Genomic DNA, 56,621 nt, shown 5'->3' with positions numbered 1-56,621 from the left:
TGGGTTCTTTGTTGTTGATTATTTCAACAGAAGATGGATAACCAAGCGAACAGAAGGTAGAAGACAGGCTCTTACTGCTGGTGGAAAGGGGGCGGAAAGCTGCTACCATCTCCAGCTGCAGGATTCAGTGAGTTCAACCAAGAGCAAAAAGTGTTATTTTTAAGATTCTGCTTTAATCCATGATTTCTCTGTGGCCAGGGAATGTAAGACATTATCCCAAGAAATAAAAATCTGCACTTGACAGTTTCATTACTTCCTCCAAATTGCAGGAGGAAACAGATGATCAAAGAACAGAGTCCCATTGAGTGGATCCCTAGAATATAGCACATTGGATCAACTGTCCTTTGTACTGTGAAAATAAGTGGAAAGAAATCAGTAGACCATGAGAGAAGAAAAGATGCCTATAATCAGTGGGAAAATTGAAAAGCAGTGATACATCAGACACTTCGACAAATAGAGTCATAACATCTCAAAATGCAAAAGAAATTGTTGCCTGAATGTGCCTGCATCTTCTTTTCTGTTGCATTTCTTTGTTAATTGTTTAATTTGGTTTTTAATAGGTGAGCGGTGATCTATCGTTACTTATGGGTAACTATAGAGGAATTCCATATTGTGCATCACAAAGGTCAGGGGAAAGTTTCAAACAGCTGTGTGCTTTGCCCTCTCTGTGCTTTTCACTTGAGAGAAATTGCTTCTTCTTTAACTACTGCCATGAAGGAGCATGTGCAGCACGTCTCAGCTTTATGCTCAATTGACGGCAGTTTATCACCACTTAGAGGAGGAGTTAAAGTTGAACTCCTTAAGCCAAGCTATGTTGTAAAGTGATTATATAATACAAAGTATTTATATCTTTCTTCTTCTTATAAAATAATATGGACTGCAAAAAAAAAGGATTTTCATAACAAGATTTTTATAAGCTAAGTTATATGACCTAAGTTATATGACCTCTCAGGCACTTGGAAGACCCTAACGAAAGGCATCAGGGATTCATTTTACGAGTTTCCTGCACTTTTCCCTTGAGATGATGACATTTTAAACATACAGACACTGGAAGTCCTTTAAAATAGAAAGAAACTGGTAAAGTAAGAGCCAAAAAGAATGGAGTCTTGTTCTAATTCTATCACTTACTGGTACTTTGAGCCTTATCTCTTCATATGTAAAATAAGGGCAATAATATTTGCTAGAATTTCTTTATAGAGTATTAAGAAGACCATACAAGATAGCACAGATTGAGAGTTAACTTGTACCTTACTGGTCAGGTTTTTCCTGGACCACACTAGGTAGGATGTAGAGTTCAGTTATTTCTCACTTGCTAAGTTATTGAGGATTTCTCTGCTCACCTGTCAAGACTTTTCTATTCTTCAATTGTTAATATATGGCTTATTGTAACACTGTTTTGATTACCCTAAATTGCATAAAGTTCTATAAAATCTTGCTTGAATAGTATAAACTGTTAAGATTAAATTTTAAAAACAGTTAATCTATTTAAGACTGATTCCCTCTAGTTGCTCATCTCCACAGAAACGAGAACTAAGGCAGTCACTTTACCCATCACCTGGCTGAAGCGAAGAACCCTACTATTAGCTTGTCATTTCCTAGAGCTTGAATCATGGCCCCAAGTGGCAGCTGAATAGCTGGTACCTTCTCTCCCAAGCCACTAATACTACACCAAACAGTAGAACCAAAGTCAGGTTTTCTTTATTCTGATACTGTATGTGGCCCTAATCACAACTGGAGCGAATTTGGTGCTCCCTCACTCAAGCAGATAAAACAACCCTCAGTCCAAAAGTTGGGTATGTGTCTTGGAACATCAAGTCCCACACTTCTGTGTGCTGCCTCAGTTACCATGGGTGGAAGGACAGCACACCTGTCACTGATGCTAGACCTATGAGATTCCTCTAGTAAGTGATGTTCCAACAAATCTGATGGGTGTGCCACATGCTCATCACCACACAGGAAAAAAAAAACCTACAAAAAAATTTTATGGGTGTTACTGTGAATCCATTTATTGGACTCTTTATAGAAAACTAATATAATTAAGGTGAACACAGCACTTGGCCTCTAGCTTTTCAAGATGAGAAAACAGAAAACAGATGAAACCAGAATAGTAAATACATTTTTCAGGCTTCTTCTGGGATAAATTTTGATTTCAACCGAGGCCTAAAATTTAGATAAACTTCTCTCTATTCTTCAATATTCAAAAAACAACCAGTTTTCTCCTGAGCAAATAAGCCTCTAAGTTAAAGAGTAACAGAGAGAAAAAGATGGCATCAAAATCTGAGTTCCACAAAAATCATCTGTTTCAAAGTGATTTCTATTCTCATTTAAATATAGTCTGACTTTACTTCTACAGGAAGCCACAGGACATAAGTTGAGAAGGGTCAGTGCGAATAAGGATGACTCAGAAAGTTTTGCAGGTTGAAACTGGAAGGACTTGAACACAAGACACAGTTTAGACATCAGGAAACAGTCCAGTGATGTAAGGCTGCAGTAGCATCTCTGCTGGGAAGGAGACCCAATAAGGAGGAAATTTGATATTCTGCTGTGTTTGATGGGCAAAAAATAGTCGTGAGTTTTGCATTTTTTATTTTTTCTAAGAGATCTGGGAACAATTTTCTGTTGGTACCCACATACTCACCTAGCAAGAAAGCGCGTTCACACACACACACACACACACACACACACACTTTTGCATTTTCTAATCCATTTAATTTTTAAGGCTAACAACGGAGATATCTACCACAAAAATTCCTGAATAATCTATATTTCTGTAGTTTTTATAATCCATAAATAAATTTCACATATCTTGTTTTATGCCATTCTATCAGTCTAGCTATGTGTGTACTATTACTCATCTTTTATAGAGACAGCGATATCGTCTCAGAAGTGAAGTCTTTTCCTAAGGAATCACTGCTTGAAAATTCAAACCTAGATCTCTGAATTCAAATCCCATACTCTGTCACACCAGTGGATCCCAAACCATGCTGCAGCCCAGCAAACCATTTCTCCTAAAGGAGTTTCCCATGGGATTCTGGTAACACCGATGTCCAAAGCCCATGTACTACACACACCAGCCTGCACGTAGAGAATAAATCCCGATAGTGGTCTAGAATGGTCATCTGACACTTTGGTTATAACAGTCTTAAAGTTGCTCCACCCCTATGTAGTTATTTTCATATCTGGATTGATAAACATCATGTTCTCTCCTTACATGTTGCTTAGCTAATATTATTTTTGACATAGCAGATCTATCAATCCTTTTATTTTCTGTAAATGAACTACCTATGCCAAAGTTGACATCTTAGCTGTTGCCAGCCACCTATCTATGTTGTTTACATTAGGTTTCCCAGGTGACCTACCGAAGAATGACTAAAGAAAATATTTAAGCTTCTATTTTTATTGCAAGAAAAATTGTTATAATAATAGTGAACTATTAACTTATATGTAGTTCATAATAGTCCGTTATACAAAGTATACTCAAAAACATCATTGCTGGGGTATGCAATAAAAAAAATTAGAAACTAAAAAAAAAAGGAACTGTTGGTCTAAATCCTCACCCCTATCACCAGAAAAGCATGCGTGCTACCTCTCTTCTAGGACGCATAATTTCCTCTGGAAATGTAATTTTTGCTGCAATCCTTACAGGATGGAAGGAAATGATCCCAGAGGCCAGAAATACCTCCCACATTGTGACTTTCTTCATCCTCTCGGGCTTCTCTGGCCAGTGGGAAATACAAATCCTACTGTTCTCCATATTCTTCACGACATACATCCTGACTCTGCTTGGAAACATGGCAATTGTGTGTGCAGTGCGCTGGGATCGCCGGCTCCACACCCCCATGTACATCCTGCTCGCCAACTTCTCCTTCCTGGAGATCTGCTATGTCAACTCGGACGTACCAAACATGCTAGCCAACTTCCTCTCCAGGACCAAAACTATCTCCTCTACACATTGTTTCCTCCAGCTATACTTCTTCTTCTCGCTGGGCACAACTGAATGCTTATTTCTCTCCATCATGGCCTATGATCGCTTCCTGGCTATCTGTCACCCTTTGCATTACCCCACTATCATGACTACGAAGTTCTGTAGCAGTCTCATCATCTTTTGCTGGGTCTATGGTTTCCTCTGGTTCCTGATTCCAGTGATAGTCGTTACCCAGCTTCCATTTTGTGGCCCAAATATTATTGATGACTTTCTGTGTGACCTTGGGCCCCTGCTAGCTTTGGCTTCAGCCTGTGACCCAATCCCAGGAACTGTCCTCATATGTGGAACCATGAGCTCCCTCCTCATCTTTGCCACCTTTTTCTATATTATTGGCTCCTATTCCCTGGTGCTGAGAGCTGTGATGCAGGTGCCCTCTGCAGCTGGCCGAAGCAAGGCCTTCTCCACCTGCTCCTCACACCTGGCTGTCGTGTTTCTGTTCTATGGCTCAGTCATGATGACGTATGTGAGCCCAGGATCAGGACAAGCAGAGGGGATGCAGAAGTTCACAACTTTGTTCTACTCAGTTTTGACCCCTTTTTTCAATCCCATGATCTACAGCCTGCGAAATAAAGAAATGAAGGATGCTTTGAAGAAAGTTCTAGGAGGCTCATAAAACTGATCTGTGAGATTAATGGGTTATTTCCAAATGAATTTAGACTAAGAACCCCTTCCAGTGAAAAGCTGAGAAACTTTAAAGCAGGTATGAATTTTCCAAAGGACACATTTAAAAATCCTAAATGCTATGCCATCCCAGGTAGAATTGAGCACCCCTCCTAAAGCTTGTTACTTATGCTTTACTTTAAAAAGTTCTTATATCAACATTATCTGTTCACAAGCCTGTCACTAGCTGCCTTCCCTTCCTTATTAAGTTGTAAATTTTCTGGGTAAAACTGTACTATTGCTGAAGGACTAACTATTGTAATATATGGGGACAAACGGGGGGGGGAGGGAAATGGGGAGGGTAGAAGGGGAGATCCCTGAGCCTATGGCACTGTATCATGAAAAATAAAAATTAAAACAAAAACTTCTCGCTTCCCTAAAAAAGAAATTGTAGTTAACTAATATCTATAATTCCAGAATCCAACATAATGCCTAGCACGTAGATACAAATGGTGTTCAACTAAATAAAATAATTCATTCATATTTCCCCACTAGATTCTGTGGTTCTTGATGACTTGAGCAATATTTAATGATCCTCCACAAGCTCTGATGATCTGTACTTTATGTGTCTTATAGCTGAAAGGGAAAGAAACCTCCTTGATGAATGTGAGGTCAACCCGACTCTTCCCCTTCCTTCTTTAATCCCTTTCTCTTAGAGTAAGTTGTCTTGTTTCACTTTCTTGTTACTGACATTTGTGCTCTTGTGTATTTTAAAATACACTCTACATTTCTTACTGTTAAAACTATCTCACCTGTGAAACATCAGCTAGGCACCACCAAGAAACTCTTTAAAAGGCAGAATCTCGGGACTCCATCCTGGGATTATAAAGTCACAGTTTGCACAATTTGCATAAATCCCTCAGGGGATTTATGTTCACAGTGAAGTTTGGAAAGGATTGATCTGTGATAGATCCTATGAAAAGACCGCAGTAATCATAGTCACATCTAGCACTCTAACGAAACCAGCCTTCATGTGAGCAGTGATTCTCCTCCAACTGGCTCAGGGTTAGGTAGAGTCTAGGCACAGATATCTTGAAAACTTCTACCAGCGGAATGGAATTGGGGGCCAATGAATTTGAATTTAAGAATTTCCATAATAACATATAATGAAACTATGCTCACATTCATTTTCTTTTCCATCTTGGTATAAATCAATAAAACCAGATAAATATTAGGCTGCAGAAAGACGTAATTCAACTGTACTTAAATTACTATGTCCAAAACAGGTGTTTTGAGAATGTCTTTTTTTTTTTCACTCCCTAATTTTTTTTAAAAGATTTTTTTTTCTTGAAAAGTCCGAATTGGCTCCAAACTTGCTATCTTCAGTTTCTCATTTAGCTTTTTTTTATACATATATATCATTTTATGACACAGTTTCATAGGCTCTGGGATTCCCCTAGTCCCTCCCCAAACCCTTCCCCTATATTGAATTCCTACACATTCTTACAGTAGTACAGTTCATAACCAGTCATGATTCCTTCATTGCGGGCATGGACCATGCTGAGAGTCCAGCATCTTATTGTCCAGATAAATTCAACAGTTTCATTGGGAGACCATCCTTGGTCTGAACGTAGAGCTGACAGAATATCATCCCCTCCAATGAGATGTCACTACACAACTTCAACAGCAGGAGAAACATAGAAATTAACAACATCATGAAGTTAATTAACATGGTATTGAGTGACCAATATGTTAGAAAATGCAAGTTCTTAACCACATCCTCAACCGGCTGCTATAAATCTTTTTTTTTTTCCTCCCAAGCTAACATGTTTTTAAGTTTAACCTAAATCGTAGTGGCACAGGAACAGTGAAAGGATCAACATTATCATCATATTTATAACAGCTGAGTACAAACTTAACATCAAAGTTTTTATGCAGTTACATCTTGTTTAGCATAAACATAAACTGATAAAGATTTTTGGGGAGAATCTTAAGGCATAATTTAAACTTTGCAGTATATTAGCCAAAAGGCCAAGAAGCAATGGAATACTTTTGTTTATGCTTATATTTGGGAGATGACATAAGACATGATAATATGAAGAAAAGAACGTATTGGAAATAATGCAATTATTCATATAAGATGTCTTCCATAGAAAACTAGTCTGGCAATATGCTAACCTTTTGAATTACCTAATATAAAGAAGCATTGCTCCGATTCAGCTCACTTTCTTCCACTTTTATTGTCTTATGGGTGCTCCATTTATACATTATAAACCTGTTAGCACAATTTTGTAATTATTGCCTTTTACAGTTGCATTTTGAAAATCAGATAGAATTACATGTAAAATTAGATTTGGGGAAAATGCTGGCACAGCAAGTCAAGCTGCTACTTAGCATCCCAGGTCTGAGTTCCTGGTTTAACTTCTACCTACTCTGCTTCTGATCAGAAATATTATTTGAAGAAATAATGGCAGAGTACATTCCAGATTTGATGAAACAGGCACAATCATTTCTGCCTGAAGGGTGAAATATAGAAAATAGCAATAGCATTTGAAATAGGCCTTGATAGATAATTAGATCTACCCAAATAGAGACTAGCAAAAGGATCCATACACAATCATAAAAAAATAAGCCCATTGTAAGAATAGCAGAAAATAAATTTAAAGCTGTTTGAATGCTATGTAATCATAATCACAAAAGCATATCTATAAAGTGAAAGATCTTCGAGAATTATGAATTAACATATATTCTTGTATAATCTCTTCAATCTGGAAAATTATTATAATAGTCACCCACCCATATTCACCAACAGCTTACATCATGCCACTAAACTTATGTTGGGATTATATCCATGTAAGCCCCTCACATATTGAAAACATCGTATGGTCAAAAATTCATTAATGACATGTAACCTATCAAATATTATAGCTTAGCAACACAGCGCATGGTAGAGTAACAATGGGTTACCGTCATGATCACGTGGCTGACTGGAGCTTCAACTCACTGCCACTGACCAGTGCCACAAGAAAATATTGTGCCACATGTAGCTATTCTAGGATAAGACCAAAATTGAAAGTTCAAAATGCAACTTCTGCTGAATGAATATCATGTTAGCACCATCATAAAGTCAACAATACATCAAACTACAAGTTGGAAAACATATGCAAAGAGAAGTTGCAGGATTTGTCTTTATTATTGTCTCAGATATAAAATTCTGAATGCTTTCATTATTTCATATATCTTATTTTATAGTGTTTTTTTGTCAGAAAATGATTTAGGTATTGGTAATACTGATATGAACAAGACAACAAATGTTTGTCCTCACATAGCTTACTCTTAGGAGATGAAGATCTTTCTCTCTTTCCCTCTCCCTCTTTCCTTGTCATTGTGTCACTAAAATAAAAAATATGTGCGAAAAGCAATTTTATCACAAGAAAGTTGAGTAAAATTGCAGGATAAATGAAATATGCATGTTAAAGAGTCATTGTGCCACCATATTTATTGCAGTTCAAGTCACAGTAGCTAAGATATGTCCTAGATTTCTATCAACTGATAACTAGATAAAGAAAATGTGGTATGTATACATTAAAAAATACTATTCGGTCATCAAAAAAGAATGAAATCCTGCCTCTTGGGGCAAAACAGATTCAACTGGAAACCATTATGTTTAGTGAAATAAGCCAGTCCCAAAGGACAAATATGTTTCTCTGGTGTGTGATGGTTAATGTCAAATGGAAGAAAATGTTTAGGGATAAAGCAGACATCTTGATATTTCATTGTGTTCTGGCCCTGTTTATACTCCTGTGTAACTATGGTCTTTGTACTTTTTACTTTGTAAATATTACAGTTATTGACACATTAAGCATATGATTAGAAAGTGGATTGAAATCATTTTTTACAAGGATTGAAGAGAAAATGAAGTAAGATGTTTGAAGGAAGGCAAGAAGGAGCAAAGTATGGTTATCTTCTTAGTTCATAGATACAATTTGCAGAGGTTAAGAAAAATGTGTTGTTCCAGATATGTTTGTGCTATTATGGTGTTTGTACCACCATAGCAGGCCAATAGAAAAAAGCTAAACATCTGCTTCAGAAATAGTATAGATGATGTTATCACCTGTGGAACAATAAGATCTCCAGAACCAATTAGTGGGCTCCTCTGGGAAGGGGACATTTGGGATACAATGGACAATCTTCCCTCATGAATTCCCAACTTTTGGTATCCACAGGAGACTTTATCCCTTAAGACACAAAAGCTACATGTTTCAGAGCTTCTGTGTTGTAACAAATATACCAGTTTCTCTCCAACCATACGGTACAGGCCTTCTCTGTGCCATGCCTTCCATCCTATGTGCCTTTTGTTGCAATAAAAGCTGAAGATTACCACTCTTAGTTGCAAGTTCAATGAGGTTATGAATTCTGAGGAGATGCAAGTCTGGGACAACTCTTAGGGGTTTCTTTTAGCTCTGCTTTCCTTTATGTGGCTGTAAAAACAGAACTCCTCCAGGTTCATGAATGGATAGGAGATAGGTCTTTGTAAGAGAATTAGGAAAACCAGGAAACTCAAGCACATGATAATAAAGGAAAAGCCTCAGTAATATCTAAATTATATCTTTATTGATTGGAAGTTGCACTCAGAAACAGGATAAAAACAGGTGTTAGCCAACTGACATCTGGAAAACTTGACAAGAGGGCTCTGAAGAGAAGTGCTGAAAAGCTCAGTTCCATCTGATTCTTGGGCTGCTTTGTTCATCAATGGAGTAACTGACCAACCACAAGGAAACAGAGACCTGTAAGATGATTGGACACATCAGATTGGTGAGTTCAGTCCCATTTGACTTATAAAGCTAATGGTATCTTCATACACATTAAAACTAAATTTTTTTTTTTTTGCTGATGTTCACTTTTTCTTCACCATCACTTTGGAACATGGTGTACTCCAAATTACTACTACTACAGAGGAATTACTCATAGCTTTTCTGCACCAAACACGGTCTAAGCAGGTATTCAAAAACTTCATGGGAGAAAATGCATGTTATGAAAAATTACGTGCAGTTCAAAATATATAAGCTCGATTTAATGGTTTAATTCCATTTTTCAAAATATATATATATTTGATTTATTTACTTATTTGAAAGTTTTCTCTCACTCCCTGGTTCAATACCTGCAACAGCTAGAGCTGGAGAAGGCCTAAGCCAGAAGTTAGAAATTCAGTCATGAGGGCCAGGAACTCAGGAATCGCCTGTTAACTCACAGAATGTATATGTATGGGAAGCTGGATTAAACAGTGGAGTCAGAACTCAAACCCAGGCAACACAGTATAGATGCTGGCATCCCAAAAAGATGACTAGCAACAAAATCGGGTTATGTAGGCTGTGTTTTTGTTTTCATTTTTGTTTTCTTTCTCACCATAGAAATTATACAATGCCCCAGACTAAGTCTAACTCAAATAATAAATCTTTCACATATATTTTCCCTTCACTTTCCAAACAACCTCAGTCCTCCAGAACTATGATGGGATTTGAATAAGTAAAGAGGGTGTCCTCTCTTGTTTGCAGCTCCCACTTCTCTTTGCTATGCAAACTTCTCTATCAGAAGTATTTGACATTTCTGAACTTCGAATCCACCCATAAAACATGATAAGTACATTCCTGGAAATTCTGACCACCCAAACAAAGATCTAGACTTCTTAAAATGGAGGACATTGTTGTGACTACCGACTGGGACAGTGGCAACTTATTTGAATGCAGGTTCAAACACGATTGCATCACATTAGCTCTTTGCTAATATGTCTGGGAAAGTGGCAGAAGATAGTCTAAGTACTTGGATCCCTGCCACCCATGTGGAAAATCTGCTGGATATCCTGGCTCCTGGTTTCAGCATGGTCCAGCCCTGCTGTTGCAATCATTTGGAAACAAGCTCACTTTCTTTCTCTCTCTTCCTCACTCATTCACACTAATCACACTCTTGCTCTCACTCTCGCTCTGTTTTTCTGTCTTCAAATAAATTAAATACATATTTGTGAAAAGTCTTAAAATAATGAAGAAGGTAAATTATTCACTTTTTATATCAGTACACAAAGTTTTGCCTAGAATAAAGTTTTATAGATGTTTTATAGCCCAGTTGAAAAGATGAAACCAAAGTGAAATCCATCCTGTAGATATCTGGACAATCAAAGCTTGCCTGAATTAAGAAACTTCAATAAACATGGAAGAAAGTTATCAAAATGCCAAAATCCTTAGAAAATGTTAAGATTATCCCATGACTTATCCATGATAAAAATGAAATACACGATATCATTGTGTTACTTACTACCTTTCCTATTTCTGTGTTGATCAACAGTGTCTCTGATTGAGAATTTATAATTGAAATTCCTTGGCCAATAATAATGATATTTTGCATCTGATTCTGTCATGAACTTCATATCCCCTTACTCGTATGTAAATGTCACCATTAAACTTCTCCAGACTGCTTCCTGAACAATAGCTCACTTTTACGGGAGAAAATTCTGAAAAGGAAATGATAGTCTAAGAACTCAGTGTGTGCATATCAAGTATTCTCAAACACTGAGTCTTCAGATATATATATTTATCTTATACTTATCTAATGGAATGATGAAATCTGAAGAATTTAAGGATCATTTAGAAATGAATATGTTTAAGTCATAGGTAATGAGATCATCTGTGTTATTGTCATTTTATTTTGTTTTATTTTATTCCTGTCTACCCTGTAGGAAGCCATGAATGTGTCCGGAGTCAACACGGTGACTGAGTTCATCCTCCTGAGTTTCGCCTGTTCCAGACAAGTGGAAGTCCTCCTTTTTGTTCTGTTCTTCGTGTCCTACATCCTAACACTGATGGGAAATGGGGCCATTGTCTGTGCAGTGATGCTGGACAACAGGCTTCACACTCCCATGTACATCCTGCTGGCCAACTTCTCCTTCCTGGAGATCTGTTACATCAACACCACTGTTCCCAATATGTTAAGGAATTTCCTTTCAGAGACCAAAATCATCTCTTTCACAGGTTGTTTCCTCCAGTTCTATTTCTTCTTCTCGTTCGGTATCAATGAGACCTTCCTACTGCCTCTTATGGCTTTTGACAGGTACCTGGCCATCTGCTGGCCTCTCCATTACCCAACCATTATGAGTGTCCATCTCTGTGTGAACTTAGTGATCCTCTGCTGTATAACAGCCTTCCTCTGCTATCCAATCCCTATCTACTATATCACACAACTCCCCTTTTGTGGCCCCAATACTATTGACCACTTTGTCTGTGATCCCGGTCCTCTGCTGGCCTTGTCCTGCATTCCCGCCCCTGGCATTGAGCTTTCCTGCTCTATTTTAAGCTCGACTATTATCTTCATCACATTCCTCTTCATCCTTGCATCCTATACCCTCGTTCTCAGGGCAGTGTTACGTGTCCCTTCAGCAGCTGGCAGACGTAAGGCCTTCTCCACCTGTGGTTCCCATCTAGTTGTGGTGTCCCTGTTCTATGGGACTATCATGGTAATGTACATCAGCCCAACCTTGGGGAACCAGGCTGGAATACAGAAGATTGTGACTCTGTTCTATTCCTCAGTCACTCCTCTTGTAAACCCACTCATCTACAGCCTCCGGAACAAGGACATGAAGGCTGCCTTGGGAAAAATTCAAATGTGCATAAAAAGTGACCAGAAATAACGAGAACTTAAGAGTAGATTATGATGAGAATTTGATTTCCACCACTTCCTTTCCCAGGTAAGAAGTAGTGCTTCATTTGTCTGCACTTAGACACAGATAGGAATACATGAATCTCTGCCTAAACTAGTAATAAGCAAAACTAACCTGATTAAATCACAAGTCATTCATTGCCCCTTCAAGTCTTGAGGGGCTGGAATTTAAATTAAATTACTTGGATTTCTTAGTTTAGATTTTTCTCTGAATCCAGTGTCTAATAACTACATAGTCATTTATTATATATGATCACTTTCCTGGTCCCTAACATTCTACATGTTTGTCTGACCACAAACTCATATTCAGTTTACACTTGTGCATTAATAAGTGGTAAGTAGAATATCCACACATTTTTAGCTCAGGTAAAACAAATTGGTGACAATCAATAAATATAGCTGAGCAAAAAAATTTGTTTGAAATCAAAATGGCTGAAAGAATCTAAAACATTGTCTACCAAATTTTTCTATTACTATTTGAGAAGGGCTTTTTAAAATTTACTTTATTTTTATTTTAAGTCATATATAAGGAGAAGAGGAGAAATAGAGAGGAAGATCTTCCAGCCAATGATTCACTCCCCAAGTAACCACAGTCGCTGGAGCTGAGCCAATCCAAAGCCAGAAGCCCAGAGATCTCTGGGTCTCCCACGTGAGTGCAGGGTCCCAAAGCCTTGGGCCATCCTCGACTGCCTTCCCAGGCCACAAGCAGGGAGCTGGATGGGAAGTGGGGCTGCTGGAATTAGAATCGGTGCCCACATGGGATCCCAGAGCTTATAAGGTGAGGACTTTAGCTGCTAGGCCACCATGCTGGGCCCATGAGAAGGGCTTTAAGATGAGATTTCTAAGTCTTTCTCCAAAAAATCTAATCATGATCTTTGAAGTAAACCCTGGAAATCTTTATTAAGGTTTCCTGAGATCGGAAGTTGATCTTATAGTCACAATTTGTAATAAATTTATGCCATAGGCAAAGAAATAGAAATCTTATATTAATTAGAAGTGACGAATTCAAACTTTCAAAATTGTACCAGTAGACATTTGTTTTTCTAACTTGACTTTTGTAACATTTACTTATAAAATGAGAAATAAATTTCATTGTTCATACCATTTTCTGCTTATGCAAGATTATTAAGATACATAGAAATAGAAGATACACTGGACTTCCTAGTTGAGATGAATACACAATTAAGAAGAGGTAAAATTAGATGAACAGCAAAAGTTGATGTGTGTCTCATACCAATCAAAGAAAGATGCAGGGGCAACACTGTGGCACACACATAGCATTGCTACCAGCAATACTGTCACCCCATATGGCACCAGTTAGAGTCCCAGTGCTCTAATCTTTGCTAATCTCCAGCTTTGCTAATATACCTGGAAAAGCAGTGGAGGATGGCTCAAGTGCTTAGACCCCTGGACTCTTGGAGGAGACCCAGAAGAAGTTCCTGGCCCCTGATTGCAACCTGGACCAGCCCCAGCCACTGCAGTCATTGTGCCTAGAAGCTGAACCAGCCAATGGAAGATCTCTCTAAGTCTCTCTCACTCTCCCTCCTGCCTTCTCTCTCTAACTCTGCCTTTCATTTAATCAATGTATCTTAAAAGAAAAAAAAAAAAGGTTCAGAAGATGTAGATGACTGTCCCAAGTGACTTGGCCCAACTCTTTTTTTAAGTGATCAATTGGCACTGAATTTTATGTATTTCATTCACTTATTTAAATGATAGTATGTCAAGCAAAATTATTTGTTCATATTTAAATGTATCTATTTCCTCTTTGGCATACACGGGAATTACAACAGTGTAGAAGATAAAATCCCTGCTTATGTGAAAATTTGCATTTTATCAAAAGAAGACTTGTAATAAAATTGTTAAATACACCTTGACAATAGGATATCAGATTTTCTATCATTACCTACACCTACAATGCCATGATATGATACACTTAAATAGCGCAATGCTGGACTTGTGACTGTCACTGAAGGACTCTGCTATTGTAATAATATGGAGGAAAACAGTAGGGAAGGCAGAATGGGAGAGGAGGAATGGGAGGTGGAGGTGTAAATCCACGTGTCTATGAAACAATATTGTGGAAAATAATAAGTAAAAACAAGAATAAGAAGAAAGTTGAATTTCAGTGAAGGAAATATAAGTAGGTAAATATATAAATCCATAAATTTAATAACCATAAGCAGAACATGAATGTAGGAAATGCTGGGGTAATAAAGAAGATATCCTTGATAGGAAAATCAGAGAACACTTTGGAGAGGACGTGATGTTTTAAAATAATAATCCATGCAAAAATCTAGGGAATCGGGGTCTGAGGAAGCAGAGGGAGAGGCTTGGGTTGTCAATGAGTAGGAAAAAGTTAGTTGGGCAATCCCCAAAGAAAACGGCATGTATGTGAGGAAAGACAGGTGAGGGCAGATCATCTAGGACAAGGCAGAAAGCAAGAATGTTTTATCTGAACTCCTGGATGGTCTGCTTAATACTGCATGTTAGGGCAATACAGTAAGTTCCTCTGGTTTAACACTCTTCCCAAGTTAGAACTACTTGTTTGTATGTTCAATTCCATATACTTTCATTTTATTAGATTTCACTTTGTTCTAGCAATCATCTGCCATACCCAACAGAAAACAAAGAGGAAGAATATAAATATGACTTTTACAAGAAGGAATGGAAAATTAAAGATCATAAACTTTTACGCTGTTAAGTCAAGCCAGCAGAGCTTATCTATGTGAAAAGCACATGGGTTACTTGGGAAAAACTAAATTCTCATTCTTTCCTCATTTCAGAATAATTTGTCATCATGGGAATTCAGGCTACAGAAAAAATGCAGCACAATAAATAGTGGTGCTCAAAAAAATATATGTTAGAGAGATGGTAGATAGATACAGAGGGGCTTTTTTTGGAGCACCTTAAAATGAAACTCAAAGGCATGGATAGAATTACAACTCACTAGGATCAATTCTTCCCACGTCTAAAAAACAAAGTCCAAATATGAGCCATTTGATGGTCTTCCTTAACCCAAAAAATGTAACTCAAAACACTCTAGGAGTAAAATGTGGACCTGGTGTGTTGACTCAACTGGCTAATCCTCCATCTCCAAGTGCTGGGATATGGGCATCAGTTCTCATCATGTTTGTTCCACTTCCCAACCAGCTCCTTGCTTATGGCCTGAGATGGCCCAAAGCCTTGGACCCTGAACTCAAATGGGAGATCTGGAAGAAGCTCCTGGCTTCAGATTGGCTCAGCTTCTGCTGTTACAGCCATTTGGGGAGTGAATCAGCAGATGGAAGATCTTTCTCTCTGTAAATCTGCCTTTCCAATAGAAATGAATGAATCTTTAAAAATAAATTAATCAAATAAAATTAAATATAAAGTTAATTTGTATATTTATTCATATCAAAGATTAATATGCACTTTCATGTGGCACCAACATTCTCCTCTGTCATCGGAAGGTGAGCTTTGGAAGAATGTTCACAAGAATGAAAGAATCATTGATTCAGTATTTGTTTCAAGGATTTTAAAAATTCTTTTTTCCACGGCAAGTAATTTCCCTACAGAAAGATCCAACACCTGCTCCCCAAAGAATAATGTGCTGGGATCCCATATGGGCACTGGTTCTAATCCCAGAACCCCACTCCCATCCACCTCCCTGCTTGTGGCCTGGGAAAGCAGTCAAGAACAACCCAAGCTCTTGGGACCCTGTACCCGCATGGAGACACAGAAGAACTCCTGGCTCCTGGCTTCAGATCGGCTCAGCTCCAGCAATTGCAGTCACTTGGTGGGTGAATTATTGGACAGAACATCTTCCTCTCTGTCTCTCCTCTTCTCTATATATATCTGACTTTGCAATAAAAATAAAATAAATCTTTTAAAAAAAAAACAAAAAGAAAGAAAGAAAGGGGGTAATTTGGTGAAAAGGTATTCCTGAAATACTGGAGTGCACACGACTCCAGTAAACTATAGCCATAAAATAATCCTTCACTTGTGTTTTGAAAAATTCTTTTTTTCTCTCAGAGAGGTTACTCTTAAATGTGTCCAGTGACTTGATGGCTGAGACAGAAAGAGGGAGTTTTATCACCTTGATCCAAACAACACAGCAAGTGGAACTGCAGGCTTCTGGAGGTTGTGTCTTGAAATGAGTGGCAGCAAGAGCAGTGCGCACTCTGGGTTCTGCAGGCAGTAAGGGCAGGAGGCAAGAACACTGCTTGCAACCTAGTAAGTGGACGCTCAGCAGCTGTGGAGACCTGGCACTTCCTATTACCCGTTCATGGGAGTAGGTCATCCTCCCAGCAGCTCCTGAACTTCTGGAGAATTTTCTGTAGATAAATTGAAAACATGAGGTCTATAGCTAACAATATTGTTATTAGGAATATGTTAGAACAGATTTTAGGATTTCTTAACACAAAAAAAAATAGATGACAATAGATCTACTACTTGGCTTGATTATGCAATTATTTAACTATCTGTATGTATATCAAAACATCATGCTGAAAAAAAATAATGCATCATGCTGTATGCCTTATATATCCACAAGGGAAAAGAAGAAAACAACCAAATTAAAAAGCAGGCAGTAATGAAAATAAAAGGGTAAAAGTTCTGAACAGACATTGGACAGAAAATACACAAATAGAAATAAACGTTAACCTTTAGGGAAGTACATATTAATATCAGAATTGGTGGGACAGGCCAGGCTAGACTGCAGCATTTGCCAGGTCACATGAAAGCCGACGCTGGGTAAGGGTTAAGCTGAGCCAAGCTGCAGCTCCCATCAATGAGAGTGATAATGGGGGCAGGCCGGTTAGTCAGACTGGCCGCAGCACCCAACTGTGAGTGCCAGGACTAACGGCCAGCCATGTCAGTCTGGGCAGTAGCACCTGCTGGCACACGTGAGATCTGGTAGAGCGAGCATGGTAAGAGAACTTGGGAGCTCCCTTGCTAGGCTACAGTTCCCACCAGTAAGTAAGACACAGGACTGGGACCAGCTGGGCTATAGCATACATTGGCATATGTGCGAACCAGGTCAGGAGGCAGACTGGGTAGGGTAAGCCCACAGCACATACTGGCACAAGCAAGAGTCAGGACAAAGTGCAAGCCAGGTCAAGTTGGACTGCAATACCCATCAGGTTGCTTGACGGCTGGGGTGACCAAGCTGGGCTAAGCTGTTGCACTCATTGATCATTGAGAGGTAGAACTGGGATCTGGCCAGACTGAGACTTACTGTAACACCTGCTGGCAAGTGCCAAAATTGGAGGGAGGGGAACATCTCAGACTAGACTCCAGCACCCCATGGCATACAAGACCAAAAGCTGGAACAGGCCTGGTAGGGAAACTTCAGGGACTCCCTTGCAGAACTGCTGCTTCCACTGCTGAGTGTGAGAGCTATAATGGAAGACAGGCTGGTCTAGGGGCTGACTAGACTGGACTAATTTGCTGTGTCCTCCAGCACACATGACAGCCAAAATGGGTGTGGGTTAACTGGGCGAGGCTGCAGCATCAGCTGGCAAGTGCCAGAACTGGGTGTAAGTCATCTCAGGCTGAACTGCACTATCTTCTGGCAGACTCAAGACCCGGAGCTGTCAGTTACTCAAGATGGTACAGTGGACAGCTGCACATGGAGGATTTTTAGTCCATTGGAGCCTGCAGAGGACATCTGGTATCAAAGCAGAGGAAGGAGAGCAGAACAAATTGGTCAACTATCCCCAATGAGGCTTGATGGCAAATTTCTGGGCAAATGGAGACTCTAAGGTGGACTATGTCAGACAGTGGATCTTGGAAGGATTTCCTCATCCTTGGACTTGTGAAATTGAGAGCATGTCAGGACTATCAAAACCCTAAGAACATGCTTTGCACTGGGGACCCTGGGATGACATCAGGTGGCCATTCTCCATCCCTGGACTCTGAGGCAATTGGGAGACTGGGTGTGGCTTCTCCCCCTGTCTCTTCCCTTCCCCCAGATACTGGAAAAAGAAAAAGAAGGTGTGAAAATAGTGATTTCACCCACTTTCCCCTAATCCTCAACCCTTCCCAACTTAATCAACTGTAATCATCAAAAATAAAATAAAAATGAAAGTTCCAGGGCTGGAAACATGAGGGAAATCCCCCTTACTAGGCTGTACCTATTGCTGGTGAGCTCAATAACCAGGGCTTGCGGGTTACAGCACCTGTCAGCAGACATAACGGTAGGGTCTGGGAACAGGTCAGGATGAGTTAAGCTGCAGTGCCCTTGGTATGCAAGAGAAGCAGGGCCAAATTAGACCACAGTAGAGACTGGCATGAACAAAAACTGGGGCTGGGAATGGACCTTGTGGGGGATATCGGGGGATCACCCTGACCAGGCTGCAGTACCCCTGGTTTGCATGAGGACCAAACCTGTGGCAGGCTGGCTGGGCTTGACCACAGTACCTGTCAGTTTGCCTGAGAGATGGGGCTGCAGTGGAACTGACCAGGCAGCTTCATCCATTGTCATGTTCATGGCTGGTGCAGGTGACAGACCACATCTGACCCTGCACAAGAGTCAATTCTAAGATCACCCCATGCTATACCAACATATTGACCCCTATACTCTACTTTTTCTAAGAAATGTTATTTGCAATAGTTGTGCATGTTTATGGATTACCATGAGGTATTTCAGTACATGTGTTCAATGTGTACTGATCAAAACAGGATAATTCATATTTTCCCTTCTTTGGTTCCAGCTGGCAGAAAACAAGGGCAATTCTATGGCCAGGTATCTCAACAAATCTAATCTATTGAGAGATTAGATCATGAATAACACTGCAATTGTTCTTTTTTTAAAAAGTAGCAGACACTTCTTTTAGCCAAGAGAAGAAAATATTTGAACTCTTACAAGCAGCACAATGATGCTGTTTTGTTTGTGCTTAGGTAAAATGATGGAATGGCTTGTTTCATCATGTGGTCTCAGAGTGTAAAGTTACATTCTTGGAAATTTTCAGGTCCCCCCAAGAGACTGGAAAGACCTAGCCATGAGTGTCAGTCCAACTTACATAACTTTAAGATCTAGCTGGGAATGTCAGATCAGTTGTGGCTGTCTGGAACTGCTTCCTCCCACTCAGGTTTGCCAAACTCCTTCACTGTCCACATAGAAAGCATTTCAAGGGTTTAGAGTTAGTATTTATGTTTCATTCTACTTATGAGAAATTTTGAAGTAAGTGAAAAGTATTATTTCAACTCATTATAGAAAGAAAATAAACAAATTAAGACATGCCCCATGGGAGGTGAGCCTCAGAGCCATCTCTTAACAGTATTCCCCTTTGGGAAGCAATAACTGGATCTTTGAATGTATGAAAGAACCATTCCTTACATATGGCAGGATCCGTTATGTCCCATCTACCTTCTACAAACAAGTCCTTCTCACAGCAGCCTTTTATGTCTCCTCCAGTCATTGTGAAAGACGACCACTTCTAAGAAAACAGAAAGGAAATTTCTGAGAGCTTCAGTTTGGATTCCATCTCCTGCAACAGGTAATAACATGATACCATGTTCAGAAGAATCTTTAAAACTCATGGTACAGTTTTGGATTCTTCTGGCTCCCATCTACAGCTTTCTATGAGTTTAGTATGAGCATAGACATACAAGGAATACTTCTTAAGTTCTTACTAATCAAGATGATTCTATAGATATGGTGTCATTCAATAATCTTTATAATAGCTCCCTTTAAACAAGACATCATTCTGATAATTTTATAGCTAAGGAAACTGAGAGCATTGATTTCCTAATACTAGTAAGGAAACTTCTGGACTATGCAACATATTACACAGGGTTGCCTACCACCCACAACAATCTAGAAAATCCTCCCTAGTTTTTAAGGATTTTTTTGAAATGAATTACACAGTGTTACAGACATGACAGTACTTTCAATGAAACTATATGAACAAGCTGCAGAAGGGAAGTTCTAAGACTGCCACAGGAAGGAATTTTGAGGGGAAAAATTGAACTATAATGAAAATCTCTTCCTCTCACTTCATAGAAGTTACAGACTAGATCACTCTCAGACATGGTCCACCCCAACCCTTCTGAAAATGACTGATTTAAGAAATAAATAAGACACACACACACACACACACACCAAAAAGAAGTGATTGCTGTTACTTAGTCAAGTTGCCAAACAATGTTGCTGCACCTGTGTTCACAGAGACCTCTGTAGCTGTGCAGAATGAACTGGCCAGACTTCTGGTTTCGATTGTTGGTGATTGGAAAGCTCCAGCACTAAATTCTGCCAAGTACATATAATAGTTTCTTCTGCATGGAAGAGACAATAAAAGATAATTACCAGTTTAGTCCTAGTTAAGTACACCATGTTAAATACACAATGTTGGCCTTTACGCTTTGTGGCAGTGCCCAGCAAGGAGCCTGGGAGCCTTTGCACTTGGTGGGCTTGCAGGTGACCTTCAGGGCATGGGTTTACAGGGAGCCTGGAGTATGGCACCAGCAGGGGCATGCAGGGACGTGGGGCCACACATCCAGGCAGGTGGAGAGAAGCAGGGGATTTCCCCACATGTTGCTGGAAGGGAGAGCAAAGCCCTAGGTTAGCATGCTGGCCCAATGTGCTGGTGGACTAGGCTTGGCGAAATTTGAATGGGCCTGAAACTTTCATGTGCAGAGAAGTAAGGCCCCAGGCCAGCCAGGAGCTTGAATCTCTAATGGGTGAGCAGAATTCCAGGCTAGCAAACCACCCTATGGAAGACTGGGGTCCACAAGGCTGGGCTGGGTGCAGGGACTGTGGATTGATCAGAGAAGTGGGTAAAGAGATGGGTGGGAGGGAGGACCACTGAAGCAATATGTTGCAAATGAGGAATGACTTCTAGGGGACTGTCATCAACAAGGCCACTGTACTTGCAGATAAGCAAGAGGACTGAGACTGAGTGGTTTGGAGGGGAAAACTGGAAGACCTTTATGGATGAGACTGATGCACCAGTCCACATGGGACCCCTGAGCTGGGTTAATTAGCATGGATCACCCCTGACAACTACTCACTGACACACACTATAGCTAGGGCTGAGGGTCTACCTGGCATAGCTATATTATGGTACCCACCAGTGAGAGTTGAAACAGGGGACTGGTGATATAAGACTAGGCCACAACACTAATCAACACATGAGAGACAGGTCCGGGATTAGATTCTGTGCGGGATATGTGTGTGAGCCCACACTGTGAGACTGCAATTTCCACTGATTTGCTTAAGAGCTAGGGGTAGTAACCACAACATCCATTAGCTAATAACAAGGCCAAGATAGAGGTGGTGGACTGTTCCAGGTAAGGGCCTAGCTCCTGCCAGCACATGTGAGCTCTGGGTCTGGGAGTGGACCTGGGAAATTCCCCTGGTGGGCCGTAGCCCCTTCTGGTAAGCATGCAGTTTAGACTTGGGTGTTGCTCAGGCCAGGCAAGGTAGCCCCACCGATTGTCAAGTGTGTAAGTTGGTTCTGGAGGGGGCGCACCAGGCAGGGCCAGGCCAACCTTAGCCCAATGGTATGTGTAGGAGCCAGGCTGGAATGAGATCATGTTGGGCTAGGCTATTACACCTACTGATTTGCATGAGTCAGGAATGGGAGTACACTGAGCAGGACTAGACTGCAACACCCACCACCAAGAGTTGAAACTGAAGAGCAGGCCAGGATGGGCCAGGTTGCAGCATTCAATTGCAAAGGCCAAGACAGGAGATGGGCCATGCCGAACTGGCTCAGAGCAACCACTGGCACCCACAAGCTCTGTAGCTGAAAACAAACTTGGTTGGGGAACTAAGGGGATGCCTTGGCAGGGTTGTGGTTCCCACTGGTTAACAAGAGAGCCAGAATGGGGGTGGAGATTTGGGCTGGACATGACTGGGTCTGGAGTGGGTCAGACTGTTAGACTCAAGGCCACTATTCCTGACAGGACAGGAGGTAGACTAAGTCAGTCTGGGCCAAGGACCCACCAGTGTGTACGAGATCTGCCACTGGGAGGAGAACTTCTTTGTCAGGATGCAGTCCCTGCAGATGAACACAAGAAACACCAAGGTTGGGAGCAACAAAGACCAGGCCAGACTATGGTATCTGCCAAGATTCATGTGGCTCAGGTCTGTGGGCAGGCCAGGCTTGGCCAGTTTATAACACCCACTGCCAGATCTGAGAATCAGAACAGGGTGCAGGACAGGCTAGGATCAGGGGCTGGCTGGGCTGGCCTAGGCTCAGCACCCACCAGCATGAGCTGGAACTGGGGACAGACTGGGCCAGACCAAGCTGTAGTATCTGCCAGCAAATGCTGAGGTGAGGCAGGCCATCCTAGACTAGGCCACGGCACCCACCAGCACACCTGAGAATGGGGGATGGGGAAGAGGTGGGGGTGAGAGAAGGCAGTGTGAGGGGTATTTCTCTGATGGCCTGTGTGCTCCACTTTGGAGACCTGGAATAACATTCAGTTGGCCATTCCCCATCCCCAAATATTGAGGCAGTTAGGATGCTGGATGTGGCTTCTCCCCTTCTCCTCCCCTTTTCCCAAATACAGAAAAAAGAAAAAGAAAATTTGGAAACAATGGTCTCACCCGCTTTTCCCTAATCCATGACCCATCATAATAAACTATATAAACAAATCCCTTGACCCTTAATCCGGCATAATAACTGTGTAAACATCATCAAAAATAAAATTAAAAATAAAACAAACAAAAAGGTACAGAAAGGAAATGAATGTCTTGTCATTTGATTGCTTTTTAGTCATTGTCTACATTCCTATGAAACTGGTCTTTCTTGTTGAATATTACAATTAGTGGTTCATTATGCCTGTGATTATGAGTGAATTAAAATTATGTTTTCACAAAGTAAAAGAAAAAAGAAAGGAAGAAAGGAAAGGGTCAAGACAGGAAAAAGGGAGGAATAAATGTATGATCATCTTTTTAGGATTGTATCAGTGAAATCTATATTTAAATTGTTTTCACTTGTTTTTATTGAAAAAGCAGAGAAAAGGAGACAAAAATAGAGGATCTTCCGTCCGCTAGTTCACTCCCCAAATGGCCACAACAACCAGAGCTGAACTGATCTGAAATCAGGAGCCAGGAGCTTCTTTCAAGTCTCCCATGTGAGTGAAGGGTCCCAAGCCTTTGGACCATCCTCCGCTGCTTTCCCAGACTACAAGTGGGAAACTGGATGGGAAGTAGAGCAGCTGGGACATGAACCGTGCCTACATGGGATGTCAGTGCTTTTAGGCCAAGGATTAGGCAATAGAGACATCATGATGAGCCCATGTTCTCTTTATATTAATTTTAAAAACTCCAAATAGAAGCCTATGCTTACTTGCTAATTTTAAAGAAAAAAAGGGAAGGCCATGACTAACTGAAAAAGGAGAGATGGACATTGGGACAGAGAATGAAGATTCTAGGACACAAGTGAAACTATTTCTTAATTTCAGTGGTAGTTACAAAGGTGACTTTTTCATGAGATACAAATATTATGCATTTTGATACATTTCAGAGTAAGGAGAATTCTATGTCTATCAACTCATCTTATGTGTTTCTAGAGTTTTTCTAGATTAAAAACTGGGTATGGACAAATAGGACAATGATCACATTTCAAAATCAAACCAAAATAATAACTTGACATTTGTTTATTTCACTCCCTGGGACATGTAAAATATATCTCTGAGTTTCAGTCTGTCTTGCACTGCCACTAACCAACTGCTGATGCCTTCACAGATACTGACACATGAAAACCTTCAGCATTCCCAGAAACTCCAGCACCATCACTGGTTTCATCCTCCTGGGCTTCCCCGGCCCCAGGGAGCAACAGATCCTCCTCTTTGTGCTCTTCTCAGCTGTCTACTTCCTGACCCTCATGGGCAATGGTTCCATCATCTGTGCTGTGTGCTGCGATCAGAGACTCCGCATGCCCATGTACATCCTGCTCGCCAACTTCTCCTTCCTGGAGATATGCTATGTCACCTCCACAGTCCCCAACATGTTGGCCAACTTCCTCTCTGACAGCAAAATCATCTCCTTCTCTGGGTGCTTCCTCCAGTTCTATTTCTTCTTCTCCTTGGGTTCCACTGAGTGCTTTTTCCTGGCAATTATGGCATTTGATCGGTATCTTGCCATCTGCCGGCCTCTTCACTACCCAACACTTATGACTGGACATCTCTGCAACATCTTGGTGTGCAGCTGCTGGGTACTTGGTTTCCTCTGGTTCCTGATTCCTATAACTATCATTTCCCAGATGTCCTTCTGTGGATCTAGAATTATTGATCACTTCCTATGTGACCCAGGTCCTCTGTTAACTCTTACCTGTACCAGAGACCCTGTGATCGAATTGACTAGCTCTACCTTAAGTTCCCTACTTTTATTTGTTCCTTTTCTCTTCATCATGGGATCCTATGTGCTGGTTCTCAGAGCTGTGCTCATGGTTCCTTCAGCAGCTGGAAGAAAAAAGGCTTTCTCCACCTGTGGGTCCCATCTGGCTGTGGTGTCTCTTTTCTATGGCTCGGTGATGGTCATGTATGTGAGCCCAACATCTGAGCATGAAGCTGGAATGCAGAAGGTTGTGACTCTCTTCTATTCTGTGGTCACTCCCCTCATTAACCCTGTAATATACAGTCTGAGGAACAAAGACATGAAACAAGCAATGAGAAAAATACTAGCAATATAAGATTAAGATATAGTCAAAAGATTCTAAGAGACAAACCGTTTTTTTAATTTTCTCAAAAACCTAACATGTCACTCAGAAATTATTCATATTCCTTTGGAACTTTGGAACTTTGTGTGCTACAGCATTAGGGGATTGTAATTGATTTCCAAGGTATACTCTATCTCCCTAACCTTATTAAAGACAGAGACGTAGATTTTAAAAACTTGAATTTGGGGTGAAAACATATTTAAAAACAAATCTTTTCTAAAAATTCATAAAACTTATATGCAAAGATGAAAGGAAAAAGAAACTACTTATTTACAAGCATTATTCAGAATGTGAGGTACCTTACAGACAATGTGCCTGGGACTGTTACAATAGGAAAAAAAATCTCATCCTTTTATACAGCAAAGCAAACACAACCCATATCACATCTGTTCTCAAGATAAGTAACAAGAAGTCCTAAGAGGGCTTAATACCCAGGCAACCCTAAATTCATTTGAGAATTGGGTGGTCATCTCATTTTATTAACTGACTTTGTAGAAAAGAAGAATAAACTCTTAAGACAGAAAATTATTTTACAACTTTGTATGTAGACTGCCAAAGTTAGGCTTCTATCCTTCCACAGAAATTGGGAGATGGAAGAATATCTCTCTTATAATAACATTGCAAAAGGATGACTTCAGGTCCTTGGGTTATGAACTCTGCCGCAGGCTTATTTAGCCTTCAAAGAATTACATATAACTCTGAAAGCAAAGAAAGAATTTTTTTAAGATTTATTTTATTTTTATTGGAAAGGCAGATATACAGAGAGGAGGAGAGACAGAGAGGAAGATCTTCCGCCCAATTATTCATTCCCCAAGTGAGCGCAACGGCCAGTGTTATGCCAACCCAAAGCCAGAAACCAGGAGCTTCCTACAGGTCTCCCATGCGAGTGCAGGGTCCCAAAGCTTTGGGCTGTCTTTGACTGCTTTCCCAGGGCACAAGCAGGGAGCTGGATGGGAAGTGGAGCTGCTGGGACCAGAACCGGCACCCATATGGGATCCTGGTGCGTTCAAGATGAGGACTTTTGCCACTAGGCCACGCCACCAGGCCCCAGAGAAAGAATTTAATGATACATTTTCTGAAGTAAATTCCCTAAGCAAAAGGAGATGAAAATTCTTGCTCTCTTAGTTTCAACTGGAATAATTAATTCTCACTTTTTACTTTTATCTGAATCTTTGGTTACCAAAGTCTGTAATTTTGTGGCAACACTTAAAGTTTTTTAATTAATTTTTTCAACCAAAACAGATAATTTTTATTCTTTTTTGTTTATAATCTTACTTAGCTGATTAGAGCACAAAGGGTCAAGGACTACAGAAAAGTGGGTAAAATCATTGTTTCTACACTAACAGCATCATTTTTTTTTTCCTGTATCTGAGGTCAGGGGAGAAACAAAGGAAGAAGCCCTAAGGGGCACTGGTTTGTGTCCTGGCAGCCCCGCTTCCAATCCAGCTCCCTGCTTGCAGCCTGGGAAAGCAGTCAAGATGCATTATTAGAGCATATTCAAAATGACAGGTGCTTAGAAAAAATAGAACTATTTTGAATATGCTCTAATAATGCATCTTGAGTATTTACTAAAAAAGAAAAATGAACAGGAGGCAAGAAAATGATAAAAATCACAGCAAAAATGAAAGGAATTGAAGCTAAAAAAAACCCTACAATTTGCAACAAGAAAGACCCATTTTTTTAAAATGAGCAAAACAAGCTTTTAGCCAGACTACCAAAGAAAAGCAAAAGAGAAAAGCTAAGTAAAATTATGGCTTTTCATTTAAGGGGATGTATAGTAACTGTGTGACACAGACTATCCTATCCAGATGTGAAGATACAATGCAGCATGCATCTCTACTTTCAAATTAATGATGGACTCCCAATGAAACTGTTAAGTATTTCTTGACAATAAGATGCTGGGTTCTTTGCCTTTGTCCATACCTGAAATGTCAGGATATACTTAAAATAGCAGAATGGTGGACTTACAGCTATTTAGGAAGGACTCTACTATTGTACCACTATAGGGGAAATCAGTAGGAGGAGGGATTTGGGGAAGGAAGGAAGAGAAATACCAGAGCCTATGGAACTGTATCATTGGGAAAAAAAAAAAACTTGGAAAAAAGGAGAGTTTATTAAAAATAAATAAATCCACCATAAAACATGAAAGGAAAAATGAAGCTTAAAAGTACTGGAATAATCTGAAATAAGAAGGAAGGAATAAAGGAACAAAGCAAGTAATCTAGCAATACAGATCAGAAGCAAAATTTATAGATCTCAAGTATGTAAAGAGAGTATTAACAGTGTCTATTGTGAACACTCTGTATTTCACCGTCAAAAAGAATCTGGAAATCTGTACACATCTCACTTTTGCCTTTTCAGACATCCTGCCTGCTTGTGCTCTGGGATCCAATTTAACTTGAACTGTATAATAAATTATGGGTGAAATAAAGGATGACATAGCAAGGATTCTTGGGGGAGTCGCCAACATGCTCACAGGAGACTGACAAAACTTTAATTGCACCCATGAGAGTCTCCGTGACATTCCCTTCCTCAGTACCCCCTTTCTGAAATTTTCTCATGAGGTTGATATTTCCCTGGTTTTAGCTACTCCACAGAAAAGCAACTAATATATAAAACTCACCCACCGAACTTTTCTCTCATGGACAAAACAAGGGAATAAACGGATGCCTGGAGGTAAGCAAGTTCTTTTACTCAGACGTTCCTTAAATCACCACCAAGTCCTGAAGTTGAAAATGCATTTCATAGTCTTAAGCTGCCAACCATCATAGTTCAGCAACGCAGAATGCTACAGAATATCAGTTGTTTAGTGCTTGCTAGTAAAAGCATGACTGACTGGAAGTGGAAATTTGCTACTGCCACCCAGCACCCTGAGAAACTGTGTATCACATACTGCTAGCCTGGGAAAAGAACAAAGTTCAAAAATTTGAAGAACAGATTCTACTGAGTGAGTATTGCTTTCACACCTTTGTAAAGTCCAAAGTCGTTAAGATAAACGCTCTGAGTCAGGAACGTCTGTATAGCTTTTGATGAAAGTGCCCACCTCCCATTTGAAGCCAACCTCAAAGGGTTGTGTTGCTTCCCACTGGCTGCACTACTGCCCAAAGCAATGCCCTGTTGCTTTCTGTTTCTCTAGAGCACTTGAGGAAAGGAAGAAGGACATCAGGGTCAGCCAGCGTCAGCCCCCCAATATTTAATGCCACATAAAGACATAAAGAGAAACATCACTTAAGACTCTGTCTACACTTAGCCCTGCCATGAAGGAAAAGTAACTATTCTCTCTGACTGGGTTTCATTTGACTTTTTTTTCCTTAGATATATTGGATGATGCCAATTCCGATGGAATCCTTTAATAATATTGACATGTTTTTGCAAGCTTTTGTGGGTTTTTGCACACAAGCTCATCCTCAATAACTGCAGTATCATGACGAAATATTGTGTTGTAAGTGTTCACTCTAGTGCCCGGTTTATCAGATCTCCCTCAGTTTAATGATGCCTTTGAACTTTTTGCCTACTGATCCATAAAGGAACATGACATGGTTCAGAAATGTGGTACATTAAATAATTCTAGAAAATTGATGTTGTACTTAATCCTCACTTCCAGCAATGACTCTCTACTTACTCCTGTTACATGTTTCTGCACATCACAGGTAGCTCAACGTCCTTTTTCAATTGCTAACTTTATATATTTGTATTTAAGGATGAAATACATTTAATTCAAAAACAACTATGAGGTGATTTTTAATTCCCAATTCTCCAGAAAAAAAATTACTTGACCTTTCCTCTTGGTTTCCATAGTGATATTTATAAATCACTAATATGTTATGAAAAAATTATGATGTAAATAACTCAAAATGCAGGGAGAAGTATATGCCCATACTTGCAAGGATGATCTCACAACAAAATGACAGCTAAACCCCTGCATTGTTGGGAGACACCTCATTGGCAATATGACGGACTGAGGGCGCTCGGAAGACTGCTATGTAAGACTGGAGAAGAGAACAATGGGGCGGGGGGAAGGCAGAGGAAACCCCAATGCCTATTAACTTGTGTTATAAAATAATTTTAAAAACTCAAAATGCAAAGCAGATATTCACAGTTCTAGAATATCCCAGAAGTATGTCAAGTACTTTTCACCTGGCCAAAAATGTCCCACAAATGCAGTTATTTTTCTCCTAACTCTGAGTTCAAATTTAAACAAAAAATTTCTATTAGGAGTAATTAATTATAGGCAGGAAAAAGGAATGAAAACTGATAATCACTTGGCTTATGATTCATAGAGGCTAAGAGTTGCAAGCTTTCAAAATTTCAAAATGAAAAGAAGAAAACTTTTAAAGTCTAATCCACTGATAAAATCCAAGTAAGGTAAAAATTTTATTGTTAGGAACCTAATTTTATTGAAATTTGAGATCATATGACTGATGAGTTAGAGGTTTTCAAATAAGAGCCAGAAGTCAAAGAGTGGTGTATTGCAAACTAATTGCCAAGCCAGAAACAGAAGTACCTTGAATAGTTTCCTCCAAGCTTTTCAGGAAAGAAAACAACTTGTGTAATGGTGTCCTGTCTTCTCTGCAGCTTGGGATTGATGAACAGATCAGAGATAAGAACTGTGACCCACTTTGTCCTCCTCGGGTTCCCTGGTTGCAAAGAGATGCAACGCTTCTTCTTCTCATTGTTCTTTGGAGTCTACATGTTCACCACGATGGGAAACGGGGCCATCGTCTGTGCTGTGGTGTTGGACAAGCAGCTCCACACCCCAATGTATATTCTCCTGGGGAACTTTGCTTTCCTTGAAATCTGGTATATCACCTCTACTGTACCCGGAATGTTAGTCAACTTCCTCTCAGAAGCAAAAACAATCTCCTCTGTTGGCTGTTTCCTCCAGTTCTATTTTTTCACCTCCCTTGGGACAACCGAAGCATATTTCCTCTGCATTATGGCCTACGATCGGTACCTCGCCATCTGTCGCCCATTGCATTACCCAGCCATCATGACCCCCCGACTCTGTTATATCTTAGTGTCCACTTGCTGGGTGTTTGGGTTTCTTAGTTACTTAGGCTCTGCTGTGCAACTCTCTCAGTTGCCTTTCTGTGGGCCCAACATCATCAATCACTTCTTGTGTGACTTAGACCCGCTAATGGCTCTGTCCTGTGCCCCAGCTCCTGTTACTGAGATGGTCTTCTATATTCTGAGTTCCCTCATCATCATTCTCACTCTTCTCTACATCCTTGGATCCTATACCCTTTTACTGATAGCTGTGTTAAAAGTCCCTTCAGCAACTGGAAGGCAGAAGGCCTTTTCCACCTGCGGGTCACATCTGACAGTGGTGTGTCTGTTCTTTGGGGCCCTCCTGGTGATGTATGTGAGTCCCACTGCTGAAAACCCAGCTGAAATTCAGAAGATTATGACTTTGGTTTATTCTGTGGTGACTCCTTTCTTAAACCCCCTGATTTACAGCCTACGAAATAAGGATATGAAGGCTGCATTGAAGAAAGTCCTAAGGATACAATGAGCACAAAGGAATCCTTGTGAGACCAAGTACACCATCGTCCAGATGAAGATCAGATAGGAAAGGTTTGACTTTCTGTCATTACCCATCCATTGTACACTTTTAAAATGATATATTCTCAGTTGGAAGCCCTCATTATTTTGATCCTCAACTCACGGGGCAAAACCAAACCTAATTTGCGTCTTATTACATTCAAATTGCAGTGACATTTTTGATGTGGATGACTGTAGTAAATGAAGTCTGAGAGCATTTTATTTGTGATATTTCATGCTGTGTTATTTCTGATTATTTACAAACTTGAAATAGAAGGTAAAAGTAGAACACTTATCCTAAATGAATCATCATTGGTACACTTGAGGCATTTCTTAAGGCAAAGGAGTATTTTTATTTATTTATTTTTATTTGATTTATCAGAGATAAAGAAACATGAGAGAGAGAAAGCGAGGTCTTCCATCCACTGGTTCACTTCCCAAATGACCACAATGGCTGGAACTAAGCCAATCTGAAGCCAGGAGCTTCTTTCTGCGTCTTACATACAGGTATAGGAGTCCAAAGATTTGATCCATTCTCTCCTGCTTCCCCAGGCCATCAGCAGGAAGCTGGATCAGAAGTGGAGCAGCCAGGACACAAACCAGTGCTCATATGAGATGCCAGAACACAGCCCAAATCTTTGGGCCCCTGCCACTCATGTGGAAAAGTCAGATGGGGCTCTGTACCCCTGGCTACCGGCTCCTACTTTTGACTTGGCCAGGTCCCAGTTGTCAGAGCCGTCTGTGGAGTGACTCAGTAGCTGGGAGCTCTCTCTCTCTGTCTCTCCCTCTCTCTGTGTAACCATGGCTTTCTAATAAATAAATAAATAAATAATCTTTTTTTTAGAAAGTGAATAAAGAATCAGATTTAAGTGATTAATGGGAACAGAACTAGAGCATTGAATAACAGAACAATTTTCTTGTCCCCTCAGATTCTTGATGATTCAAAGTTTTGCACAGCAGAGAAACATTGAAAATGCCATCCTAATGCAAATGCCACATACCTTAATGTCACATAAAAATTATTTATGTAATTGAATAAATATTAATTTAGCATCTACCGTGTTTCTTCCAAGCACTAGAGATATGCTATGACAAAAAAAAGAAAAACCCTCCATTCAGGGGTAAATGTTTGCTACAGCAGATACTTCTTGGGATAGCCACAGCCCATTGGGAAGTGCCTAGGTTTCAGTCCCAGCTGCACCCTTAACTCCCACTTTTTGTGAATGCACACCCCTAGGAAATTAAGCTGAGGGAGAAGTCCCTGCCAGCTGTGTGGAAGGCCTGGGTGAAGCTCCTGGCTCCCAGCATCTCCTTAACTCAGCCTGGTCACTGAGGGCATTTGAGAATTGATCAGAGAAACGGAAGCACTTCTCTGTGTCCCTCTCGCCTGCTTTCCCCCTCTCTCACTTCCCCTGTCTCTCAAATAAATAAATGATTTTTACAACTCTATACACATAAAGTTTGCAGTATAGTAGAGACATTTTTGAAATGAGTAAAATATATAACATCTTGGAGAATGCCCTCAGTGACCAGGCTTGCGTTAAGATGATATTCTACACAGTTAGAAAAAGAAGAGAGGAAATGTGGAAGAAAGAGCTGAAACGTCAAATAGGATGATCATGGCAAGCGACTCAGAGAAAGCACCTTTTCAGCAAAAACGTGAAGGAAATGAAGCAATGAGCATGGTAATGACTGAAGGAAGACCATTTTGAGAGAAAGGAAGAAAATTACCGAGAAGACCCTAAGGCAGAATTTTGTTCACATAACAGCAAGTAGATTCGTTTGGAAAGAATACAAATATTTAAGGGGAGAGATGATGAGAAATTATGGTCCTGGAAAGCAAAGTTCAAATAGACAGAAAGAATGTTTCTTTTCTTTGAGGTATACTGCATAGCACACTGGTTAGATAAATAATAATACATACTATAACCGTATTTGCCAACTTACAATAAGAGAAGGCTCTCATTTTGTTTATAAGGCACCATAAGATTTGCTTCTTTATTCATTCTAATGTCATTTCCAAATCTCCTCCCCTTAAATATTTACATTCCTTTTAAACCAATCTACTTGCAGTTATGTTGCATGTACTTAGAGGGAACAAAATGATGATAATGACTTATGGATACAACGTGGAATAATCAAATCAAGCTATTTGATGCATTTATTACTTCAAATGCTTAACTTTATCTGGTGAGAATATTTGAAATTTTTCAACATAATAATTTGAAAATATAATACATTATTTATTATAACCACTGTGCTATGCAATATACCTCAAAGAAAAAGTATATTCTTCATATCTATTTGAACTTTGCATTCACACGCAATTATTTCCCATCACCCTTACTCCACTCAACCCAAACCTCTGATACCCACCATTATAGTCTCCACTTTAAAAAAAAAAAAAGATTTATTTTTATTGCAAAGTCAGATATACAGAGAGGAGGAGAGGTAGAGAGAAAGATCCTCCATCCGATGATTCACTCCCCAAGTGACTGCAACAGCCAGTGCTGTGCTGATCTGAAGCCAGGAGCCAGGAATGTCCCACATGGGTACAGGGTCCCAAGGTTTTGGGCCATCCTCAACTGTTTTCCAAGGCCACAAGCAGGGAACTAGATGGGAAGTGGAGCTGCTGGGATTAGAACCAGTGCGCATATGGGATCCTGGTGCGTTCAAAGAGAGAACTTTAGCCACTGGACCACAGTGCTGGGCCCTATTCCCCACTTTTTAATTTTAACTTTTTTATAGTATACAAGTAAGTGAAACATATAGAAGGGCTTCAAAAAATTTGGAAAATTATATTTTAAAATATAAACTTTTTGGTTAACATAATTTCTATCAGTTCAGTATTCTTTCCCAAATGATGAGTGACATGAACTACTGAGTCTGTCCCTAAGGGACTGAGAGGCATGGCATTTAATCATACCAAAGCCATCTCTTTTCTTCCAACTGAAGACAAACAGGCACCCTCTAAACACTGCTTAAGATTAACAAAAAGTTGGAAAGAGCTATATCCAGATTGTAAAAAAGCCATCCAAACAGCTCTAATTCCTGGAAACTTTTCCTTATTTGCTGAGAGCAGCAAGCGTGAGTATTGTCACAGGGGAGGGGTCCCTCTGAGGAAGAATTCCCACCTGTTTTTCGGCTGAAAGCTTTGGCTGAGTTCCTCAGAACACTCTTGTAATAAGAAAATGTTACTATGCGTCAAGCACCCCCAAGAAGTTGATGCCTTGCCCTTTACCCAACTGGTCTATCTTGCTTTAACTGGATCGCCTGCACCTCCTGGAAACCACTGCTTTAATTGTGTTCTGTCTTCAGGACCATGTTCCATGCTCCCGTTCTCTGAGGATGCGCTGCATGGTTTCGATCCCACTTATTTAACACTTTCAGTGAGGGGCCAGCTTTGTGTCACAGCTCACAATGCCTGTATCCCATAGCAGAGTACCAGTTCGAATCCTGGGTGTTTCAGCTCCCTGAACATGCGCCTGGGAAATCAGGAGATGACAGCTCAAATCCTTGGGCCTCTAAAACCCACATGGAAAACGCAAATGAAGCTTCCAGGGTCAGCATAACCCAGCCCCAGCCGTTGCAGACCTCTGAAGAGTGAATCCATCTCTCCATCTCTGTGTCACCCTCCCTTTCAAATAAACAAATCAATCTTTGTCTCAATTTCCATTGAAAACTCTGTTCTTGTCTGCACCTGATCTTTTGGGGGAACAGATAGAAAATTTGCCTCACATTAGTATTTCAATCACAATGATGTAAGCTGAAGTGATTGAGATTCTATAATATCAGCTGTTATTTTTGCCTCTGTTAGTTCTCTTCAGTTGGAGCCTGAAGACTAACTCCCCCCACCCACCCCCCCACACACACACACGCAATTCATGTGGATAGTCTGTTGCTACAGGTTTCCTCTCATCCCTTCTTAACATGAGTTATCCATTTGTAAAGGGATGCTTTCTTTAGGACATTAGTCCTATAAACTTTTCATAAAGCATTAATAATTTTGCCATTTGTTACCTGCTGTTCTTGTTTTGGTCAAGCACTGTCCTCAAATTGTTATCTTATCTCTCTTGGTGCTCAAACTATGTCCTATACAGACAAATTGTAACAAGTTTGTATAGGTCTATTTTGGTGAAAAAAAAATTTAGATCCTTCCACAATTTTTCCCAGTACACATTTTCATGTACATCTTTAATATCTTTGAAGCAGTATCTGTCTTTCACAGTCAAGCTTGTTTCACTTATTATAACGGTCTCCAATTCCAACCATGTTGACAGAAGTGACAAAATTTATTTCTTCTCTAAGATCATCATAATCTTTCTCCATCTACTGCACCAGAGCTAGGATGGTGATTCTATATCTTGACTATTTTGAATAGTTCTGCAATAAATGTGGGAGTCCAGGCAATTTCTTTAACTTACTGATTTCAAATATTTTAGGCAAACACCCAATTGTGGAATTTCTGTATCTCACTGTAGTTTCATCTTATTTTTTGTGCAGTCATCATAGTAATTTGCATAACAGCTGTACTAATTTTTATTCTCAGTAGCAATGCACAAGAATTGCCATTCTCCACATCCTTGTTTGCATGTGTTATTCTCTCTCTTTCTGACGATAGCCACCTTGACATGTGTGGAATCCTGGCTGCTCTTCTTCCGGTCTATCTCCCCTCTAATGTGTCTGGGAAGGTACTGGAAGAAATCCCAAGTGCTTGGACTCCCACCACCTACATGGAGGCCCAGGTGGAGTTCCTGGCATCTAACTTTGACTTAGCCCAGCTTCAGCCATTACAGTCATTTGGAGAGAACCAGTAAATGGAAGTGGCTTACCTCACCTCTCCCTCTCTGAAACTAACTTTCAAACAAATATATAAAACCTCGAAAAAAATGTTTAAGTTGATTTTCTTTAAATGAATATAATAAAAGCCAACTATGTATACACAAATAATTTTTTAACTTAAGTGTTTATAGACTTGCAGTCTAGGTACCAAGAATTAAACACGCCTAAGTTCATTTTATACAACAGGGATTTGTTTCTTATGTTTTATTTTTCGACCCCAAACAAGCATGTTTTCTCCATACAAATAAGCAGAACTTCTCCATGAAGTCTTGACAGCCACTGATTCCTAACAACTGTGTGCACCCAGTGTTTAATCAGAGTCTGACACATAGTAGGTACACAGTAAGTGTTGGTTACACATCGAGTATTTATTACTTACATGGATTTAAAACCAAGGGTAAAGCAACCCTACTGGAGAGATCACACACACATAGATACATACATTTTCCTTCTCTCACTTCTGGGTTAACCCCCGCACACCCTCCACTTCTGACCCACACTCCCTTAGATCGGGTCCTGAGACAGAGTTCAGATAGCTCCACAAAGAGGACGCTTTCCTGGCTTCTCTTGAATATGTATCTAACTTCTACGTCTCATTACTCAGATTACGAGAGAAAAGGGAAACAGATACAGGTAGAATGAGGTGCATGCAGAGACACAGACAGCACGAAGTAGATGCCTCCCGGCCAGCACTCTGGGGAACTATGAAACCTATTCAGGAGAGACTTGCAGACTCTTAATAACCACTGATATAAACAGCACATTTCATTTGATCGGGAATAATAAAGGAAGCAATTCTCTGCAGCCACAGACAATTCTAAGCGTGACTGATTCAGTTCTGAGGATGTGTAAGTAATGAGAGTCTTGAGGCTGCAGTTCCTCTGACATCTTCCTCCAAGGAGACAGACTTGCCAGCAAGAAGGTGAGGAAGTCTGCCTGCCCAGCATGTCACAATTCCTATGAATGCACCATTGGCAGATGCTAACAGCGGAGGATTCCCCTGCAAATCCTTTCATTCTTCATTCCTGTGTTTTGTAGGAAAAATATGTTAGACCTTTTGCTTCTCTTTTCCTAACACAATCTTTAAAAATGCTTATGTAATATATTCACGTTGAGGAATCCCTCAGGACTCACAGAGATCTGTCTGTACGACTCTCTTAGTGGGAGAATGTTCAGATATCTTGGGTATTGGGTGCGAGGGACATTAAATTTCCTCCACTTAGAGTACAGAGTGAGTCTTACAGCACTTTATAAATTTGGTCATTGAAGTTTTGACAGATTGTTTCTTAACAGGAGTAATTAAAGCATACTGTCGAATTTTCAGAGTTGTTGGCAAGTGACAAATAGCAAGTGGAGACTAAGAGAGAAATGCAGAGGACTCTTCCTTAGATTTACATGCATATTAACTTTAAAATATAAAAAATTTAAAGAAGAAAAATCCCATATTTATAATCTTAAAAATGCTCCTCCCTGGGTGAATGGTTGGGGATGTGGGAAGAGGTCCAGCTCCTTCCTTGATCCATGCAAGAACAACAGCCCAGACCTTAAATCCTCTTCTTCACCAACTGTCCATCTTAATTGCCACCTGAGGTGAACAGCAAGATGAAAGAAGGGAATGCACATTTACATTTGATCAGCGAATAAATGTACCTTGGTGACAAAGGTCGTGGAAATAAATGCAGTACGATTTCAAGTTATATGTAAAGTTTGTTTCCCATCTTTAACAATGAAAATTTTACTGCAGCACAAATAATCTCAACAAGGTTTTAGACATTATGAAGTCAATAACTGACTTGAGGGTTTCTGAAGTCTGCTTCCATGCCAAGGACCATGGATTAGACCTGTATCTCTCAGTGTCAAGTACTCCCTGGTCTTTGAATAAGGTAAGTTCATTCTTATCTCTGACTACTAGCCTTCAAATCCCCCAAAATAGTTTTTATATAATAGTAGTTATCATCATCTACTACACATATTGATCTAATTTATTTCTAATTGGAATAAATATCTTTTTTTGGCCCAGAACACGCAGCTAAGCATGCTTCAGAACATGGAACCCCACTCTATGCACATCACTGCCAAGACGTAGATGACCATCTCGATTGGTCCCGATGACTTTAAGTTCCTGTGGAGAATACTTGGCACAGTGGGTTAAGCCCAGCTTTTCCTTACAGAGCTCTTTGTTTAAAGGAGCATCAAGTCCGAGACTGTAAAGTAAATTTAAAATATGCCATCAAAAAAAATTTTTAAGGAAGGAAAGTGGAGGGGGAAGGAGGTAGTAAAATATTCTATTCTTGCAACCATATCTATGAAATTTATGAAGTGTGTCCTCCATATATTAATCAATTTTAAAATGTAGCAGTCACACACACAAAAACAATGAGGGTAAATAAAAAAGGAAGAGAGAGAGGAGGAGTTAAAAAAAAGAAAAAAAGGGAAAGAAAGAGGAAGGAAGGAAGGAAGGAAGGAAGGAAGGAAGGAAGGAAGGAAGGAAGGAAGGAAGGATGGATGTCTGGTTCAAGTCCCAGCTATTTTACTTCTAATCCAGATTCTTACTAGTACATCCTGGGAGGGATCGGATGACTACTCCAGTTCTTGGGCCTCTGGCATCCACATGAGAGATCTAGATGGAATTCTAGGCTCTGGGCTTCAAACTGGTACAACCTTGGTTGTTGCAGCAAAAATGGAAGATCTCTCTTTCTCTCTCTCTGTCTCTCACTGTGCTCTTACATATCCATAAGAATCATGGTTATTAAGTAATTTTATTATCAAAAATACTGCTAATACCAATATATAACATTACTTTGGCAATAAAACATTTATTCTTTTGGGTTTGCTGCAGGTGTGATCGAATCCTGAGAAGCAGGCCTCTTGTATTCTGTAGATTCTATAAATGACATAAACATGGAATTTAGTGAGTATCTTAATAGTGATATAAATAAATAATATGGTTTCTTAATCTACTTTTTTTTAAGATTTATTTATTTATTGGAAAGTCAGATATACAAGGAGGAGGAGAGACAGAGAGGAAGATCTTCCGTCTGATGATTCACTCCCTGATGCTATGCCGATCCGAAGCCAGGATCCAGGAACTTCTTCTGGGTATCCCACATGGGTGCAGGATCCCAAAACTTTGAGCTGTCCTTGACTGCTTTCCCAGGCCACAAGCAGAGAGCTGGATGGGAAGTGGAGTGCCAGGATTAGAACCGGCGCCCATATGGGATCCTGGTGCGTTCAAGGCGAGGACTTTAGCTGCTAGGCCACGCCGCTGGGCCCTCTTAATCTACTTTTAAAGTCAATATATTTGTAAATGTGAAATATTGATGGCTTACCCAATGAGACATCCTGAATTTTGACCTGAAAATTTTAGGACATGCAAACAACCACAAACCAATGATTTAAAGAAGGTTGATGAGAAAATATCTAAGATTCTTGTCTTGTCTCAACTCTTGATTCAGCCAATACCATAAAGACAACCCTTTTACTCACTATTTAAAGTACATGAAAACAAGATGGTGAAGCAATATATGATAGCTTAGGAATTAATTCTAACAAAAATGAAGACATGTAGCTTTATTCCCTACAAAAATTGATTAGTCAAGAGCATGATGGCTCAAGAACCAAGCCATGATGTGCAATTGAATGTCAACAACCTTATCAGTCAAAGAGAGGAAATAATACACATCACCCTGTTGTCCAAAGGCAATTACAAAGGTAAGCAATGTAATTCACGGGTGACGCTGTAGTTTCGGATACCCATATCACATATCACAGAACCTGTGTTCAAGCCCTGAGTGCCTTCAAATTCAGCTTCCGATAAATGCACCTGTGATGAAGATGTTAATGCTCCAAATGACTTATTTCCTGGTGCTCACATCAGGGATCTAAACGGAGTTCCTGGCTCCCAGCATCTGACGGACCCAGATCTTGGTATTGTGGACACTGAGGAGTGAACCAGCAAATGGGAAATCCCTGTTTCTCTCTGTTACTCTGCCTTTCAAGTATATAAATGAGACCATTAGAAAGATGAGATAATCTATTATAATGAGATAATGTATTATAATGAGATAATGTATGTACAATTTTTAGCAAATTATTACCTAAGCCTACAGACGTTCATTATTATTCATTCTTTGGTTACTATTCCTTTTCAAACAGCTTTGGGATCCCAGAACAGAACAATGTATTTTGTGACCAAGTTTGTCCTCCTGGGTTTCCCTGGTTCAGGAGAGATGCAAAGCTGCTTCTTCTCATTGCTCCTGCTCCTCTACCTCCTAACCCTGCTGGGGAATGGAGCTATTGTCTGTGCAGTGAGATGGGACAGGCGGCTCCACACACCCATGTACATCCTCCTGGGAAACTTTGCCTTTCTGGAACTCTGGTATGTTTCCTCGACTGTCCCTAATATGTTGGCCAACATCCTCTCGGAAACGAAGACCATCTCCTTTTCTGGCTGCTTCCTCCAATTCTACTTCTTTTTTTCACTGGGCACAACAGAATGTTTCTTCTTATCAGTTATGGCTTTTGATCGGTATCTGGCCATCTGCCGGCCACTGCACTACCCCTCCATCATGACTGGCAAGTTCTGTATAACCCTGGTCTGTGTGTGCTGGGTGAGTGGGTTTCTCTGCTATCCAGTTCCCATCATCCTGATCTCCCATCTCCCCTTTTGTGGACCAAACATCATTGACCATTTTGTGTGTGACCCAGGACCATTGTTTGCACTGGCCTGTGTCCCTTCTCCTTCTACTGAGCTTATCTGCTACACCTTCAATTCAATTATCATCTTTGGGCCCTTCCTCTCAATCTTGGTGTCTTACACTCTGGTACTCAGGGCTGTGCTTCGTGTCCCCTCTGGTGCTGGGCGAATGAAAGCTTTCTCCACATGTGGGTCCCATCTAATGGTGGTTTCTCTGTTCTACGGAACCCTGATGGTGATGTATGTGAGCCCAACTGCAGGAAATCCAGCAGGGATGCAGAAAATCGTCACTTTGGTATACTCAGCAGTCACTCCACTCTTAAATCCCCTTATCTACAGTCTCCGAAACAAAGACATGAAAGATGCCCTAAAGAAAGTCTGGAAGCTAGCAGTTAGTCAAAACTGAGACATCTTTGAAACAGATGTGGAATCAGTCCCTTCTTAACCTGATTATTTATAACAAGTTAGAGAATGGCTTCACTAAGTGTGTTCTGTTCTGAATTAACTGGATAAATTATTGTTCTTGCTTCCTTAGCAGTCCCAATTCAGCTCATCACTGATGAATGCTCAATAAAATATTTAAACATGATGGCCTCATTGAGTAATTATATGTTGATACATATACATGTAGTCTTTTTATACAGATTCTTTTTGTGTGATGTTCTTGATTTGTTTTAACCTGAACTGGTTAAATAAATCAGTTGCATGTGATCAGAAAGCCAGAAAACAAAAATCCTTAGAGATTATGAGTAAAGGGACCAAGAAAAAAAACCCTGCTAGCAAGCACCTTCCATCATTTGAGGTTGTGTTTCACACCAAAACCAGGGTAAGCTTCATACTTCTGTGATTCTGCCTTCTGTCACACAGAAATCAAGTAAAGACTTCACCTCATGTCATCCAAAGTCCTCACCCGTTAGACAGTTCCTTCTGTCTTCCTTCCCACTGATCCGTGTAACTCTATACTTCACACTGATCACTCTCTTACTTTCCTTCAAACAAGCTTACACCCAGTTGGGTATCTTGTTTCCCAAGTTTATTATGACAAAGTTACTATCATCTTAGATAAGCAATAGCAATGCCCTGAACATCTATTTACTTACACACTACAGTTTATACATCAAACACACAGACACTTGTGCCTCTCAAAAAGTTATTGGGCAAAGTCCTGGCAGAAAAGTTTTCAGAGAAGATTATGCTAAGGATAGATTCCATTTTTGTACCCAGATCCTATGCTAAAACAGAAAGAACATCAATGGAGGGACCAATCTGCTGAAAATGAGAGCATGCCCTTCTAGTGTTGTTCACTTCCCAATACAATTAGAAGCATGAGGGAAGGGGCCTGACAGAGCCAGTGCTGAAGTGTTTCCAAGTCCTCCCTCCACATGCTTGGCAACTCTGCTCAAGATGGCATGGGCAACTGTAGATGATATTTCTTTGATACTCAAAGTTTAATCTTAAAAATTACCACACGATATAATTCCCAATCCACAGACATGTGTATTTTTACAATCCAAAGGTATCTAAGTAAAACGGCCCTTTGTATCCCATAGCACAAACTCACTACCCAATATGAAAAATCAAATTTACAGAGAATATGAGGTCTCCCAGGACTTAATTTGGCACATTTTTAAAAAATAATCCCTGAAGTTCCATTTATCAAAACATCAATGAAACCCCCAGAGACAACATGGGAAGTTGTAGCACACATGAAGAGAGAGCTGAGCATTTCAACAAAGACTAAAATGAAGCATCAATAAGAACCAACACAAGGTTTCTAGACACTCAGTGAGAAGCAAGCCACTGGACTCTTCGGGTACGAGAGAAGTGAAATGAGCCGTATAAACAGTTCTCATCCAGGACTTCCATACTGGAGCCACTGGAGAAGAAACCCTTCCTGCAAGGGATACATCCTGTGATGGACACAGCTGGCTGTAAGTCACAGGTGGGTCTACTCACCTATGCATTTGTCCATTCAATGCATCTAAGAAGCTAAGTCTCAAAGAATAACGACTTCCATTTCAGCTCAAGAACTAAAAGGGGAAAAATTCCACTGGACTGTTTGGATCACCACAGGACTGACACCATCCAAAATGAAGTCACTAAAAGCTGGAAGAGCCATCTACAGGCCTTCCCCCTTCCCCAGAAGTATTTAAAGGACCAACAATGTTGTGACTGTGTTTGTAGAAATTTCAGTCAAAGTAGTATGGAGATAGCTCTATTAAGTGCAACTAAAACCAAAATAAATTTCTTTGGGGTCTCCTTCTTCTCTGCTTGTCCAGCCAGCTTCTCCTCTGTACAAGCTAGAGAGAGAGCATTTCTAAAAGAAGGAAGACAGACCAAAGCCATGGGACCTTACACCCATGCGGGAAACCAGGAAGAAGCTCCTGGCTCCTAGCTTCAGATCAGCTTCAGATCAGCTCAGCTTTGGTCATTGTAGCTACTTGAGGAGTGCCCCAGGGGATGGAAGATCTTTCTCTCTGTCTCTCCTTCTCTCTGTAAATACAACTTCCCAATTAAAATAAATAATTTTTAAATAAAATATAAAATAAAAGCAAATATAGGTGAGGTATAATAAATTGGCATACAAAGTATGACAGAATCATGGCTTTTTATTGCTACAAGACTCAAATGTCAAATTATATACAAGCAGTGATGCAGCATAAAGGTCCTTAAGTAACTAAACACAAAGATAGAAATAATTTTATAATCTGAATATCCTTATGTCTCTATAAAAATTGATAGAAAATTACTTCTCCTAATGGAAATCACTCAGGAAAGAAAGAATCCAAAATACTAGCAAGGTACCAGCCATTAAAATCAGGGAAGGGGGGTGGCCTTCTCAGCTTCTAACCTATCAAAAATGATGGCATGTATATCTACAATTTAAGTTGGTAACACTAAATAATTGCTACATTGGAACAGCTTTCATAAAACAAATTAGATATAAAACAAACCTCTACTTGAAAATTTCTTTACTCTAGAAGAAGATAAAATTTGACTGACTTTTGCCCATGGCCACAGAAAGTTCAGCCTAGGATTTATAACCAGGAATTTTGAGGGCTCATTCAGGACACTGCAGGATTTGTTCGAGACTTATTTTAGAATATCCATTTATCTGCTTCGATGAGTCCATCTCCCTTCCAGAAAACTTTAAAGGTGCCTCAACAGCCAAGTAAATTCTAATTATCCACCTGTCTTCTCTCCACAGCCTGGGCATCATGAATAAATCAAGTAAATCTACTGTGACACACTTTGTCATGCTGGGCTTTCCTGGGCCCTGGAAAATGCAGACCATCCTTTTCTTCATTATTTTCTTGATCTATATCCTGACTGTGACTGGGAATATGGCCATTATTTGTGCCGTTAGGTGGGACCACCGACTCCACACCCCGATGTATATACTCCTGGCCAACTTCTCCTTCCTAGAGATCTGGTATGTGACCTGCACAGTTCCCAACATGTTGGTCAATTTTCTCTCCAAAACTAAGACCATCTCCTTCTCTGGATGCTTCACCCAATTTTATTTCTTCTTTTCCCTGGGCACAACTGAATGCTTTTTCCTCTGTGTGATGGCTTACGATCGGTACCTAGCCATCTGCCGCCCACTGCACTACCCCACCGTCATGACTGGCCGGATCTGTGGCGTTTTGGTGTCTCTTTGTTGGTTTGTTGGTTTCCTTGGACATTCCGTTTCTATTTTCTTTATTTCTCAACTACCCTTCTGTGGTCCCAACATCATTGATCACTTTCTATGTGACGTGGAACCGCTGATGGCTTTGTCCTGTAGTCCTGCGCCCATCATAGAACGTGCATTTCACACTGTGAGTTCTCTTATTATCATTCTCACTGCTTTGTACATCCTCGGGTCCTACGCCCTGGTGCTCAGGGCAGTGCTTCGTGTTCCTTCTGCAGCTGGACGGCGAAAGGCCTTCTCTACCTGTGGATCTCACTTGGTCGTGGTGTCTCTTTTCTATGGAACCATAATGGTGATGTATGTGAGTCCCACATCCGGCAACTCAGTTTCTATGCATAAGATCATCACATTGATATATGCTGTGCTGACGCCAGTCTTAAACCCCTTCATCTATAGCCTGCGCAACAAGGATATGAAATGTGCCCTCCAGCATGTCTTTTTTAGAATGAGAGCTTCTCAAACCTCATGAATACATCTTCTGTAACCCAATGAATTTCTTTCTGTAAGTGGAAGACTCATCGTAGCCATCACAGTCCTTTTATGCAAGGCAAAACTCATATGTAGCTGACCATGTTGTGCTGAGATTCTACTGTCAGAATTGTGCTCAGTGAAGCAGATTAACTCCCAACACAGTGTAAAGATGATTGCAGAATCTTAATATCTGCTTCCAGGAAATTTTTGACTTTTTTATTGTGCCGTCTCTATGCACACAAATTTGTTAAGTGATATGAGTCAAGTTGGGAAGTAAACCAACTCTTCCTCTCTCTCTCTTTCGGAATGCATCCAACAAGATAAGCTGGGTGACAGATGCAAGGCTGGGAACCTGTTCAGAAGAGGCTCCAGGAAGTGGAGGTGAGATTAGAATATTAGAATAAGATTAGAATATTTTAGAACTCCTGGCATGAGGTTATTAAATATCAGCTTCACTTACAAATTGCACTAGTAATTAACAATAAAAATTTTCTCCTTGATTCATCCCTGTCACGTCTTCATAAGATACACTTTAAAGAAGTAAAATAAGAGAAGACTAAGAAGAAATCCAAAATTTCAAAGAATAAACAGAAGATCAGTTTCTTGGAATCAGACATTTAAAATACATTTATCATTTTTCTGAATTAGGTGCAGGGCCAGCACGGTAGCCTAGCAGCTAAAAGTCCTTGCCTTGCATGTGCTGAGATCCCATATTGGATGCCATTTCATGTCCCATCAGCCTCACTTCCCATCCAGCTTGTGGCCTGGGAATGCAGTCAAGGACAGCCCAAAGCCTTGGAACCCTATACCTACGTGGGAGACCTGGAAGAAGTTCCTGGCTCCTGGCTTCAGATCGGCTCAGCTCCAACTCTTGTGGCCACTTGGGGAGTGAACCAATGGACGGAAGATCTTTGTCTCTCCTCTCTGTGTATTTGACTTTCAAATAAGTAAATAAATAAATAAGTAAATAAAACTTTGAATTAAGTGTGAAAATTTTTTTGATAATGTTAAGATCTTTGGCCTTTTCTTTCTTTGTTTTTTGTTGTTGTTTGTTTGTTTGTTTGTTTTTTACAATCTTTACAGAGTCAATTAGAGCACAAAGGTTCAATGGCTATAGGAAAGTGGGTAAGACTACTGCTTCCACACATTCTTTTTTTCTGTATTTGGGGTAAGATGGGAGATAAAGGGAGAAGCCCTATCCAGTTTCCCTCCCATCCCAGGTCCCCGATGTGGGGCATGTTCCGAGGGTCGTGCTCAAGTGGTTTTGATAATTCAACAGTTATGAATTGCTGCCAATCTCACCATTCCAAGCACGATTTAATTTTCTTAAATAAATACTATTTCTTAAACAAACAAAAAAAAAACACTATTGAAGAAAACAAAATACAAAATTGCAGCTCAAGGTGGGTATTTGGGAAGCAATTGAGACACTTCTTAACATACCTGCAGCCCATACTGAAGTACCTGAGTTCAAGTCCCTGCTCTGCCCCCAATCCCAATTTCCAGCTCCTGCCAACCTTCAGACCAGTGGAAAATTCTAAAGCACTTTCATCCCTGCCACCCACTCCTACAGGTAGCCTGACATTTGAGGAGTGACCCAACCAATGGATCATAAAGGTCTCCCTCTCCTTCTTTCTCTCCCTTTCAAATAAAAATTTTAAAGATGTATTTATTTTGTTGGAAATTCATTCATTCATTCACTCCCCAAGTGATCGCAATGGTTGGAGCTGCGCTGATCCGAAAACCAGGAGCCTCTTCCAGGTCTCCTGTGCGGGTGCAGGGCCCCAAAGCTTTGGGCTATCCTCGACTGCTTTCCCAGGCCACAAGCAGGGAGCTGGATGGGAAGCGGGGCCATCGGGACATGAACTGGGGCCCAAATGGGATCCCGGTGCATGCAAGGCGAGGACATTAACTGCTAGGTTACCACGCCGGGACCCAAATAACTTTTTTCTTAATTTAAGTCACATTAATCCTCACATTTGAAGTGGTTTCAAATTCCCCATGTTTAGAAAATGAAATCAAAGTAGAAACGAACAATCTGACTCAATTATTTGATTTTAAAATTCACCTCAATTAATAGTCTTGGGATTCTTTCATGTCATCTAATTATTATCAGCTCAATCAAGGCAATTCTTAGCCAGAAACAACCATCTGGTCACTACAGTGAAAGACACCAAGAAAGTTTCATTGCTATAATTCCTTTTTTAAGATTTATTTGTTTTTATTGGAAAAGTAGATCAGCATTTACAGAGAAAAGGAGTCTCAGAGAGAAAGACCTTCCATCCGCTGGTTTACTTCCCAAATGGCAACAATGGCCAGAGCTGAGCTACTCTGAGGCCAGGATCTTGTTTTGTGTCTCCCACATGGGTGCACAGTCCAAACGCTTTAAGTCATCCTCTATTGCTTTCCCAGGCCATAAGTAGGGAACTGGATGAGAAGTGGAGCAACCAGGACATGAACTGGTACCCATATGGAATCCTGGCACTTGCAAGAGGAGGATTTAGCCATTGAGCCATCACACTGGGCCCTAATTGCTTTAATTTTTAATTTAAATAATCAACAAAATGCACTTCATTTTCTCCATGTTGATGCATTTCGTTTAAGCTAGAGAAAGATTTGTTTACAAATATCTTTACATTTCAGAATTAAAGACATCAATAAAACTATCATTCATCTCATCCACCCATCCCTACAGAGAGTGATTCCTTAATAGAACACAAGCCCTGCAGCGTGAAATCTCCTGAAATCTCTCTCTCTCTTTCTCTCTCTCTCTCTCTCTCACGCACACACCCCACAGAGTTCCCACTTCTCTGTTTCTTTAACACTAACCAGCATTCCAGAGTTAATATATTTGGAAACTAATACAGTAGATTCTGGTTGAGTCCTGAGGGATGACAAGAAAATGCACTCCAGGGCAACCTCAGGGAAGCCAATAATCCTACTTCGGGGGAGATAGAGTTTTACAGGATCCCCAAGAGGAAACAGATTCATCATCAATTTACACGTTAAATGTCCAAGCCAACTGCTAGGAAACAAGTCTCTGGGGACTGGTGAAGTGATGAAGTGCATTAAACCCCATCCAAGCACTGGCCCGGAGTCTACCTCATCAGCACCAGGGAGGAGCTGCTCGGTACCAAGGACATGTTCAACTCCCCTGTTCCCATCACTCCCTCCAGGCTGAGCTAGCAGACCACCAACCTGAGAGACAAGTCCTGAAGGTCCTGGTGACTACCATGTCTGTGTATGTTAAGAGAGTATCTTTTATCTTCGAAATCCAGTGAGTCACTGTATCTCTGGGAAGGCTCAGAGGAGACAACATAGGACAGAGATAATTCCAAAAGTCCAGGTACAATGTAATTGAAACATAAATTTATTTTGGCATTTAAAAAAAAATCTTTTAAAACCCACATATGCAAGATGTCTTCAAAAACTTTGTGAAAATGCATATTATGAAAAAGCTATGCATGAATTTCAGATTTTTGCATGCAAATAAGTTGACCTTTTTAAATATTTTTAAATCAGATTACAGAGGAAGATATTTTCCATCTGGTGGTTCACTCCCCAGATAGCCACAATGGGCAGGCTGGGATGCTGGCATCACAGGTGGCAGCCTCACCAGCTACACCAAAACTCCAGCTCCTGAACTTATCATTACAATCCATTTCTCATAGACTATTTGAAGTACTTTGCATTAGCATAAAAGTCACATATGTTAGTGAATACAGTACACAGGCATTTGATGAAAAATCATGTCCCCTCCCTAAGTCTCTTGTATAATCAACATCAAAGGCCTGGCATGGTGGCATAGCAAATTAGTCCTCTGCCTGCAGCACCGACATTTAAGATTTTACTAGCACAGATAACAAGGAATTGAAAATAAACTTAATTTTACCTAGTGCCTTTTTTGGAAGTAAGTGATAAGGGCTGTGCTATACACTAAAAATATGTCCAATACTACTAAATTGTATGTATTTTAACAGGTGAACTTTATAGGATCTTTTATCTCATTAAAACTGTTATTTTAAAAATTAAAGGAATAAAAGTGAGATAGTTACTTTTGTATATCGTCATAAAATACAAAAATAAGCACAATTAGAGATAGTTTAAAAATAATATTCCTGCCTGTTCTTTGAAGGTGTTTGATGTATTGAGGATTGCTTATGCTTCACTCAGATGTGATCACTGAGATTTATAAAGAAAATCCTTAAAGAAAACAGTAAGCATTAGCAACAGGCCCATATCTTAGGGATATTTATATTTGACAATTCAGTTAGTTGAGCTACTCTGAAAGGCTAGTAACCTGATTTCATCTTTTCCACCATGTGGCAGAGCACCTGACTTACTGTGTGTTGTCAAAGTTTTAATCAAACCTCACACCAGCTGTCTTCAAGATACAGGACATCATAAAATATGCATTTAAAAATAGAAAGATTATAAATGAAAGTTAAAAATTAACTTATCTTTGTGCAAAATAAGAATTCACAAAGAGTTATTTTGTAGTATGTGTTTTTCGAGAACTTTTAGAGACCATTTACACGTCTTTTTTTAAAAAATGAACAATGTGATGCACAACAATCTATTACCAACTCTGCAAAACATCTAAAAAACTGAAAATGTTTTCTTTTGGACAAAGCAAATTAATCAGTCTATACTCGGTATAGAAAATTCCAATTGCACTGCATACTACCAAAACAATATTGCAATTTAGAATCATAATCTGCTCAAGAGTTGGTAGGATTTATTCCCACATGGTCTGAGAACATCTCACTTTTCTTCCATATAACACAAGTTCCCTTCACAATGAGATTCTTGAGATATGCAGAGAGTGAAAAAAAATCTGGGTTATACTCACTCTCTCTCACTCATTAATTTAAGACCCGTGAACAGGTCAGCAACACACCTTGTGACCGAGTTTGTTCTCCTGGGATTCCCTGGTGACTGGAAGACACAGATTTTCCTCTTCTCATTGCTTGTGGTGATTTACGTCCTGACACTGCTGGGAAATGGAGCTATCATCTGTGCAGTGAGGTGGGACGCACGCCTGCATACTCCTATGTACTTTCTGCTGGGAAATTTTGCCTTCCTGGAGATCTGGTATGTTTCCTCCACGGTCCCCAACATGCTAGCCAACATCCTCTCTGAGACCAAGGCCATCTCATTTTCCAGGTGCTTCCTCCAGTTCTATTTCTTCTTTTCACTGGGCACAACTGAATGTCTCTTCTTAGCAGTAATGGCTTATGATCGATACCTGGCCATCTGCCGCCCACTGCACTACCCCACCATTATGACCGGGAGGCTCTGTGGTCTGCTGGTGTCTTTCTGCTGGCTCATTGGATTCCTTGGGTACCCAATTCCCATTTTCTTTATCTCCCAACTCCCCTTCTGTGGTCCGAATGTCATTGATCACTTCCTGTGTGACATGGATCCACTGATGGCTCTGTCTTGCGCTCCAGCTCCAATTACTGAATCTGTTTTCTACACACAGAGCTCCCTTGTCCTCTTTTGCACTGTTCTGTACATTCTGCGTTCCTACGTCCTCTTGCTCAGAGCTGTTTTTCGCGTACCTTCCGCAGCTGGCCGGCGAAAGGCCTTTTCTACCTGTGGTTGTCACTTAGTTGTGGTGTGTCTTTTCTATGGAACAGTCATGGTGATGTATGTGAGTCCTACGTATGGCATCCCAACTTTGATGCAGAAGGTTCTCACACTGGTGTATTCAGTAATGACTCCTCTTTTTAACCCCCTGATCTATAGTCTTCGTAATAAAGACATGAAAGTTGCCCTGAGAAACGTCCTGTTTGGAATGAGAGCTTGTCAAAAATCATGAGCCAAATGTATGCCTTACTTCCAGATTCTAGTTCTTTCAATGATCTTCATGTCTCAGTCCGAATTATTAAGTAGTTACACAAATTTTAACAGAAAATATGTATAGACCGAATGCATTTTTTCGTATTGACTCCTTAACTCTTGCACTTGTCTTCAACACCCAGTGAAGTTTTCTTAAAGCTATCCTGATTGTGATAAAAAGCTGTCATTACTATATGAGATTCCCTCCTGCTGAAATGACCCATCATTACAATATCCTCCATTGTTGCAACAAGACAACAAACCCTGCTTTATTCAACTGCAGTTGGGTTCCTGGTAGCCTTTGCATAATAGGTGTCAACATGCAATATTCTGCATATTGTATGTCCTCAGATTGTGTTTTTAATATTTTACCTCAATTTTTTACTATACATATGCAATTATTATAAATTGAAGTGATCAGAAATGTGTAAAAATGATGGAATTTCTGAGACAACACTATAGCTCAATTGGCTAATCCTCTGCCTGCAAGTATCAGCATTCCATATGGGCACCGGTTCGTGTCATGGCCACTCCACTTGCCATCCAGCTCCATGATGTGGCAGAGGATGGCCCAAAGCCTAGGGACTCTGCACCAGCATGGGAGACCTGGAAGAAGCTCCTGGCTCCTGACTTTGGATTGGCTCATCTCTGGCTATTGTGATCATTAGAGGAGAGAACCAGCAGATAGAAGATCTTTGTCTCTCCTTCTCCCTGTAAATCTTCCGTTCTAATATAAATAAATAAATCTTTAAAAAAAAATAATGGTTTTTTCCAACTTCACTACCATTTTAACCCATATTCCTCTCTGCTCCTTGAAGTTAATATATTTAAATCATTTTGCCTAGCATTCAACATATTCCATAATATGTTACCACTAAAACTAGCTTTTCCTACCACTTCTTAATATAAACCCTCAGCTCTAGTTAGGCCACTCATTTTATTCTAATGTATATCACCGTGGCTCCTTTTCTTGACTGTTCCTTCAACCTAGAGATTCTCACATCATTTTTTACTGTGCAATTTAAGAAATGTTAACACTTAAATGCTTAAAGTCTGACACTTTAAGATGATCATAATTATGTCTTGTAAGAATGTCACAAGGATTAAATGTAACTGTTTACATAAGGGCCATAGCACATTGAACATGCCCGGGATCCCATATGGGCACCGGTTCTAGTCCCAGCAGCTCCACTTCCCATCCAGCTCCCTGCTTGTGGCCTGGGAAAGCAGTCGAGGACGGCCCAAGGCTTTGGGACCCTGCACCCGTGTGGGAGACCTGGAAGAAGTTCCTGGATTCCTGGGAAGTTCTGAGCACGTATTTTTGTCACTGTGTTTTCCATCTTTCAAATATGACTATGGATAGGTTTCTGGTTATCTTTAAAATTTTTGTCATTCTCATCAAAGTCTATATTCTTATGGATAACTTACTTTTTTATTTAATTGATTTTATTTTTACTATTGATTACACAATTGAGAGGGAGGCATACCATGTGGGCCTCCAGTTAGGGTCAGATACTGAGGAAGGTGGGTGGGACATGAATTTTGAGTTTGTTTGTTTGTTTGTTCTCCTATGTCCACAAAAGAGCAGGGGAAGGGGGCTATTCCTTACTGTCAAACTGTATCAGTACCTGGAGATGGGGGTGGTCGTTTGATGACACCTTAGAAATCCTGATGTGGAGAAGAGTGTTCCGACGATGTTACTTGAGTGGCTTTGATAGTTCTGAGCAGTGGTTTCATTTCTCCAGGGTTGAGAGAATCTTTCTAAGATCTTCTGGATGACAAAATCCACCTTAGTGCATCCACAGACCCAAGAACAACATGCTGCAGTGCTTGGCTGGGAGAGCTGTCTAACCTGTTCTGCATTCCATCCTCTGATGAGGACACTGGTGTCCCTTGCCAGCCTAGATGAGCTGACTGTCATGTCTTCTGTGTGCATCTGGGCATGCTGTCCACTACATAGGCATCAGCAGCTGAGGAGGCCCAGTCCTGACACGTGCATCCCATGGTTGGACCACACATTCTGTGACTTTTTCTGTCACCAAGATTTGCTCCTGCAGTCTAGTTGGAGAGTCCCCCAACAAACATTGCCTGTGATGAGCTCCAACTTGACTCTGTGTGTGCCAGCTAGTACAGAGTCAGATGTAGTCTGTCACCTACACCAGCCAATGAATACAACAGTGGATGCAGCTGCCTGGTCAGTTCCACCCCAGCCCCATCTCTCATACAAACTGAGTCCTACGGTTGAGCCTACCCAGCCTGCCACAGACCCCGTCCTTGTGCATACCAGCAAGTGCTGCAGCCTAGTCAGGGTGACCCCCAAAAATCTCTACCAAGCTGACCCCCAGCCCATTTTTGCATACCTCTGCTGCAGCCTAACCTGGCCCGGCCCATATCCCATGTGGTTCTCATGCACACACGTGTGTGCTGTGACTTATCTCAGCCCAACCCACCCCAAACCTGGCTCTTGTGTATGCAGACAGGTGCCGCCAGCTTGTCCAGCCTGGCCCACCCCCAGACCTGGTTCTTGTGCTCACCTGCAATAGGTATAGCCTACCAGGAAACTGTTCACTGTTCCCCTGGCAGGCATGTTCTCAGTCCTGGATCTTGAGCCTGCCAGGGGGCACTGCAGTCTAGCCTGACATGACTCACATACAGTCCCAGCACTTGTGCACTGATGTTGCAGCCTAGCCCAGCTAGTCCATACCCATTCTGGCTCTCCTGTGTGCCAGCGGGTACAGCAGCTCAGTTCACCCGCAGATTGATCTGCTCCCACATCCTGACCTCTCATGTTCACCAATGGAAGCTGCAGCCCTGCAAGAGGGCCTTAAAGTTCCCCTGCCAGCCCTGATCCCAGCCCTGGTCTTGCACATGCCAGCGGTACAGTGGACCAGTCTGAGATGGCCGGCCCCCAGTCTCAGCATTCACCAGTAGGTGGTACAGCCTGGCTCATCGAGACCTGCTCCAAAGCCAACTCTCAATGGCAGATGCAGCAGCCTAGCCCAGCCTGAGCCACCCCCAGCCATCTTTTGAACTGGAAATTGTTATGGTCCAAGCAGGTTTGGTCTGTACCTTATTCTGTCTCTCACTTGTGCCTGGCTCCTGTGAGTGTTAGATGGGTTCCTGTCAGATGAGTTCTGTGGTCCAGATTGGCCATCACCACCCCCCAACTCTCCAAGCAAACCAATGGGTGCTACAGTGATACAGAGGCAAGCCCACAAGTCCCCTACAGAATCTACCCCAGATCTGGTTCTCTCACATTCTGGTGGGTGCTGTGACCCAACTCGATGTGGCCCACCCTCTGCACCGATACTTGTATGTGGGTACTGTGACCCAGCCCAGTCAGGCATGGCCTCCAGCTTTTGTGTGCACCAATAGGTACACCAGGTAGGTGATGCTATTAGGCCCAGCCCAGTCTCCCATGTGGGTGGGTGCCTTGGCCTGACCCAGACATGAACTCCATTTTCCCTCCTCTAAACCACTCCTACTCAGCTCCCTTGGCTAACTGTGAGTGCAGTAGCCAGGTCTGTGGAAGACTCCAGAAGCCATTCCTTCCCTATCAAACATGTCTCAGCCATTCCCACTGCAACACATCTCCAGACCTCCTTCCCCAGGCAATCTGCAGCTTCCTCTCCCTTGCCTGGGGTCCAGAGTGGTATGTCCCAGGCTGGAGTTCCCCACCTTATCCACATACCTTTAAAAAAAAAAGAAGAAGCAACTATGCTGGCATACTGGTATAGTTAATACAAAGTTGGCATTAACAAAGTCCAGCATGCCTGCCAGCTATCAGCTGCCTTTCTCTCAGCAGTGTAATACTTGCCTAGGTACAACGGAACCTAGGTAGTAGCCTACAGCCCAGGGGGGGGTTTCTCAAAATCTTAAAAACAAAACTGTTATATGATCTCATGATCTCATGATCTCATTCCTAGGTATATATATTTTTTAAAAAGTTAAAATCAGGATATTGAATACATGCTGGCAATCCCATATTCACTACAGCATTATTTACAGCAGTTAAGACAAAGAAGCCATTCAAATATCCACAAATGGGGGGATAGAGTTTTTAATGTGGAACATGCATTCTGTGGAATATTCTCCAATCTTAAAAATTGAAGGAAATTCTGCCATCTGCAGGAGAACACACAAGCCAGGACACAGGACACACACCACATATATGATGAATGTGAAATGCTCAAAACTCCCAGAAGCAGAGTGGAACAGCAATTTCCTGCACTAACGAAAAGGTAAAGCAGTGGAAATTTGTCAAAGCAACAAAATTTCAGTTATACAAGATGAATAAGTCATAGAGCTCCGTGGCATGGCAATATAGTAATATAAGATTTCAAAGGTGAAGGTCAGGTTCTGGCACACATTGTAGCAATGATTCTATGAAAAAAAAAAAAGTGCCTGTTATCAAGTCATACCTCTTTTAATTTGAATTTTGTTTTCCAAAGAAATTTGGAAGCAAACAACAGTCCTTGGGACTAGCATGGTAATGCCGTGGGTGAAAGCTACCACCTGCAGAGCCAGCATCCCACACAGATGCTGATCTGAGTCATGGATGCTCCAATTCTGATCCAGCTCCTTGATGGTGTACCAGGGAAGGCAGTAGAAGATGAACTAAGTATTTGGGTCCCTGCCATCTGGGAGATCCAGATGAAACTCCTGGCCCCAGCTTCGGCCTAGCCCAGACCCAGTCATTGTGGTCATTTAAGGAATTACCTTGCTGATGAAAGATATTTTTCTCCCTTAATCTGTGTGTGTGTCTTTCTCTTTTGTGAGTGCCTTTCAAACGAAATGAATGAGTCTTTGGCAGAGGACGGGGCACTCTATACAGATTTCCTTTTGGAAAGCACAATATAGTGTTCCTTACACATTGGTTTTTCTGCCATCTACTGGTCACTATGCAGCTGAGAAATCTGTAAGTATAAAACAGGAAACACTCTGACTCACCCAGGCATAATATAGTAAAGAATATACTAATTACCTGACCAGGAAAAACCCTCAGCTGCTCAATGTTAAATATATATCTAACCAGTACAGAAGACACTATGATCCTTCAGAAATCTGAAAATTGATCTATCATATGATTCAGCAATCCCATTCCTAGGAATTTGCCTAAAGGACGTGAGATCAGGATATGAACAAGTTATTTGTATCCCCATTTTCAGCAAAGCTGAATTAACAATAGCTAAGATACAGAATCAACCCAAATGTTCATCAACTGATGACTTTATAAAGAAAATGGGGATAGGTACCTGGCACAGTCATTTAGCAAACTAATCCTCTACCTGCAGCACCAGCATCCCTTATGAGCATCAGTTCAAGCATCAGCTGCTCCACTTCTGATTCCGTTCCCTGCCTGTGGACTGAGAAAGCAGAGGATGGCTCAGGTGCTCAGGTCCCTTCACCTGTATGGAGACCCAGAAGAAACTTCTGGCTTAAGATTGGCTCTGGCGGGCCTAGTGTGATAGTGTAGCACTTAAAGTCCTCGCCTTGAATGCACCAGGATCCCATATGGACGCCGGTTCTAATCCCAGCTGCTCCACTTCCCATCCAGCTCCTTGATGGTGACCTGGGAAAGTAGCCGAGGACGGCCCAAAGCCCTTGGGACTCTGCACCTGCGTGGGAGACCCGGAAGAAGCTCCTGGCTCCTGGCTTCAGATTGGCTAAGCTCCAGCTGTTGTGGTCACTTGGGGAGTTACCCATCAGACAGAAGATCTTCCTCTCTGTCTCTCCTCCTTTCTACATATATGCCTTTCCAATAAAATAAATAAATCTTAAAAAAAAAAAAAAGATTGGCTCTGGCTATTGCAGCCATTTTGGGAGCAATTTAATAGAAAATATTTCTCTCTCTCTCTTCCTCCTCCTTTCTCCAACCCTGTATATCTGCCTCTTAAATAAAAATGAACAAATCTTAAAAAAAAAGTGGATGCCAGTGCAATGACATGGTGGGCTATTCATCCACCCACAGCACTGGCATCCCACGTGGGCACGATTTTGAGTCCTGGCTGCTCCACTTTTAAACCAGCTCCCTGTTTGTGGCCTGAGAATTTAGTAGAGGATGGCTCAAGGACGTGGGTCTCTGCACCCATATGGGAGATCTGGAAGATGGTCCTAGTTCCTGACTTCAGAACAGCCCAGCTCAGGCCATGACATCCATGGCATGCATTTGGGGAGTAAACCAGGGGATGAAGGATCTCTCTCTCTGTCTTTCTATCTCTCTCCCTCCCTTTCTGTAATTCTTTCAAGTAAATATATAAACAAGAAAAAAAGAAAGCAAGAAAAAAGAGGCAGGATTGAGGGAGGGAGAGAAGCATGGTTATCTTAGAATTAAAAGTGCAACAGGGAAATCTTTCAAAAGTAACATCTGAGCAGATACCCAATTGATAAGTGGAAATTATCTAATTATTAGGTATAAAAAGGTGTGAAGGAAGGAATAACTTTTGCAAAGATTAGAATGAAAGCGAGTAAGCCTTCAGGAAACTAAAAGTAGTTCATTTTGATTGGAATATAAAAGTGTAAGGGAGAAATGTCAAAAGATGAAAAAAAGAAGTGAATCATGAGCCAGCTCTTTGAAGGCCACATAAATCA

The 56,621-nt window shown here is 40.8% G+C and overlaps 7 protein-coding genes across 7 annotated transcripts; all 7 read left to right on the top strand.

Annotated features, from left to right (window-relative positions):
- The first annotated feature begins 3,656 nt into the window (after positions 1–3,656).
- On the top strand, positions 3,657–4,598 carry LOC121148350 (olfactory receptor 11H6-like). Its single transcript, XM_040968410.1, has one exon. It carries the CDS (start codon positions 3,657–3,659, stop codon positions 4,596–4,598), a length of 942 nt encoding a protein of 313 aa, XP_040824344.1.
- Positions 4,599–11,315: 6,717 nt separating this feature from the next.
- LOC121148349 (olfactory receptor 11H6-like) lies at positions 11,316–12,263 on the top strand. Its single transcript, XM_040968409.1, has one exon. The coding sequence runs from the start codon at positions 11,322–11,324 to the stop codon at positions 12,261–12,263; it is 942 nt and encodes a 313-aa protein (XP_040824343.1). The 5' UTR covers positions 11,316–11,321.
- Positions 12,264–23,967: 11,704 nt separating this feature from the next.
- LOC121148907 (olfactory receptor 11G2-like) lies at positions 23,968–24,915 on the top strand. The gene has a single exon (XM_040969274.1). It carries the CDS (start codon positions 23,980–23,982, stop codon positions 24,913–24,915), a length of 936 nt encoding a protein of 311 aa, XP_040825208.1. The 5' UTR covers positions 23,968–23,979.
- Positions 24,916–29,521: 4,606 nt separating this feature from the next.
- Positions 29,522–30,454, top strand: LOC121148348 (olfactory receptor 11H4-like). Its single transcript, XM_040968408.1, has one exon. It carries the CDS (start codon positions 29,528–29,530, stop codon positions 30,452–30,454), a length of 927 nt encoding a protein of 308 aa, XP_040824342.1. The 5' UTR covers positions 29,522–29,527.
- An 8,938-nt stretch (positions 30,455–39,392) lies between these two features.
- Positions 39,393–40,427, top strand: LOC121148347 (olfactory receptor 11H6). The gene has a single exon (XM_040968407.1). It carries the CDS (start codon positions 39,393–39,395, stop codon positions 40,425–40,427), a length of 1,035 nt encoding a protein of 344 aa, XP_040824341.1.
- A 2,806-nt stretch (positions 40,428–43,233) lies between these two features.
- LOC121148905 (olfactory receptor 11H7-like) lies at positions 43,234–44,184 on the top strand. Its single transcript, XM_040969272.1, has one exon. It carries the CDS (start codon positions 43,240–43,242, stop codon positions 44,182–44,184), a length of 945 nt encoding a protein of 314 aa, XP_040825206.1. The 5' UTR covers positions 43,234–43,239.
- Positions 44,185–49,030: 4,846 nt separating this feature from the next.
- LOC121148863 (olfactory receptor 11H4) lies at positions 49,031–50,040 on the top strand. Its single transcript, XM_040969204.1, has one exon. It carries the CDS (start codon positions 49,240–49,242, stop codon positions 50,008–50,010), a length of 771 nt encoding a protein of 256 aa, XP_040825138.1. The 5' UTR covers positions 49,031–49,239; the 3' UTR covers positions 50,011–50,040.
- Positions 50,041–56,621: the final 6,581 nt, after the last annotated feature.

Source organism: Ochotona curzoniae, unplaced genomic scaffold (genome assembly GCF_017591425.1).
Source record: "Ochotona curzoniae isolate NIBS_2020 unplaced genomic scaffold, NIBS_Ocur_1.0 scaffold_4701, whole genome shotgun sequence".
NCBI lineage: Eukaryota > Metazoa > Chordata > Mammalia > Lagomorpha > Ochotonidae > Ochotona > Ochotona curzoniae.
This window is presented reverse-complemented; position numbering and strand designations above follow the sequence as displayed.

Coding starts and splice junctions, on each gene's coding strand:
- LOC121148349 (XM_040968409.1), top strand. CDS start 11,322: ATGAATGTGTCCGGAGTCAACACGGTGACTGAGTTCATCCTCCTGAGT.
- LOC121148905 (XM_040969272.1), top strand. CDS start 43,240: ATGAATAAATCAAGTAAATCTACTGTGACACACTTTGTCATGCTGGGC.
- LOC121148863 (XM_040969204.1), top strand. CDS start 49,240: ATGTACTTTCTGCTGGGAAATTTTGCCTTCCTGGAGATCTGGTATGTT.
- LOC121148350 (XM_040968410.1), top strand. CDS start 3,657: ATGATCCCAGAGGCCAGAAATACCTCCCACATTGTGACTTTCTTCATC.
- LOC121148347 (XM_040968407.1), top strand. CDS start 39,393: ATGTATGTACAATTTTTAGCAAATTATTACCTAAGCCTACAGACGTTC.
- LOC121148907 (XM_040969274.1), top strand. CDS start 23,980: ATGAAAACCTTCAGCATTCCCAGAAACTCCAGCACCATCACTGGTTTC.
- LOC121148348 (XM_040968408.1), top strand. CDS start 29,528: ATGAACAGATCAGAGATAAGAACTGTGACCCACTTTGTCCTCCTCGGG.